At 40.5% G+C, this 72,089-nt stretch overlaps 1 protein-coding gene across 3 annotated transcripts; it reads left to right on the forward strand.

Moving 5' to 3' along the window:
- Positions 1-8,404: 8,404 nt before the first annotated feature.
- On the forward strand, positions 8,405-52,213 carry PIK3CG (phosphatidylinositol-4,5-bisphosphate 3-kinase catalytic subunit gamma). Of its 3 annotated transcripts, none has more exons than XM_023183073.1 (11): positions 8,405-8,518; positions 10,708-12,714; positions 15,692-15,757; positions 15,868-16,093; positions 17,799-17,902; positions 22,618-22,764; positions 25,513-25,603; positions 26,415-26,545; positions 27,531-27,642; positions 29,488-29,645; positions 48,483-52,213. In XM_023183073.1, exons 2-11 carry the CDS (start codon positions 10,720-10,722, stop codon positions 48,759-48,761), a joined length of 3,309 nt encoding a protein of 1,102 aa, XP_023038841.1. In that variant the 5' UTR covers positions 8,405-8,518; positions 10,708-10,719; the 3' UTR covers positions 48,762-52,213. The 3 variants fall into 3 exon arrangements, with proteins under 3 accessions (XP_023038841.1, XP_023038840.1, XP_023038842.1); XM_023183072.2 differs by having other exon boundaries at positions 8,450-8,594; XM_023183074.1 differs by lacking the exon at positions 8,405-8,518 and adding an exon at positions 8,623-8,948.
- Positions 52,214-72,089: the final 19,876 nt, after the last annotated feature.

The following is a 72,089-nucleotide window of genomic DNA, read 5'->3' on the forward strand; positions in this document are numbered from 1 at the left end:
CAGTGATCAGTACAGTTAGCATAACCTAATGAATATGTTAAGACTATTGCATTTGTCTCAGAGAACTATGTCAAAGATTAAAACTGGCGGGGTGGGGGTGGAATGTTAAGTATACTTGAATAAAGCCATGATTTTAAAAAGAAAGCAGGGGGTCTTTAGAGATGTACTGCATCCCCTCACCTACTCCCACTTCCACCCTGTTCAATTTGGTTCTTCGTAATTATTTCCCAATGTCTGCAAATAAAGGCCATGTTTCTTGCCACGGCATTCTCAGGAACACCATGCCTTGACCACAGCCTACCCTCCTTGGGCCTCCTTTCCCATTCAAGGTTACTTAAGTGAATGAATTTCACTCTTCTGAACTTTGGCTGCCTCACACTATTCCCTCTCTGGAATGCTCTTTCCCCTGACCCCTGCCTAGCTAAATTGTGCTGTTCTCCCTGCCACTTCTAATGCAGCCTTTCTGCTGGAAGGCTCAGTTGGAAAGGGCAGCATCCTGCTGTGACTCCTGCAGCCCTTTCCCTGTACAGCCCTGAGGATACTTCTTACATGCCATGCTTTGTGATGATGACAGGTGCACATCTTCTCTGCCTTGCTAGGTTTCAAGTTCCGTGCACACAGAAACTCCATGTGCCATTACATAAGACATTCAATAACAAATGCTAAATGAACGCATGAACACAACGCACTCATGGCATTCATTTATTGCATAAGTCAACGAATAATTGAACGGAATTCCACAACATCAGCTTGAATGGGAGACCCCTTTCCCTCCAAATGAGTCTGAATTACCCATGAATGGCCCCCAGCTAATATAAAGATGGAGCCACTATGGCAAGGGCAGAGTTTGTGAGAGGCAAACCCAACAATTCCAAACTGGGTTCCACTTGAAACATCAAGGTTCACATGGAAAGCAGTCTGCAAGAATGTAGCAGGAAAAGAGGGGTGGGGTGGGTGAGGAACACTCTTAATTTTTTAAGAAAGTATGGCCAGGTGCAGTGGCTTATGCCTCTAATCCCAGCATTTTGGGAGGCCAAGGCTGGAGGATTGCTTGAGGCCAGCAGTTTGAGACCAGCCTGGGCAACATAGTGAGACCCATCTCTATGACAAATTTAAGAATCAGCCATGCGTGGTGGTGCACTACCTCTGGTCCCAGCTACTTGGGAGGCTGAGGTGGGAGAATTGCTTGAGCCAGGGAGATGGAGGCTGCAGTAAGCCCTGTTTGCACCACTGCACTCCAGCCTGGGAGACACAGTGAGACCCTGTTTTCAAAAAAAAAAAAAAGGTATAGGAAGTAGCTTAAATCTTAGGCATTTTTGAGTACAAATAACTTTAAGTAAAAGTAATTTTTGACATTCACACACAGAAAAGTGATCACTGAGTGCACAAGTTTTGCATGTGCCACGCTTCATGGACTTCCACAAACTCATCATAAGCCAGGCCGGCACCCCATCAAGAAACTACTAGCAACCCAGAAGCTCCTCCCCTTCAGGTTGTACATACCATTTTAATAGAAAAGGAGGCAAGAGGGGAGGAGGAGACAATAAAAAAGACTCCAGGAATGGAGACAACCCAGGCATCCTATTTGAAAAGAAAATGAGAAACGCTACGGCAGGAGAGGGGCACACCCCAGAGAACTCGGGCACACACACTGAGACACACTCTGCAGGGCATTTCCCGATCTGCAGAAAATTCTCTCGTGATTCAACAGATACACACGATGGGTAATTCCAGAAAATGCAGGCTAAGTTTTGGAGGCAAAAGGATTCCTCCTAGGTATAGAGCAAGGCAGATAGAAATCCCTCCCTGCCCTGCCCCAGGTCCCTGCAGGGGCAAGTGCCACAGCCCTCAAGGTCCTTGTCTAGCCATCACAGAATAAAGCAGTGCAGACGCCACTGGAATAAAGTTGATTTTTGCTTGGAAAGAAGAAAGAGGTGCAGGGCCGTGGCCTCACAGTGACCCAGCTCACCCTCCTGGGGGTCAGGAAAGCACTTGGCTCCTGGCCAGCCCCACCACCCGCTTCCCAGCCCCAGCCTGCTTTGCTCCTGTGCCCTTTTTCTGAACCTGGAGAGGCGGGGCACCCTCTTGGCTTCCTTCCAGCTGGATGTGACTCCTGCCAGACTCAAAGCTGAGAACCCAGAGCTTTGGAAGGAACAATGTTCCCTAAGAAGGCCTGAGAAGCAGCTCCCATTATAATCTCACTTCCAGCCTCAGGACCAGGGATTTGAGAGCAGACTCCAACCAAGCTGGTCTATTCAGTCTTCCTCTCTCCTAGGACCCTCTGCTATGCTCTTGAGCAGGGAAAATCCTATGAAGGAAGGAAACAGATTTGGTTCGGAAACTATTCCCTTATCACAACCAGCTTTGTCTCGTCAGGATCATGGTGTGTGTGTGAGACACTTAGGTAGGTGATTAGATAGGTGCATAGGTAGGTAGATAAAATTCCTTAGCAGCATGCAGGTAGTTCTGAAGGCAGAGACTCAGGGATGGGTCTGGATGTCCATTCTATGGCAGAATTTCTAGCTCACAGGACATGGTACCGGCAGTTTTTGGTCTTATATTTCAATCAATATTAGGAATGGAACAACAAAGAAAACTACTAAATTGGACCAAATAAGAGCTACAAAGGAGATGTTTCTAAAGCACTGTGGTTCCTTATAATGTCAAACTAGGTTCCCTCCTAAGTTCCACACCCTACAGAGCATTTTCCTCCCAAGTTTCACACTGCAAGGTTTGAAGAGGAGGCAGACTGGACAGTTTTATGTCAGGTGGTTACATGGAAGGGAGGGGCTGTCTGGGTTTTGGTTAGTCTCAGAGGCTTTGGGAATATCACTCAGTACTCCCATTTCTTCCTGGAAATACAAAGGAATCCAATGGCTCCCAAAAAGAGAGACTCTATACAAACAAACCATTCCAACAACATTTATCGAGGCCCTAGTTTTGTATGTGGCAAGCACTGTGTTAAGCTCTGCGCAATAGAGCAAGTGAATACAGAGCAGTCACTCAAAGAACCCAGTCTGGTAGAGGAGGCAGCCCAGTCACCAGCTATCCTCACCCGGGAGAAGTGCTATGATGTCTGCCACTTACCACCTGTGGCACCTAGGGCAAGTCATTCAACTTCTCTGTGCCTTGCTTTTAGCACCTGTAAATGGAGACAATATGAGTGCCTCTCTCCTTGGAAGGATGTGAGGATTAAATGAATGAATGTACTAAAGTTCTTAGATCAATGTAAGACTCAAAGAAAGTGCCATAAAAGAGTTTGTGAGCCAGGCACAGTGGTTAAAGCCTGTAATTGCAACACTTTGGGAGGCCAAGGCAGGCAGATGACTTGAACCCAGGCATTCCAGACCAGCCAGGGCAACATGGCAATACCTTGTCTCTACTAAATATACAAAAAATTAGGTGAGTGTGAAGGCTCACACCTGTAGTTCCAGCTACTCGGGAGGCTGAGATGGGAGGATCACTTGAGCCTGGGAGGTTAAGGCTGCAGTGAGCTGAGATTGCACTACTGCACTCCAGCCTGGGCGACAGAGTGAGACCCTTCCCTAAAAAAGGGTTTCTGCTTGTTGGTGGTGATATTGTTATTGTGGTGGTTTCTACTAGGAGAAAGCTTCCCTAACCCTATGCTTTCCTGACCAGAAAGCCCTCTCAGAGGAGGTTACTCACTCTGAATACCAATAAAGCCGGAGCTGGTCAAATGGCTGAGGGGATGAGAGAAGGGGGAGAGAGAGGAGAGAGAACGACGGGAGGGGATAGGACACAGGGAGTGGTACACAGGGGCACAGAGGTGTGGTGGAACACAGAAGGTATGAGAGCAGAAATTGGTGGAATTCAATCACGGAAGGGACTTGGAAGAGGAGAATCTGGAAGAGAGACTTAAGGACAGTTGATAAGGGATAAATCATAAAAGGTCTGAAGTATTATGTAGGCCTGGTGTGGTGGCTCACACCTGTACTCCCAGCACTTTGAAGGCTGTGGCAGGTAGACCACTTGAGGTCAGAAGTTCAAGAGGCTGGCCAATATGGTGAAACCCAGTCTCTGCTAAAAATACAAAAATTAGTCAGGCGTGATGGTGCATGCCTATAATCCCAGCTACTCAGGAGGCTAAGGCAGGAGAATCACTTGAACCCGGCAAGTGGAGGTTGCAGGGAGTTGAGATCACACCACTGCACTCCAGCCTGGGAGACAGAGTTAGACTCTGTATCAAAAATAAAAAATAAAATAAAAATAAAGTATCATGCAAAGGATTTTGGATTTTGAAAAACCAACTTATAGAAAAATCTTTTCCAGAAATTTGTGCAGTGCTTACTACTATGTATTGGCAAAGTTTAACTAAACAAGGAAACAGAAAAATGTGCTCAATAGTCAGTTTCTGATACTAAGAATGGAGAATGAAGTGGAAGGTCCCATAGGGACCTAGATCTGGCTGTAGGTCCATGGAGTTGTGTTGCCTGTGACTGATTTCCCACAGCTTCTTTTCTCAGAACCTGAAGTGGCTCCCCTCCACCCACATGGCATAATAATAGCCTAGATTCCTAATGGCATCAAGACTGGTACAGTCTCCTACAATCCTCCCTAATGCCATTTGTCCTTATAGTCAGAACCCTGACATTTGGTTCTGGTGTCCACCACTCTCTAGCCAGCCAGGAACTCAAGGGGCAAATCCTGAGTAGCTTAAACCATTCACATAATTCTATCCCCTTTCCTATTGATTGGCTGAGGTATCGACGGGCCCTTGCCACAGTTCTGGCCAGAGACATAAGGGAATCCAGAAGACCTTTGGGAAAATCTTCCTCTCTATGAAAAAGAAACACACAAGATGGCATGGACTTTTCTTCCTCTGTGTGTCACGTTGGTGTTTGATACCCGGAATTCTGTATCTTCTAGAGTCATCTAACACAATATCCAACATAGTACAGTGAGACTAATTTTTGTTCCATTGAAAATTGAGTATTATAACAACTCCCTATGAAATATGTAGGGTAGTTGTTATCCTTTGGTAGATTAGGAAGCCCAAAAAAATGAAGGGGCATATATGAGGCCTAAAGAATGTGCAGGAATAAACCTAGGTCTCATGAATGAGTGTGTTTCTTTCTTTTTTTTTTTTTTTTCTTTTTTTTTTTTTGAGATGGAGTCTCACTCTGTTGCCCAGGTTGGAGTACAGTGGTGCGACCTTGGCTCACTGCAAGCTCCGCCTCCCAGGTTCACACCATTCTCCTGCTTCAGCCTCCCAAGTAGCTGGGAGTAAAGGTGCCCGCCACCACACCCGGCTAATTTGTTTGTATTTTTAGTAGAGACAGGGTTTCACCATGTTAGCCAGGATGGTCTCAATCTCCTGACCTCGTGATCCGCCCACCTCAGCCTCCAAAAGTGCTGGGATTACAGGCGTGAGCTACCACACCCAGCCTGTGTTTCTACAATACCAGGATGCTTCTCTTAAATCTTAATCAAATACAGACCAAAAAATATCAGGCACAGCTTCATAAAGGTTTGCCTTTGTGCTCAGACAATAAAGCAAGGTATGAAAGTGAACTAAACTGTTAGATTAGATTAAACTGCCTTTTATCACAATGTATAAACCATCTGAAACTGAGTTAAAAAAATACATGAAAAGATGATCATGTTTTTTCAAGATGCAAGATTCCCTCAAGTCTGAGTGGACATAGATACTCCAACAGTAAATAACCAATAACAGAGTTCCCAGCCAGTATGCCCAAAGCGGTGAGGGATTTGGGGATGCACCCATTGTCTCATGCTTTGAGGAGCTTCCTCAGTTCACCCCAGTGTGTCATACACATGTCACCATTATTTACATGTGCCAAGACGTGAAATACATGTGGGAAGCACACATTTGTCTTGCCATGTTTCTCCCCGTCTCTCTCACTGCTGTCTTTTGCAAACTCTCCATTTCAGTGAACTGATCTGTTCACTGTCCCACAGATGCCTTCTGGCTTGAGGACTTGCCCCTGTGAATCCTCTTCCTGGAATCCTGGACCTTCCCCTGCATATTTAAAACAAAAATTTTCAAATCCCACCCAAAGTGAGCTCCTCCAGTAAACCGTTGGCTTGCATAATGAAAGTTACATCACACAGTTAAACTGCTTGGACTGCATATGCTAAGACATCGCACATGTTATTCTTTCCTCTGCATGCTCTGTCTCTCCAAGCAGACCATAAATAATCTCTCTGAAGGCCTTTGCAAAGAGCCTTCCTCATAACAAATAATTAATTTTTAATGTCTATTGATCACCGATACTTCCTACTGTGTTATTTTCTAAACTGTTCTATCTTGTCATTGCTGTGATCACTGATGTGATATTGAAGGTCTGAGCCTTTGATTGTGTTCCCCCCCCCCCCCCCCCAGTCAAAATGATTTGTATGTCTACAGATTCACAGAAGGGAAAAATAGTATTTTATTAAAACAGGACATTAATGAGGACTGAAGGTCTTCTAAATATTCTGGGGATATAAAATATTCTTACTCATAAAGGATGCCTCTGCATGGAGGAAGTATCCACAGAGGAAGGAAATCTTTGCCATTACTTCTGCCTGGGAGCATTTACTACAGATTGTCAAATTTTAGTGGCTATATTAAGACTTGCGGAAGAACAGGGTACTTTTAATCTCAAGCCACCAATAAACCTCACGTATTTGCAAATTTAGTCATAGAACAGAAAATCCTTTGCCTAATCAAACTTAGCTGACTAGTTCCTTCAGAAGCAGGCAGGGCCAAGAGGCTGACTCTCGTGTTTCCGGAATAATGTGGGGTGTGCGTGTGCATATGTAGTGCCAGATTGGGACCTGGCCCCCTGGAAGTGACTGAGCCAGAACAGGGAAGGGATGTGTTGAATGGTCCGGGGAACAGAGCTGGCCAAGCTCATGGTCCCTTTGAGGTCAGCCCTCCCACCCTCAAACCTCCTCCCACTCCATCCACCCCCAGGAACCCTCCCACACACTCTGGGTAAAACACAGCTTGTCAAGCTCTCACATCATGGCTTGGTGGCTGCAGTGTTTTGATTTTCCCTCAGGACCAACCAAGAAGGCCAGCCTTGATGCTTCTAAAGCTGCCAGCCTCCTAAGGGAGTATTCCTACATAGGAATATACTTTGGGAAGCTGATAAGCCCCCTCTAACTATTTAGGAGGCAGCCTTTGAATTAAATTATTTGCCTGCTGATGTCAACTATTAGAGTTCTATTTAAAAGTTAAAATCCAAGGGGCATATGTAAAAGGAGATAAGTCAAATCAATCATTTATCTCGGTATCAGAGTAATTCAGAGGAACTCTTAATTATATACTTCCAAGAGACTTGTGAGGCCACCTCCATTCTATCTGCTGCCCTTGAAGCTCAGCTGGAGTCCCTGAACACCCCGGTTGGAGGATGAACTCTCGCACAGGGAACTCGGAGATGGAGGAGATGGAGCATCGGGTTCAGGATGCTTGGAGGTTCTGGAAAGAACTGAGGTCACCTGGAAGATACAAAGCTACTCTAAAAATGATTTAGGATGGCTTTTCTATGCATTCTCTACTCCCACAGGCATCAGGAGCCAACTCCCAGGATGGACTCTGCCTGATGCTGTAACAGCATTCAGCTCCCCAATGTCCCCACGATACCAAGCAACCTCCTTCTCTTTTGTCTACAGTCAATTAATCAATCATTGCTGACAATAAGGCTCCATCCTCAACACAGGATATTTTCTGAATCATTAATTTTTGTTTCAGTAGTTGATCCTTGTTTGGAATATAATGTATTACAATGTGGTGGTACTAAGTATTAAAATCAAAATACCTTTTTATTCATCTTTCAATTTTAATACTTTTAGCATTTCAACCATTATTTGAAGGGTTACTTGCTGCAGCATGTCACATTTATATACACACACATGCACATGCTGCAGTGCTTTCAGCTTGAGCCAGTGATATTTTAGGCCCCAAATGCTCTGAAAAAATAGACAAAGCTCTCACCAAGCTAAGGAAGTGAGCTCCGAGACCATGCCTTTAAAAATTTTCAGCTGGATAACTTAGTCCTCAAGATGACTACGTTTCTCTTTCCCCACTCCTGTTAGTGTGTACGAACAAGGATTCTTTTGAATTCCCAGGAGGGAAATGAGTTTAATTTGACTGGTAAAAGTCTTCTTAATAGGACACTTAATACTGTGGCTCTTAATCCTTTTCTTTTACTTAGAACTAGCTACAAAGATATTTCATATGTTTATATCTCATAATGGGTAATTTTGGTTTGGATTTATGTCATTTTGTCTCAGTATCACAATTTTTGAAAAATTAGTTCAAAGAGAAAAAAAGAAAGAAAGAAAAACCATGGTAAACATTGCTTAGTCTCATACTCTTACCCTCCCTCTCTATGCTAAAACAGGAAATGCATTTCTGACACTTTTAAAATGAGCAATCACACGTATAATCAACTTGGTTAAAACTTCCTTCCTGGTAACTGCAACACTTCCTCCGCATCTGGATATGAAGGGAGCCCCAGAAAAGCGGAAGAATTTAGAGGCACACTGGGTAGGTCTGAATTTGTTTTGTTTTTAAAAATTAAACAAATGATCCTTCAGCATCATCGCCTCCGCTGCTTTATCAGGTATTGCTTCCTTCTATTTTTTGCTCTGTTGGGTCTGACTCGGAATAGTGGCACTTCCTCCTTGGCTAGATTATTTTTATCTGGAACTGTTGTCGGTTCTCGAGATGATACTACCACCGAATGTCTGTGTTTCATTGTCTAGTCCAACCTGTATTGTGGATATTCACAAGGTTCCGGCAATAGTTTTGCAGGTGCATCAGATTTTTGTTTTTGTTTTGGGAGGAAAAGGGAGGGCACGGTGGCCAGGCTTCATATTCCTACAAGTGCATACTTCAAGATTACTGTACTTACTGTGTTTCCAACATCTTCTCATAAAAGGGGAAAGTGTCATAGCCTCAGCCATGAAGGAAACCAGTGAGTATTAGCTTGTTTTCCTCTGCATCTTATAAGATCGTTCGGTATCACTGAGGCAGAAGTTATAGCTGTGTATTTATATGCTGCCTAAATTTGGACATGTTTTATTTCAAGTTAGTGTCAACATCAATGTATCTTACAGTTCTCTTGTTAGTTATTCTATAATGTAGCAAAAGACCAAAATGAATGTTTTAAGCCACAAGAGACAGTTCTTTGGGACAGTTGGTTTCAGTTACTAAGTATAACTTCATATTTTTAAGAGAGGGAATATTGGCTTTAAAAGTTAAGCCAAGATTTGAACATAAGTTTGGATCAAATGAAATGTGTCTTTCTTATCTTTTTATCAAGCTCTCCTTTTTGGTACACATCAAATGCTCCACTATTTCTTAAAGAAATAATGCAGTTTTGAGTCTAACATTAGTTATTTAAGAGAGTAAATGATATTTTCTGAAACTTTTTTGTTTCAGTGATTGATTCTTGTTTAGAATATAATGTATTACAATGTAGTGATACTAAATATTAAAAGCAAATACCTATTAATCTTTCAGTGTTAATACATTTCAAATTTCAATTATTATTTGAAGGATTTCATATTGCAGTATGTTCCATTTATACTTAAGTGCTTTGTGAAGGGTAGGTACTTATTGAATTCTGTGGAAAGAGTAAGTTAATGAGAATAAATCTGTGAATTTGTGTTATAAAAATGAAAATATTAGAGCAAAAAAGAAGTTAAATGATTGGGGGTCTAAACAGAAGGTCACTGGAGTTCAGAAATCCTGCCTTCCATCCTGTGGCTCTTCCACTATTAAGCAGAGACAGATCAAATTAATTTAAATTAATTAATTAAACAATGTTAAAATTACCCACATGTTCCTATTGGGAGAGTACAGCCTTGGGTGACTCTTCTAAGATACTGACCTAATACAGCAATGACAGCCACAATGCTGACAAATTCAGTGATTCAAAATTTTACGTATCTGCAAATGGTTTTGACTGTAACTTTACTAATTCCGACATGTTTTAGCTTTACGAATAAAATGACTTGCTTTCCTAATTAGAAAGAAAAAAAAAATGAAACCAAGTGACAGGAAATTTATTAGGGAGTAGATCCCGGGTCCAGGCAGTTTGAAAACAGACAACGTGAGGCAAGGTTGGGTGAGGTGTCTGGGTTCCAAGAAGTGTGAGACTGAACAAAGAGGAAGTAAGTTAAAGGCCTGTTTTCAAAGTGAGGTTTTTGGCATCTCATGTTGCACCTTGTAAACTAGGACTTGATCCTTAACTGTACTATTTTAGTCATCTATATGTTTCAGTATGTTTAAGAGCAATTTCCATTCTGAGCCATTATAATGTGTCATGCACTGTGCTGGCTGAGTGTTTTACCCACCTCTTTAAAATTTTCAAAGTATACAGAAGTAGAACGACCAATAAGCCCCCATATACCCGTCACCCATATTGAACAAGTATTATTTAACTCTCCCTCTGGGACATTCATTACTAACCCGTCTGAGAGATGAGAAACAGGATCAGAGATTAAACAGCCCAAATCACCCAGAAAGTAAGTGGCTGGACCAGGACTCACGGGCCCTACTCCAAAGCCCATGCTCTGAAGGGCTGTAGTGCTTCCAGTTTAAAATACTTGGTCCCTCTGGGTCCCTGCACGCATGTACGCCGCCTATACCTCCTCTTTCCTCATCTCACCAGAAAATATAAAGGGAAAGTGCCTTTCTTGTGACAAATCCCTGTGTCCCTCCGCTCCCAGGTGGCGTAGGGCATGGAGCTGGAGAACTATGAACAGCCCGTGGTGCTGAGAGAGGACAACTGCCGTAGGCGCCGGAGGATGAAGCCGCGCAGTGCTGCGGCCAGCCTGTCCTCCATGGAGCTCATCCCCATCGAGTTCGTGCTGCCCACCAGCCAGCGCAAATGCAAGAGCCCCGAAACGGCGCTGCTGCACGTGGCGGGCCACGGCAACGTGGAGCAGATGAAGGCCCAGGTGTGGCTGCGAGCGCTGGAGACCAGCGTGGCGTCGGACTTCTACCACCGACTGGGCCCGGACCACTTCCTCCTGCTCTACCAGAAGAAGGGGCAGTGGTACGAGATCTACGACAAGTACCAGGTGGTGCAGACTCTGGACTGCCTGCGCTACTGGAAGGCCACTCACCGGAGCCCAGGCCAGATCCACCTGGTGCAGCGGCGCCCGCCGTCTGAGGAGTCGCTAGCCTTCCAGCGGCAGCTCACCGCGCTGATTGGCTATGATGTCACCGACGTCAGCAACGTGCACGACGACGAGCTGGAGTTCACGCGCCGCGGCCTGGTGACGCCGCGCATGGCAGAGGTGGCCAGTCGCGACCCCAGGCTCTACGCCATGCACCCCTGGGTGACGTCCAAGCCCCTCCCAGAGTACCTGTGGAAGAAGATTGCCAACAACTGCATCTTCATCGTCATTCACCGCAGCACCACCAGCCAGACCATTAAGGTCTCGCCCGATGACACCCCTGGCACCATCCTGCAGAGCTTCTTCACTAAGATGGCCAAGAAGAAATCTCTGATGGATATTCCTGAAAGCCAAAGCGAACAGGATTTTGTGCTGCGCGTCTGTGGCCGGGATGAGTACCTGGTGGGCGAAACGCCCATCAAAAACTTCCAGTGGGTGAGGCACTGCCTCAAGAACGGAGAAGAAATTCACCTGGTACTGGACACGCCTCCAGACCCGGCCCTAGACGAGGTAAGGAAGGAAGAGTGGCCGCTGGTGGATGACTGCACGGGAGTCACCGGCTACCATGAGCAGCTGACCATCCAGGGCAAGGACCACGAGAGTGTGTTCACCGTGTCCCTGTGGGACTGTGACCGCAAGTTCAGGGTCAAGATCAGAGGCATTGATATTCCTGTCCTGCCCCGGAACACCGACCTCACAGTTTTTGTAGAGGCAAACATCCAGCATGGGCAGCAAGTCCTTTGCCAAAGGAGAACCAGCCCCAAACCCTTCACAGAGGAGGTGCTCTGGAATGTGTGGCTTGAGTTCAGTATCAAAATCAAAGACTTGCCCAAAGGAGCTCTACTGAACCTCCAGATCTACTGTGGTAAAGCTCCAGCAGTGTCCAGCAAGGCCTCTGCAGAGTCTCCCAGTTCTGAGTCCAAGGGCAAAGTTCAGCTTCTCTATTATGTGAACCTGCTGCTGATAGACCACCGGTTCCTTCTGCGCCGTGGAGAATACGTTCTCCACATGTGGCAGATATCCGGGAAGGGAGAAGACCAAGGAAGCTTCAATGCTGACAAACTCACGTCTGCAACTAACCCAGACAAGGAGAACTCAATGTCCATCTCCATTCTTCTGGACAATTACTGCCACCCGATAGCCCTGCCTAAGCATCAGCCCACCCCTGACCCAGAAGGGGACCGGGTTCGAGCAGAAATGCCCAATCAGCTTCGCAAGCAATTGGAGGCGATCATAGCCACTGATCCACTTAACCCTCTCACAGCAGAGGACAAAGAATTGCTCTGGCACTTTAGATATGAAAGCCTTAAGCACCCAAAAGCATATCCTAAGCTATTTAGTTCAGTGAAATGGGGACAGCAAGAAATTGTGGCCAAAACATACCAACTGTTGGCCAGAAGGGAAGTCTGGGATCAAAGTGCTTTGGATGTTGGGTTAACAATGCAGCTCCTGGACTGCAACTTCTCAGATGAAAATGTAAGAGCCATTGCAGTTCAGAAACTGGAGAGCTTGGAGGACGATGATGTTCTGCATTACCTTCTACAGTTGGTGCAGGTAGGGGATGTTGGTGTTATCGATGGAAGCCTTCTCCAAAGGAATTTATTTGCATATGCACAGGCACCCCATTCAGTTGTCATCAAATGCCCTTTGTTCAGAGCTTCATCATCGGCCAAAGTAGATCTGATGAAGCCACCTCAAAAAGTAGTAAACTGTTCCATGTACATTTTTACTGTCTTGGAGGGTTTGCCGACAAGCGTTTTGCAGACATTAGTACTTCACGTTTTTAGGAGAATTGGCCCTATGGGAATACTTTGTTCTCATTTATTATTTTAATGATAGATTCCACTTAATGCTTCCTTGTGCCAAGGCTCCAAGTGACTGACATGCTTTCAGTGTATTATCTCATTTAACTCTTTCAATAACTATGTGTAGGTCAAATTAACATTTGCACTTTGTACATGAGGAAACTGAGGTACAAAGAGGCTAAGTAATGTGCCCAAGATCACATACTTTGAAAGAGGCAGACCAGAATTCAAACCCAGGAGGTCTGCCTCCAAATCGTGCTCTTTTCACTACCCGAAACCCTTCACAAATCCACCACCATATCCTTCGTCAGTCTGGTGTCAGGATTCTGGGACTAGAGATAAAAGGTCTTACTCTCTGTCTATGTCTATTACAGTTCACAGAATAATATCTCATATCTGGGTAGAATCTTGAAAGCTCCTCTCTGCAAATAGGTACAGGACTGTATGTATTCCTACTCCGTTTCTCATGATGTTCCTTGGGGTCCTGAGAGGACAAGTGATTTTTCTAAGGTTTAGCTAAGAAGTTAAAGAAAGAAGGGGGAAGAGTTCCCCTGCTCACTTTAGCAGTTCTCAACTTATATTGTACTGCTTGACAAGGGAAAGGAAGTAAAGGAATTTGAATAGAAATGCTATTTTAGAGCACAGACCTATTCATTCATTAATTCAACATGTACTGAGAAGACTGGCATTAAATGAGTAGACACACAAACAGATGTTTAATACCAAATTGTGACAAATACTTTTGGGAAAATTATACCATATTATGAGAAAACAGTCCAGGGGTCCAAGGGACACTTAATTTTGATTAAGGGACCCAGGGACAGTTCTGAGCAAGTGACGTTTGACCTGAGATCTTTAGGAGTAGCCAGGCTAAATATTACACACTAAACTGTCTAATCACTATCTGTATTTATAGGAAGTTCTGGAGTTTTCTGATAAGCATTTTGGATAGCCTCAACTTTAACTGTCAATCTTCATCTTCCTGTTAGTCAGATACTTAAAACATTACATTTGGCTTTGTTTTCATCTGTTAAATATATTCAGTAGTTTTTTCACTAGTTCAGATATTTGTATAACACTAAAGAATTTTAGAATAATTAAATTGTCTTCAGTTTTCTAGCTCTCCATAAGAAAAACAACATGAAACAAACTTGAATGAGCTCTGTTGCAAATCCTAAGGCTAACACGAATTATTTTTCATTGTCATGTTCACAAGTAAACTTTAAAGAGCTGGAAAATGAATAATCTTTTTAGAAATGTGTTAAATGGAAGAGGTCAATACATAATATTAACATTGAATTTGTGGTCTTAAATCTGAAGAAGAGTAGTCATTTGTAAAACTACTTGAGACATTTTCAGCTATAGCTAAATGACTCATTCCTGATCAAAATGGTCTCCTAGTTGAGATCTGCGCTGACTTTACAGAAGTGAAACCTGAAGAAGGTCAGAAAGACTCACATCTGGGTTAGAAACTTAAAACATTGCGAAAATGAGTACTGGTAGCTAAAAGACCACATTCTCAGAATTAAGGCCTTTGATGCAGCTACAGTGGCACCCATTTGACCATAACTTTGAAAAGCATTTTTGTAAAAACTTGTATAATTGAAACATGATGAAGTCACTACTGATCATGTCCAAACTGGAAAACCAGAGGAAGAATTGTAAATCCTTCCAAGAAGCCTCCAGTTCCTAAAATATAAACTAGAATGGGAATTTCTTCCATTCCTTAGGAGAAAAGGATACACCGTTTCTATTCATAAAGTGCATGCTCTGAGATATTTAATATTAGGTCTCTCTTCATGTTTACATATGATATCTATTCTCTAACTTTGTATATGCTTTTATAATAATCTGAACAATGTTAGTGTTGCTGCTTTTAAAGTTATGAACTATTTCAAACTTACGGAAAAGCACAGAGAACAATGAAACAAATACCCATGCACTCACAAGATTTAATTGTGTTTTTCACATTTTACCAGTTCTTCCTCTTCAGTAATAGAGCTATACTAAGTCAATATTCTCTAACATTAGCTAAGTGATATGAAAATTACTAAACACCAAAAAAGAAGATCAAATTATACCTAAGAAAACGTAAAATCAGGGACTTTTGGACAGAAAGCTCTGTACACACCACAGTGTGGCAGGGGGTAGTGATTGCTCTATGTGGATTGATCTAGATCCACTGTTTACTTGTAGTTAAGAACTTGTGAGACAGTTCAGTGACTTGCCAGTAAGATGCCAAAAAGAGAGGCTATAGGGCTTTTAGGATCTTTTCATCTAACAAATATTTTTCTCCTTATGTGTATTATACTATATGTCCACTGTCCATTTTCTTTCTCACATCCTCTCTTATCTTCCACTTTATAGATTTGTTACAGTGTCTCCATCTTTCCCCATACCCCTCCAACAAAACCAGTAAGACCTAATTAGAGCAAATTCCCTCACGTCTTCATCTTTGAATTTATCAACAGCACATGACTGTGAGTCAAGAGTTTCAGCCTCTAATCCCAGTTATGTCATCAGTTGCTCTATGATCTTAAGTCAAGTGGTTCAGTCTGGTCCTAAGTGTCCTCTAAAAGACAGAATTAAACTTAAGAGACTGTTAAGATTTTCATCTTTCTAGCCATGAAGTCCCACTAAAGCAGAGCACCAGTTCTCCATTTCCTTTTCCCTGATTCAACAACATAGAGTACAGTCCTACAAATGCCAATGTGTTCTTCCTTTAGGCAGTGAAATTTGAACCATACCATGATAGCGCCCTTGCCAGATTTCTGCTGAAGCGTGGATTAAGAGTAAGTACTTCCATTTTGATAATAGCATGAAATTTTAAGTTGCCAAGAATTGACTGGTAGACCTAAAGCATTAGTCATAATAATTTCAACTTTCTTGTACCTGCCCTCAGAACAAAAGAATTGGTCACTTTTTGTTTTGGTTCTTGAGAAGTGAGATAGCCCAGTCCAGACACTATCAGCAGAGGTTCGCTGTGATTCTGGAAGCCTATTTGAGGGGCTGTGGCACAGCCATGCTGCACGACTTTACCCAACAAGTCCAAGTCATCGAGATGTTACAAAAAGTCACCCTTGATATTAAATCGCTCTCTGCTGAAAAGTATGACGTCAGTTCCCAAGGTATGGTGGCTATATTTTCTTGGTTCTCTTTCCAAATGCCTTTGTCTCCAAATGCCATTGTTCCTATAATTCTTTTTCTTCCTGGAATCCAAGTTGCATCCTCCTGAAGGCACCAAGAACACATTTTTGAGTCTTCTGTCTGCATAGAGTAAACAAATTTAAAGTTCTCCTTTTACAAGTTCATAATTTTTAACTATATATTTACATATTCTTAACTCTGAAAAATTAACTAGCATTATGCAGATGTAAGATGTATTTTTAAGAACAGTTGCATACACAAAGATTAGATATTTCCAAATCTTTACCTTTTTCTTCACATCTCTGAATATGCACATATAGTTTTCAAGTTTTCAGTCTTATAAAATGATGAATTTTGAGAGGCTATTTTAATTTTTTGGCATTTCTTCATCTATATATCTCAGAGTAATATGTAGAGATACATTCATTCTTCCCTATCTGTGGCCCAACATCTGTAAATTCAACCAAGCACGGATAGAAAACATTTGGAAAAAAATTGCATCTGCATTGAACACGTACAGACTTTTTTTCTTGTCATTATTCCCTAAACAGTACAGTATAACAACTATTTACTTAGCATTTACATTGTATCAAATATTCTAGGTATCCAGAGATGATTTACAGTTTATGGGAGGAAGTGCATAGGTTATATGCAAATACTACACCATTTTATATCAGGGGCTTGAGCATTCATGGATTATGATATCTGCAGGAAGTCCTGGAACCAATCCTTACAGAGACCAAGAGATGACTCTGTATCTGTGTGTGTGTGTAAAGGTAATAAACACACACACACACACACACACACGCACACACCACCTTCTCTCTCAAGCCGTTTCCAATATCTTATCCCTACCCTAAGAAAACCTGCTCCTGCCCTAGGAAAATTAATCACTCCTTCTCTGTAATTCTGTAGATTTTGATTGATACTACATCAAATTAAAGTATTTAACATATCTTCCTGGTCTGGTAAACTGTATGAACCTTGAATCTAGAGAATATCTCGTTTTCATTTTGACATACCTAGACCTAGCACTGTGGCTTATTACATAGAGACTTCATGTACTCAACCAGTATTTTAAACTCCTGAAAATTTAAAATGTCTTTCTCCCTCTTAAGAAAGGAAAACATTTGTACTGACCCTCATTCTGTCAGTTATCCAGTAATTTTTAATTCACATATTTTGCCTTTAGAATTTTGAGGCTGTCGCATCCATCTTCTCTACTTCTCTACAGAACCTAACTTCCTCTTCTGAAAAGAAATTACAGAACCCTAACCAAATTCCATTTATTATTTTCCTCAAATGTCTGTTCCTCAAATCAGATGGTAGTTTAAAGTTTAACATGCTGGAAAGAAAACTACAGTATTAATTCCTTAGCATTACCCTCAGAGTATCCTTCTCTACTTGGATTGTGTTGGTGTTTATGTGTTATCCCACATATATTCACATATTTCTGTCCCCTGTTGTAGTATGTGCACATGGTTATGTTGCTCACAGTAAGCCCAATGTATCTTACCACCTCATATGGTTAGTTCCTCAAAGGCAGGGCCCACCCACTTTTCTCCTGCTCTACACCAGAACAAATGTATAGAATGCTATGAATAAGTGTGTTCTCAGGAAATGTAATAGATAATATTGATGATTTCTTGAACTCACATAACTCTTGTGTACTTTTGACAATTACAGTTATTTCACAACTTAAACAAAAACTTGAAAACCTGCAGAATTCTCAACTCCCCAAAAGCTTTAGAGTTCCATATGATCCTGGACTGAAAGCAGGAGCGCTGGCAGTAGGTATCACTTGGATGTCTCCATGTGGTCTTTATGTCTTGAAGATGTCTAACATGCTTGCTGGGGCCCAGTACTTAAAACCTAATGTTTATGCATAGACAGGGAAGCTGGAGAATCTCTGGATGGGTTTCTCATAAGCTCTTGTCTAATCACTGGTTATGAAAGCCTCAACACCAGATAATTTCCCTTCCATATTTTTTAAATCAGCTTGAGATACTCTTTGTATACAATAAAAATTGTCCATTTCAAATATATAATTCAGGGAACAGGCGCAGTGGCTCACACCTGTAATCCCAGCACTTTGGGAGGCTGAGGCAGGTAGATCACAAGGTCAGGAGTTCAAGACCCAGCCTGGCCAACGTGGTGAAACCCCATCTCTACTAAAAAATACAAAACAAAGTTAGCTGGGCATGGTGGTGCATTCTTGTAATCCCAGCTACTCGGGAGGCTGAGGCAGGAGAACTGCTTGAACTGGGGCCCAGGAGGCAGAGGTTGCAGTGAGCCAAGATCGCACCACTACACTCTAGCCTGGGTGACAGAGCAAGACTCCATCTCAAAAAAAAAAAAACAAAACAAAACGTAGAATTCAGTGAGTTTTGAGAAATGTATACAATTATGTAACCACCACCACAATCAAGATCTAGAACATTTCCATAGACATGTTATAGAAAAAGTTCTGTCATGTCCCATTGCAGTTAATCCTTTTTCTCCTCCCATTCTCCCTGCAAATGTGACAGATCTACTTTCTATCATAAAATGCCTTTTCTAGACTTTTATTAAGAGGAATCATACAGTACATAGTTTTATATTTGAATTATTTTACTTTCCATAACGCTTTTAAGATTCATTCATGTTATTGTATGTATCAGTAATTTTTTTCTTTTTATGAGTGAGTAGTAGTCCCTTGTATGGATATACCACAGTTTGTTTTCCATTCATTTTTTGAATAAATGTTTAACAGTGGGGTAGTTGGGTCAGATGGTGTGTGTGTGTGATTTTACAAGATACCCATTTTACCAAAGTGGTTGTACCATTTAAATTCCAGCAATGTATACAATGAGTTCTACTTGTTCCACATCCTGGCAAGCACTTGTTATTATCAGTCTTTTTAATCTTAGTCATTCAAATGAGTATGAAGTGATATCTCACTATTGTTTTTATTTGCATTTCCATAATGAGGTTGAGTGTCTTTCTATGTGCTCATTTTCCATTAGAGTACCTTCTGAAAATTTTCCATTCAAATATTTCACCAGTTTTTTAGGTGGGTTGCCTTTTTTTTTTTTTTTTTTTTTGAGACAGAGTCTCACTCTGTTGCCCAGGTTGGAGTGCAGTGGCGTGATCTCAGCTCACTGCAAGCTCCACCTCCCAGGTTCATGCCATTCTCCTGCCTCAGCCTCCCAAGTTGCTGGGACTACAGGCGCCCAACACCATGTCCAGCTAATTTTTTTTTTTTTTTTTTTTTTGTATTTTTAGTAAAGACGGGGTTTCACTGTGTTAGCCAGGATGGTCTCAATCTCCTGACCTCGTGATCCACCCACCTCGGCCTCCCAAAGTGCTGGGATTACAGGAGTGAGCCACTGCGCCTGGCCCTTCTTTTTATTTATGAGAGTTACTTATATAAACTGGATACAAATTCTGTATCAGATATACATTTTACAGATATTTTCTGTTAGTCTGTGGTTTGCCTTTTTATTTTCTTAGAAGTGTCTTTCAAAGAACAGAAGCTTTAAATTTTGATTAAGTCAAATTTGCAACTTTTTCTTAAATGGTTTGTGCTTTTAGTGTCTTATCTAAGAAATCTGTGTAGGCCTAGCACAGTGTCTCACACCTGTAATTCCAGCACTTTGGGAGGCCAAGGCGGGAGGATCTCTTGAGGCAAGGAGTACGAGACCAGACTGGGCAACATGGCAAGACTCCATCTCTATAAAAAATTTAAAAAATAGCCGGGCATGGTGGCATGTGCCATAGTCCCCGCCCTTGGAAGGCTGTGGTGGGGGGAATCACTTGAGCAAACATAGCAGTAAGCTGTGTTTGTGCCACTGCATTCCAACCTGGGCTACAGAGTGAGACCCTGTTTCAATAAAAATGAAAAAGAAATCTATCTAATCCAGTGCCTCAGCTTGGGGTAATCCCTTTGTCTGCCAAGGCCACATTTGGCAATGTCTGAAGACATTCTTGATGGTTAGTTATAACTGGGAGAATGCTACTGGCATCTAGTGGGTAGAGGCCAGGGGTGCTGCTGAATACCCTGCAAGGTACAGGATAGTCCCCCAGAACAAACACTATCCACCCCAGAATGGCAACAGTGCCAAGGCTAAGAAATTCTGGTTTAACTCAATGTGGCAGATATTTTTTCTTAGAAGGGTTATGGTTTTAAATCTTACATTGAAGTCTGCAATCCAATTTGAGTTAATTTTTGTGTACAGTGTGAGGTGAAGGTCAGAGTTCACTTTTTAACATGAATATCCAGATTTTTCAGCACCATGTGTTGAAAAGACTGTTTTGTTTTGTTTTGTTTTTCCTGGAGAATTACCTTGGCACCTTTGTCAAGTATCGACTGACCATATATGTGTGAGTCTACACCTAGATTCTCTGTTCTTCTTCCATTGATCTAAATGTCTGTCCTTACATCAATACCACACACTCTTGATGCTCTTTAAATAACAAAGCACTTCATATACATGTGCTTATACAGGCAGCAGTATACTTCCATTAACCCGCACATCCTTTGCATTATTTTTATTATGATTTTAACTTCTACATATGTTATAAATGGCATAATACGTTACTATTTTTGCCCTAAACAGTTAAAAAATAGACTTCACAGACTTAATAGGTGAAATAATTTTTAACTATTTACCTACATATTTACCATTTTTGTTACTCTTTATTGCCTCATATAGGTCCAGATTTCCTTGAGCTTCTAACATCTTTTTTACTGCAAGTTTGCTGACAATAAATTCTTTCAGCTTTTGTTTATCTGAAACACTTTTTATTCTGCTTTCATTTTTGAAAAATATTTTCCCTGAATATGAAATTCTAGATTAATTGGTTTTTTTCTTACACTAGCATTTTTTTCTGGCTTGCATATTTTCTGATGATGAGTCTTATCTTTGATTCTGTCTGCATAATATGTCTTTTTTTTCCCCCAGGCTGTTTTTAAGATTCTCTTTTATTTCTGGTTTTCAGCAATTTGATTATGATGTACCCTGGTATGGGTTTCCTTTGTGTTTAGCCTACTGGAGTTTATGGAGCTCCTTGAGTTTATGAGTTTATAGTGTTATCAAATTTGGAAATTTTTCAACCAGTTTTTTCTGTTGCCTCTTTTTTCTCCTCTCCGAGACTTCAGTTACAGTAATTTAGACTGCTGGACTCTGGGCTCAGTCTGGATTTCCTCTCTCTGTGCTGTAGCCTAGAAACAGCCCCCAGGCAGTAATTTGGGGCAATTACAGGGCTCACTTCATTTGTCTTCCTTTCCTCAGGGGTCAGGGACCTCCACTGCCTGTTCAATGTCTGGAAAGAGTTTTATATATTTTTCATAGTTTTCTAGTTGTTTATGGCAGGATGGCAACTCCCGTAGCAGTGAAGCCACGTGAAAAGATGAGGAAGTTCTTCCCCTGAATGTTTAATTTTGTATACAATTACCAGCAAACTGGCCTTATAGCAGAAGCACACAGTATCCACTGTCCATTATTTAGAGATTAGAAGGAATTATGACATATTAATACAGCTTCAAATTGTGTTTGCTTTTTTTTTTTTTTTTTGGAGATGGAGTCTCACTCTGTTGCCCAGGCTGGAGTATAGTGGCATGATCTCCGCTCACTGCAAGCCCTACCTCCCAGGTTCAATGCCATTCTCCCACCTCAGCCTCCCAAATAGCTGGGACTACAGGTGCCTGCCACCACACCCGGCTAATTTTGTTTTTGTATTTTTAGTAGAGACGGGGTTTCACCGTGTTAGCCAGGATGGTCTCGATCTCCTGACCTCGTGATCCACCCACCTCATCCTCCCAGAGTGCTGGGATTACAGGCGTGAGTCATGGCGCCCAGCCTGTGTTTGCTTCTTTAAACGACTACATAACAATTTTGATCTGTGGTGAACTCACCTTTGCCTGAAACACCTACTTTTTTTATGTTTAAGTGAATGAGTGCCAAGCCACATTTCCCCTACCTTGAATTTATTTAGATGTATGAAGTTTAGGGGGAGGGCATGTTGTACCTAAATGCCAGATTTTCCATTTATTTCTGTTAAATTTCATCTTCTTAGATGTAGCCTATTGCATCTGATTCTGCAATAATAGTTTTTTTGACATTGTGGAAGCATTAGAATTCTTTTTTTCAAATTAAATCTTAGACGGAGGACAAATGTAATAGCCAGGTTGCTGTCCATTAAAGAGGTTGTGGGAGTGCCAGAGCTCTGTGTGCATGGGGAGGGTGAGATCTGCCATACCTCTTAGGCACCTCCAAAGACTCTTGCAGTTCTTTGGAGCACAGTTTGAGAGGCACTGGTTTCAGAGTTGTGAATTCACTCTCACATGGAGTTTCCAGATTTGGTGAAAACAACTTCTGTATTTTTACCCAAATATTGAAAATCATTTTCTAACTAGGGCTTTGTCCTTGTTGTTTATAGTGATGTTTTGCAAGAGAATTTGTGTCTCCACCATGTGTGTTCATTATTCATTGTGTGTGGTGAACATGTGACTGCTTCCTTACAGATTGAAAAATGTAAAGTAATGGCCTCCAAGAAAAAACCACTGTGGCTTGAGTTTAAATGTGCCGATCCTACAGCCCTATCAAATGAAACAATTGGAATTATATTTAAACATGGTGATGATCTGCGCCAAGACATGCTTATTTTACAGGTATGCTAATTTTAAGATTGTTTTCAATTATCTGGAAACACAATTCTGTATTACATCAAAAACATGCCTTCTCCAGCTGGCTCTGTTCCCACACTCTTCTTTCATATGATGAATTGTGATCAAATATTACATAATAGAGAGTTTTCACTTGGGGAATATGGCTGCAGACTATTAGATATGCAATCTAATGAGCATTATGGTTCTGTCCAAGATGCATATCTGGCACTCCCAAGTAGCCAGATATACCTCCCTCACCTAATGTGTTTTTTATACACCCCATTCTAAGCTTGATAACATAGAAAATAGCCATGTTTATCCCCAGCACTCACTTCATTCCTGCCCATAGATATGTCTGCACATCTCTAGGCACTTAGATACATCTCCTCTGATACACATAAACAAATCAAGCAATGATTTGATGGGAAGGAGAGAGAAGATGAGCAAGTAGGTCACCACAGAAATCCTGCAGGTAAGTGACAAGAGTGAAGTACTATTAGGACAGAAGGTGAATGGTCAATGTATCAGTGCTAATTATTTTCATATTTTCTAACATTTCTAGATAAACTTTAGCTTCACAAGTCTGTAATGTTCTCCAGATTCTAGTTGGTCAGTATTGTAGGGGTAATAATTTCTAATACTTAATATGGTTTATTTAAAGTAGACAAATCACATTGATTTATTTCAAGGTAGCCTATTTAAAACTGGTCATGTTTCCAATTCTAAGTTTCTGTTTTTACTTATTTCTTTTTTTGTTTGTTTGTTTGTTTGTTTTTTGAGATGGCGTCTTGCTTTATCACCCAGGCTGGAGTGCAGTGGCGCCATCTCGGCTCATTGCAAGCTCCGCCTCCCGGGTTCACGCCATTCTCCTGCCTCAGCCTCCCGAGTAGCGGGGACTGCAGGCGCCCGCCATTATGCACGGCTAATTTTTGTATTTTTAGTAGAGACGGGGTTTCACCGTGTTAGCCAGGGTGGTCTCTATATCCTGACCTCGTGATCCACCCGCCTCGGCCTCCCAAAGTGCAGGGATTACAGGTGTGAGCCACCGTGCCCGGCCTACTTATTTCTGATATAGAAACAGGAATACCTTTGCTTTGCTTTCATTTCAAGAATGGTCTATGTATTGTCCAGGAGGTATTTTAGAAAAGAAAAAGAGAAATCCTTCAAACTTTTTGCAAGTTTATTAAATTTCAAATAAATCTGTAGAATATTTCGAATTGTTTGAAGATGGACACTTTAAAAACACAAAAATTACTCTGTTGGTCTTCTCATTTTAAGGGAGAGTTTGCCTTTGTCCTTTAGGTACTTCATGGTTTTGTTTTTTTAATTTTTTAAGGTAAGGTCTTGCTTTATTGCCCAGGTTGGAGTACAGTGGCACGATCACGGCCCACTATAGCCTCAAACTCCTAGGCTCAAGCAATCCTCCTGCCTTAGCCTCTGAAGTAGCTAGGACTATAGGTGTGCACCACCATACCTGGCAAATTTTATTTTTTGTAGAGATGGGATCTTGCCATGTTGCCCATGCTGGCCTCAAACTCCTGGGCTCAATGAATCTTCCCGCCTCAGCCTCCCACACAACTTTCACGTTCTTCTCCTTTTCTTTCTCTTCCTCATAAGAAAACCAACAGTATGGACCTAGAAAATAGCTCTCTGGTCAAAAAAAAAACCTCTCGGCCCTTCACTCAACAAAAACACAGCCTTTCCTTCTCTGGGCCAGGCATCAGCCCCCAATCTCCATTAGACCCTTCATCCTTCTATAGGAATGGTCAAGATTGTGAAAGACACCATGACAATGGCCAAAATTGCTGGGATTCTAGGCATGGGCCAGATAATCGCCAAAATTGCTGGGATTCTAAGTGTGAGCCATCATGCCCAGCCTACTTTGTTTATTTGTTGGGACACATAATTTGGCAGCTAAGGGCAAGTTATTTGAGTTCTTTAAGGCTTTGTTCCTTCACCTGTAGAATGAGAATAATAATCTTATCCACATTATAGGGCAATGCAAGGATCACATAAAGCAGCATTCAGTATATGTTCGCTATCATTATCATCATTGTAGTTACTGCTCTTTGGTTGTTGCCTTAGAGTGATAAATATGTGTAAGGATGTTAGAGTTTTGGGGTAAAATAGACACAAGTAGAGCAGAACATTTTGAACAGAGAGGTGATGAACCACAGCTAAAACCTACTCCAAAAGAAATTTATTGGCTGAGCACGGTGGCTCACGCCTGTAATCCCAGCACTTTGGGAGGCCAAGGTGGGCGGATCACTTGAGGTTAGGAGTTTGAGACCAGCCTGGCCAACATGGTGAAACCCCATCTCTACTACAAATACAAAAAAAAAATTAGCCGGGCATCATGGTGTGTGCCTGTAATCCCAGCTACTCAGGAGGCTGAGGCAGGAGAATCACTTGAACCTGGGAGGTGGAGGTTGCAGTGAGCCAAGATCACACCACTGCACTCCAGCCTGGACAACAGAGCAAGATTCTGTCTCCAAAACCAAACCAAAACAAGAAATTTGTGTATCCTCTTCCCCAAGGTACATTTCGGAAACCAAAATTAACAAGCTCACAAAGAAGAGAAACTTTAGTGTACCAGATTGACCAATAAACATACAGTTGTCACTTACATGTTTTACATTTACTTTTATATTTTGTGTTATAAGATATGATTGCTATTTTCAAGGGAGAAGAAAAATATATTAAGTTTATATATATATATATATATAAACATTTTTATCTTTTGATGCCCAGATTCTACGAATCATGGAGTCCATTTGGGAGACTGAATCTTTGGATCTGTGCCTCCTGCCATATGGTTGCATTTCAACTGGTGACAAAATAGGTATGTAGTTACCTCAGGAGATGAATAGACCACTCAGCTCATTTGAAAAGATTATAATTCCTTCAGTATAGACATTTAATAACTGAAAAATCATAATCTTAATAAAAAGGAAGAAAATATTTCCATGCTGGTGAATGTGACTATCAATTTAATGTGGATATATTGAAAATACATGAATGCGTGATTCAAATCCTTGTGACTATACATGGAAATGATTTTAGTAAGAACTTGTTCCCTCCTCTTTCCTTCTCCACCTCTAAACTTTAACTCATTTCATTACATATTAAACTTTTCTCTCACAAATAACATTTAAAAATAGATGGAAAGATCTGTCACTTATTTTAGTATTCCAGAATTCACATTATCAAAGCTATTACACACTCTACTATCAGGTATTTTTATAGACATTCACCATTAGTTTCAATGAAACATATGTTTATTCAAGTTTCTGATCTGAGAACTCTACAAAATCATTTACATTGAACCCTGTAATTTAAAAAAGGAAAAGGCACAGATTGCCATCTGAGGAAGAATATGCTCAGCATATAAATGCTTTTATTTATTACTATTCAAAACCAGCCCTTTCCTCCTGTCATTCTGGGATATTGAAAGCATATCCCACACAACTTCCATGTCCTCCTTCTTTCCTTTCTATTCCTCATAAGAAAACCAATAGCATAGACCTGGAAAATAGCTCTCTGGTCAAAAAAAAAAAAAAAGCTGCCCTTCACTCAACAAAGACATAGCTTTTCGTCTTCTGGGCCAGGCACTGGCCCCCAGTCTCCATCAGACTCTGTGCATCCTTCTATAGGAATGATCGAGATTGTGAAAGATGCCACAACAATTGCCAAAATTCAGCAAAGCACCGTGGGCAACACGGGAGCATTTAAAGATGAAGTCCTGAATCACTGGCTCAAAGAAAAATCCCCTACTGAAGAAAAGGTGAGCTCATGCTTTTTCCCAGTCTAACAGCTCCTTACAAGTTGTCATTTATATAGCAATAGTGGCTTCACGTTTTCAAAGAATCTGTCAGTGTCTTGCCTCCTGACATATTAGTGAAGTTTTTTACTTGTGAAATAATGAAGTACTCTCCCATGGTGACAGCACATCTGTGTGAAACAGAGGCACTCAGTTCAGGACTCCATGAGCATTTGCTTCTCTTTTGATTATCAGGCATGCTTTGCTTAAAATTTGGTTCTGTGAAATAATCTGTTAGCACTTTTTATGGCTATCTATTTTTGTTGTTCAGCCAAAATATTTAGTTACCATGTATAAATTATTATGTACCTGGGAAATACAACATACACAACAAAGTAATTTATAATTTACTGCTGAACTCTAATCTAAATGGTAAATCATGGATGCTGAAAATGTCAGTTCCACCATTCCTTGGAAGTGCATATGCTCCATCCTTCACAAGCTGTGTGGTTAGGCTGTTTGGCTGTCGTTTAAAGTTCTGCTGCACAGGATTAGCACTTCTCATTTGCATGGTTAGCAGCCTTTTGGGGAGGAAATATAATGAGTAGCACTTATTAATCTGTTATACATGTAGATCTGTGAACCCAAGCATACTCTTAGTGGTCACAAGCAAAACATGTTCACAAATGAAGGAGAAATTACCATGGGTTCTGTATAGTTGTTGGCAAGTGATGCATGGAGAGGAAGTGAACCCTTTGATTAAATTACTGTTGCCCTTTGACTGTTGTTTCTTCCTCATGCCATTGTGCTTCACTGAATCTTCACCTAAAATATAAGCAGGGCAATGAGAAAGATGGCAATTCATAGATACAATGCTAATGAAATCTGGCACAACTAACTTGCTCTCTGAAAATGGTTTCCAGAATAGTCTCTTTTTAGAAGTCATTTGTAGATTCATGTTGCTTTTTATAGTTAGAAGACAACTAATATTCAAATGCATTTTAATTAGTTTCAGGCAGCAGTGGAGAGATTTGTTTATTCCTGTGCAGGCTACTGTGTGGCAACCTTTGTTCTTGGAATAGGCGACAGACACAATGACAATATTATGATCACAGAGACAGGTGAGTTTATTTAGTGCAGAATAAACTTTTATTGTGGTAAAATATATATAACATTTACTATTTTAACTGTAATTTAACTCTTCAGTGTTTAGTTCAGTGGCATTACATATGTTCACCTTGTCGTACAACCATCATCACCATTCATCCCCAGAATTTTTCCATCTTCCCCAGCTGAAACTCTGTGCCCATTAAACACTCCCCATGTCCCCCTCCTTTCAGAACAGAGTAGTCTTTAAATGGAGTTTAAGACTGGGGCACATATTTAGAAGTCATTGTGTAGAGACACTGGTGCTTCAGGTACTCTAGAGCGGTGGCCCCCAACCTCTTTGGCAGCAGGGACCGGTTTGTTGGAAGACAACTTTTCCACAGACAGGGATGGGGGAGCAAGGATGGTTTCAGGATCATTGCACACTTTTTTTTCAACTCGCTTGCCACTATAAAGCCTGCCACCAGATGCAGCTCAGTCGTCACTTGCCACTCACTGAGAGGGTTTTGATATGAGTCTGCAAGGAATTGATTTATTTTGGTCTTTGTGCAGTGAAACCTCTCTGCTAATGTTAATCTGTATTTACAGCCACTCCCCGGTGCTAGCATCACCACCTCAGCTCCACCTCAGATCATCAGGCATTAGATTCTCATAAGGGGCACACAGTCTAGATCTCTCTCATGCACAGCTCACAATAGGGTTTGCATTCCTGTGAGAATCTAATGCTACCACTCATCTGACAGGAGGTGGAGCTCAGGCACTAATTCAGGTGTTGGGGAGCAGCTGTAAATACACATGAAATTGCTCACTTGCCCATCGCTCACCTCCTGCTCTGTGGCCCAGTTCCTAACAGACATGGACCAGTCCATGGCCCAGGGGCTGGGGACCCCTGCTCTAAAGAGACCACCTCACTTGAGGACTGAGGTGTGAGTGAAGGAGGAAGAGGCAGGAAATGAGTCTTAAGAAGACAAAGTTAGAGCAACAGCTGGGAAACTAGGAGAGGGTCATATCCCAGAAGCTGGTGAAGGTGGAAGTGATCACCAGTGACAGATGTTGCAGAGAAGCAACAGAAAGAACTCATAGATAACCTTAAATCTCCCTAACCCACTAGACTTTAGTGGTTCACTGTCCACTCTGACAACAGTCAGTAGTGGCCACCAAAGCATGAGATTTTTCTCTATGAATTTGGACCATTGTAAGAGTAGAGTCTGGGAAAAGCATCACATGGGGATAGATTGCTTACTTCCTTTGAGAATTAAAAGAGATAATGTATTTATGGCAATAGAAATGATAAAGGGCTAAACAAATAAGATGATGTTGATTGTGGTGGTGATAGTAGTAGAGGTAGAAATTGACCCAAAGGAGACTCAACATGATTTGCTTCTATCATGCTGCCCAAGTTTCCAAGATCGGACACGCTTAAATACATTCAGGATGGTATGGCCATAGATGGCTATTCAAAAGGAAAAGGCGAATATCCCTGCCCCCAAGCAGAGTGAAACATCAGTCTATCCCGAGTTATGTAAAGAGCATAAGAGAGTCTTAGGGATAATGATGACATACTGGCCAGAGAGTTTGATTTATGTTTCTGAGAATAATTTTGAGATGAGAATTTTATAGTGGCATCTGGCTGTCATCTGAAGAACACCAGAAGGATATCAAAAACATACTTGGTTCAAAGAATGTTTTGTGGCTACGACTTTCACACACCTGCTAAGACGAAAAATATCACAAGCTGACAAACATTGTAAAAAATACTTTCATCACAAGATAGCTCATTTTTAGGCAACTCAAAGAAATATTTTAAGGAACAAAGTGCTGTGTCACTGTAATGATGTCAGATACTTTCTTCTCTTAAGGAAACCTATTTCATATTGACTTCGGGCACATTCTTGGGAATTACAAAAGTTTCCTGGGCATTAATAAAGAGAGAGTGCCATTTGTGCTAACCCCTGACTTCCTCTTCGTCATGGGAACTTCTGGAAAGAAGACAAGCCCACACTTCCAGAAATTTCAGGTAAGTCACCTCCTTCTTCATCGCCTGCTGAGAATAGCACCCAAGCAGATGGTACCTGCAGCACGCCACAGCCCTTACCTCTCACTCAGCTTGGAGGCCAGTCCAGCCTCCACCCCTACCCTCTTCTGGCATGGCCAACCCTACCTCCTCCCTGTCACTTCCATTCATTCCTTCCCCAAGTGCAAAATGACACTTCTCAGTAATCCTCCCACCTAAAACCAAACAGAAGTAGAAATATTTCATAAGCAGTGAGATGGGAAAATGTGGAACATCAAGATGACGCTGGCACTAAAGAGGACTTTCAGGAAGGGTGTCTGCTGAGCAGGTTAGCCACTAGATATTTGTCTATTAAAGACCTTAGCTAGAAGACTCAAATTTTACACGTATTTTTCAGAACTCACAAAAGGTTGTGAGCTTCTCTTGGTTTTTGCTACAGGTGAATTCTTGATGCGCCACCTGCGCTTATCTCATTTTTTTAAGGCAGAGTATCCAGTATTTCATTTGAAATCTGTCGGTTTGACTACAGGTTCTGCTAAGACTTCTAGCTTTTCCTGCTCACCTGTAAACAAGCTCCTGCATAAGTCTGCCCATCTCCCTGGGAGTGTGTAGATCAAGGGAGTCCAATCTTTTGGCTTCCCTGGGCCACATTGGAAGAATTGTCTTGGGCCACACGTAAAATACACTAGATAGCTGATGAACTAAAAAAAAAATTACAGAAAAAGCCTCACAATGTTTTAAGAAAGTTTACAGATTTGTGTTGGGGCACATTAAAAGCCATCCTGGGCTGCATTTGGGTTGGACAAGCTTGGTGTACATTCTACCTGCTTTCCATTCCTTCCTGGTGTGTATCCAGTTTTGACTATCAAATACTTCAAATACCCAAGAGAATTAAACACTGGCAAAATTAATACCTGTTAATGAACATAATTCATAAGAGTTGTAACTACTACTGTAATATATCTACGTTATAGCAATACAAACACAAAATAAAGACAAAGAATAATTACTTTATATGTACATTTGCCTTGGGTGCCCTTTAAATAGCCACCTCCCTTAGTGCATCTGAAACATGATGTGCTTTGCATTTCACATCTCAGACTAGTTCTCTTTTCCTTGAGTCTCTTCTTGAGTCCAGGGTTACCCTTGGGAGACGACATGACCCTTAAAGTTCAATAGAACAGGAACTAGGATACATTGTTTTGAAACCTGTCTGTTCTTGTTTGTTCTCCTGACTGATTTTCAATATGGTGATTACAAGACTTACCCTCCCACAGTTCCAGTGGTGTTGTCAGAGAAACTGAGATCTCTGTGGCCAGATGGTCTTGTGATTTTTAGTGTGTGTTTTTCTGCATAAACTCAATTGAGTTTCAGACTATTTCCAGGGACTTGACACATTTCAGTCCTGTTTTTCTTTAAAGTTAAAAATCACATGTTTTGACAACTTCCTGGAACAGAGAAATGGTTCCAAAAAAAACCCTGGAAGAATTTCACCATTCAAAGCGGGGAAAACACTCATTTCTTCTCTCCTCTCAGCGGGGTTCATCCAACTAGCTTCGGACAAACAGAGCAGCAATAAACTGCAACTTAAAGAATCAGACGTGCACAAGGAATCTGGCCTCATTGACAGGCTCTCCATTTTTTTTTTTTTTTTTTTTTTTTTTTTTAGACAGCATCCTGCCTGTCACCCAGGCTATAGTGCACTGGTGCAATCTCAGTTCACTGCAGCCTCTACCTCCCAGGTTCAAGCAATTCTCCTGCCTCAGCCTCCCGAGTAGCTGAAACTACAGGTGTGCACCACTATGCCTGGCTAATTTTTGTATTTTTACTAGAGACAGGGTTTCACCATATTGGCCAGGATGGTCTCAATCTCTTGACCTTGTGATCTGCCCACCTTGGCCTCCCAAAGTGCTGGGATTATAGGCATGAGCTACCGTGCCCAGCGGGCTCTCCTTCTTTTTGTATATATGTTCTCTTCCTTTTAGCCAGTAATTTTTCCTAGAATGACTGCACATTTGTCCTGTTGCTGATAACATTCCCATAGACCCCCTGGTGCCCATGTCACCCTGTCATATCCCAGCAGTACTTCTCTTTCTTCGGTTGTTACTGTTTTTAAGTTTCAAAATATTCTTTCACAAAAAGATTTGCAGTATAGGGAGGCCACGGAGAGGTTGCTTCCCCCATCAGCCTCTTCTACCCAAAGCAACAAACCTTTGCAGTGAGGCTTTGTGCAGCCTGTCCTCTCAGTCTGGAGTATTTCTCCATCCTTAGTGACCAAAGCTTGTTTCTCAAGTCACATACCTTTTTTACTAAAGCAACGTTTAGGCAGTGTGCTCCACTAAAAACACACTTTTGTACGTTTGTTGTACTTGTGTGGTATCCGTGTTTGGGAGTACTGTTAAACATACATGTTAAGCATACACGTTAAACGCCTGTGAATCTGTACACGTTGAGCCTTAAGCACACATACGGCTTAACATGGTGGTTAAAAGGATGGGCTTTGTAGTGGAGAAACTTGAGTTTGAATGCTGGACCTGCTACTTAATAACCACATCTATGATGATTATTCATCCTGTCATAACATCAACCTCTTCGTCTGTAAAGTGGGAATAGTAAGACCTACTTGCTGTGGTTTTTTTGGGATTACTTAAATGAAATATTCAGAATGCTTAGCCCAGTACCTAGATCACAGCAGAGAATCAATAAACGCCAGCCACCATTGTTGTAGTCATCACGGTGTGTCTTCAAACTTTGAAAACTTTTGAGAAACCATTTTTGAAATGAGATCTCAGGTAATATATAAAACAAGGTAGCATGCTCTGCTTAAAGAGTAAATGGAGTTCCCACTCAACCTGCTCTGCTTCCCCCTTCCCCACCCCGTCTCTGCTCACCCTCTCCCTGTGTTCCCTCACACTTCACAACAGGAAAAAAACCCGAATACCACAGCTTTAGATTACATATATGCAGAATTTCCAAAGTTTACAGCATGACAACGATGGGCAGCAGATTTTTTCATCATTTGACTCTGACCTTGTGGTAATTTTTTTTTTTCTTTTACATACTGCTAAGCCTTCCAGAAAGATTTTCTGTTTCTTGGTTTTATGTTTTCTTTTAGAATTGAAGTTCTTCAGGATCAGGGACCACATCTCTAAACCCTCCAAATAGTGTCTCAGAATCTTGTATAATAAAGGCTGCCACTTTTAGGGAAGCTGGGAAATGTTGTATACATTTGCATTTTGAATTAAAGACGTCCTCATTTCCAGTGAATTGCTTATTTTGAATTGATAAGGTTAACTAATACATGCTGCATATTTGAATAACGTGTTAGGAACAGTGGAGAAAAATTGACCCACTTTTTTGTTGAGGGTGAGGTGAGCCTGGTCCACAAAGAAAAAGAAAAACATACCTAACTAGTGGCTTGAGCATGGAAGTAAGAGGAGCTGAAAGAAGCTCTACTGCATCCCTCCTCTCTGCTTCCCAAGGGAGCTACTTTAGCCTAGGACCATAGCCACAGTTACTTCTAGAATAGGGGAGAGTTCAGGAACAAGCTATAATTAGATAGAGAAACACAAAACCAAGGCCCAGCATTTGAACCCAGGAGTATCTGTTGGCCTTTGGAGCAGCATCCTACACACAGGTGCTAAACAAAACATTTCAATGATGATGATGTCGATAAATTCTCCACAGAAAAATCTCCCTTATGGGAGGAATGAAAAAGAAAACAGTGCTTTTACTCATTGGTAATTTATTCTAGACCACGTTATTTTAAATTTCACTGAACAGTTATAGAATATATATAATACGCAAATATATTTATATCATTGGCAAATGAAATTTGGCTTCTAAGTTTTTTAAATGTCAGAATGTGTTGTTTTGTGGTGGTGGTGGTGTTGTTGCTGTTTTGAGACGGAGTCTCGCTTTGTTGCCCAGGCTGGAATGCAGTGGCACAATCTGGGCTCACTGCAAGCTCCGCCTCCTGGGTTCACGCCATTCTCCTGCCTCAGCCTCCTGAGTAGCTGGGACTACAGGCGCCTGCCACCATGTGCGGCTAATGTTTTGTATTTTTAGTAGAGACGGGGTTTCACTGTGTTAGCCAGGATGGTCTCAATCTCCTGACCTCATGATCCGCCCGCCTCAGCCTCCCAAAGTGCTGGGATTACAGGCGTGAGCCACATCGCCCGGCCCCGAATGTGTTGTTCTTTAAAATTTTTAAACTAGTAAATGTTGTTTATTAAAATCAAGAGCCAGCAAAATATTGAAAATACCAAAAGATATAAAAATCCATTATCCTGCTTTCCAAAGATAATACTGTCAACATGTTAAAGTTTCTCTTTCATTCAATTAACTGTTTAGTCTTTTTAGAAAATTATAAATTAATCAGAATTTGCTTAAAAACTAAAGAAATAGCTATGTTCGTCTCTCCAAACTGAGTAAGGCTGATTAACATCCATGAGATGGTACTTTGTCATTTTGAATAAAATCTAAATATCCAGGCTTGGCCTACTAGGCCCTGTGTGAGGAAGCCCCTGCCCCTCCAGCCTTACACCACACTGTTCCGCTCATCTGCTCCCTTATCACTGTGGCCTTCCTCCACATCTTCCCCCATCCCAGCTACCCACTGCCTTCTTCCCAGAATGCTCTATGCTACCCTGTGGTATCAGCATAAATGTCATTCTGCAGAGCAGTGTTCTAAATCAGGTTCCCTCCTGTTACCCTTTGCCACAGTCCCCTGCCAGGTCCTTCATTGCATATATCACAAAATACAGTTAGTTGTACTGATTTGCTTTTGGTCTTTCCCTCTCCCAGCTGTGAGCTCTGTGCAGCAGGGCCACATGTGTCCTGTGTCCCTCATAAGGGGCTGAGCCACAGTAAGCACTCGGTAGGTGTTTGCTGAGTGGAGTAGTGGAGGGACAGCACCTCATAGGGGAGGAGCTAGATAAAACTGGATGACCTCTGGGGTGTCTTCCTTCCATATCATACATTGTATTCTGTGAGTTTCACAGTAACTCAGGCCCAGATTGACAGACCACCATCACGTGGAAGGTAATAAGCCTTCAGGAGGCAGGTTAAACAAGCGTACTTTAGATGAGGGACTAAATCCAACTGTGAAATCTAATGTTTCATTAAATAATACAAATATGTGAGCGTAATATGGTACATATTCACATTTTTGTAGAGATTTCCTTATTGACATAAATCTTACATATTCCTTTCCAGTCAGAGCTGTACCTTTTGCCAAGAGAACAGAACATGGAATATATGCACATAGTGTACATTCAATACAGGACAGTGGTTAAAGGGCAGGAACAACTTGTTCTTTTATAAACAAGCATTTTGGAATGTTGTGCACACAGTAGCCACCAAGCAAATCTGAAGTCATCAGGGGAGCCAAATAACACATCCACAGACAAATCTATGCAAAGCAGGTCGTTTGAGGAGTGTCTTTAAAAGGCACTTGCCCCTAGATGTCACTCTTAAGAAGCATTTTATAGGAGAAAAGTCTGGAGCCCATTCATTGTGTTATTTTAATCTAGGATGACTGTGGAAATTTTCTTGCCAGTTTCATCAGGCCTGCCCTGTTTCCAGTTCCGCAGTCTTATCCCCATGCCAGGGTATATCCAAGCCTCCAACCTAGAGGCTTAGCCACATGCCCAGTCTCTATGCAGGGTCCTGACTCAGGAGGTGTTTAAGAACCTTTATTCAACCACAGTCCATCTCTTCTGTGGTCGAGCTCTACTCTTGGTTCCCACATTGTTTTAATTGCTTCTGTTTCAGTTTCTCCACCAGAGGTGCCTCTGTGTGTTACCCAGCTGCTAGAACTAGGGCCCTAATCCCTTCTGTCATTTTTCTTGCTGGAGACTCGAGTATTCTCCCAAGCCCAGCCACAGGGACCACAGAGACCTTGTGATCTGACATTCTTCCGAGGACTGCAGCCACCTCAGCATCATTTCTGGTCACTATTCTCTACCTCCCCTTCCTTTGTGTGGTAGCCCTCATCCTTGTCTACACCTGTAACCTGCTAGGCTGGATTTTCTCCGCCTCCTGCTCTAGCCTGTTGTAGTTACCAGGCCTTATTCACCATATCCAAAGTAAGACACTAATTCAACGCACACTGACTAAATACATACTACATTTTAGGCACTGTGCGAGGCATAAAGAAGGGTCAGGTACCGCCTTTGGCAAGGCAAGATATTTTCCCAGTTTGGTCCCTTTCAAATACGATCGTTCCCTAATGCATCCTGATTTTAAAGTAGTGAATTATGTCCAATATTGAACTTAGCTTCTGTACATTAAGCATTCACCCATCATATATATGCAGATTATCTGTAGTGTGTCAGACACTGCACTGGGCACAGGTGAGACAACAGAGCATGGCCCCAGAACATGGCAAGAGAGCTACTTACACAACTTTGTGCCAAGGAATACTTTGTGCTAACAGTGTCCACAGTGGTTTGCAGAGGGAGCAATTAATCCTGCCCTAGAGGATAGAAAAGGGCTATTCAGAGAAGCATGTGTTTTTCTCAGGCCTTAAGGAATGAATTCAGTTTCATTTTTCCAGGCAGATACAGGGAAGGGAGGGAACATCCAGACAGAAAGAACAGCACAAGCAAGTGCATGAAGTTAGAAAAGTACACACAATCAGTATTTAGGAACAAGAAGTATATTTACCTGGTGTGGATAGAAAGTAGGTATTTCTGGAATTGTGTAGTAGAATTTGAGTCAAAAAAGGAAATTTGGGTCCAACTTGAAGCAGTACATAGGCTGGATTAAAGGGATGGAGGAGAGAACAAAGCAAAGAAGCAATTTGGAGCTCATTCGATTAATCACAAATAACCATAATTAAGGTCTATTATAGGTCAAGCGGGAGATGACCAGTTTATCTGTCACCCATAACATACTGAGCTGATAAAGGATTCCATATTGGGATCTGCACCCCAACCCACTGACTAGGCCAGGCTCAGCCTCCTCTGTCTCATTATGAAGACTTTCAGTACTCACTATCTCTCCATGTTATGTATTGGAACATATTCTCAAAGAAGGGTCTGATATCAGCCATTTGTAGGAGTTTGAATATGTTGGTGTGGTATCTTCCCCATATGCAGACTTGTGGGGGTTGTCAAACTTAGGACTTTATTAAGCTTGTCAAATTTAAATTACTATTCTGGAAAAGATACAAGTCCAAAACTGGAAAGATAATAACCTTTTAACTGACATCATTCTCTCAAATTTAGTTTCTTTTAGAACATTTTGTCTAACATAGAATATTGTCAAGGACATTGTTTAGCATATTACAAAACATGCTCTCTCTATAAAGATCTTCTGGTGAAATTTCTGTCGGTCTTAGTTTCTAGAAACGCTGTGCTTCTCCTAAATAGAGATGTTTTCTTTTAAATTTTCTGAACATTGACTAGAGTAACAGATTAGTGTCCTTTTAGCTAGAGATGTATTTGAAGACTTCCTGTAGCAAGTACTGTCATGCATTGCTTAACAATGGGGATACATACAGAGAAATGCATCATTAGGCAATTTCATCATTGTGCAAACATCATAGAGTTAACTTACACAAATCTACTACACACCTAGGCTGTATAATATAGCCCATTGCTCCCAGGCTTCAAACCTTTACAGCATGTTACTTACTGAATACTGTAGGCAGTTGTGACACAATGTTATGTACTTGTGTATCTAAACACATCTGAACAGAAAAGGTACAGTAAAAATATGGAATTATAATCTTACGAAACAACTATGATATATGCAGTCCATGGTTGACCAAAACATTGTTACGCAGTACATGACTGTATATAGGACTTGTGATGTACAGTTTTAAATTAGCCTCCTTCCCCAACCCATTGTGGATTGTTTCCTTTCTTTTTTTCACTGACTTCTAACTAATGTTATTTTGACTTTTGTATCTCCAAATAGTCCACCTTAAATCCTTTTTGGAACAAGGCTGAAAGATAAATCACACACACACGCGCACACATACACACACACACACACTCCCCTATGTGCACGCTGTTCAGAATATTGACTAAAGTAGAATAGCTTATTGTAGCATTTAGGTTTCTAATGTGCTTCTAGCTAAATATTCAAGAAGACGGCAGTACAGCCCTTCCCCTGGTAAACAGAGCTAGTCTGAGAATCATTTTTCAAGTAATTATAGATCAGAATCCTAATTCAAACTCATCAAATGCATGGCCAAGTACCAGACACACTCTTCTTTCGGATTTACCAGAAAGTGTGCTCTCATGCACTATTAGGTCTAATAATCAGTGACCTTCTCTGTTTTGCCAAAATAATTCCTAGAGACTGGCTAGCCAATGCCTTGATTTTTATTTAAAAAATAAAATAAAATCCTCTGCCTTTGACTGAAATGATTTTTATCCATTGTCTCCTTCCTCTAGCATACAGAGGCAACATTACCATTTAGGAAAAGTCAGTGGAGGTTCCACTTCATTTCTAGATGAAAATGGAGGATTTTGATCTTAAGAAAAGTATTTCATGTGACCTCAGACAGTCTGTAGCAGCCACAGCTCATCAGTGGTTAAATTAGTAGGCTGTATATAAAAGTAGTTTGTTTTCAGTTTAGTGAAATGATAGTTGGGGCAGTTAGCAAATCAAGTAAAAGTTTGGGCCCTGAAATGATAATGAATCCCCTTGTTCCCAAGACTTCTGAGGGCGGTAGCTTTGTAACAACAATTCTTTCTGTTAGTCCTAGATGCTATAATTAAGGCATTTGAATCAACAATGAAATTGAGAGCAGATGTACTACGTAGGCTCAATCTATTTATTAGCTACTAATGGAGAATGTTCTAGCTAATGGCATTAATAATAATGTAATGTTCCCCACATTTGTACTCATTAACAAGTGCATTAAACCAAGTCCCCGAAGTCAGATTTTTCCCTTACTCTTCTCTCAATAATACAAATCCTTCAACAGTCAGTTGAAAAGGAGAGAATGAAGATGTTTGAGGTCAAGGAGAGGCAGCCCTGGCAGAAGGGAAAATTACAGCCAGTAACTTCTGTGTTCTGTGTTTTCCCCTGAGCTCCCCAGGCCACATCCTCATAGTCCCTGAAATCACAGGCCTCTAGGCCAAGGTAGTATCAGAACACTCCCACAGACCCTGTGGCTGAGTCCAAAGGGCAGAAATGAAACTTCTGGGGCTTAGTGGGCAGGGCAGGTGCTCAGCTGTGCCCCCCAAGGTGAGAGAACCACCTGCAGGAAGCCAGTGTTGCTGTAGGCTTCCATCCTGCCCACCTCAGTGGGCTAGCACCATGACAGCCTCCCTTTGACACTGGTTGGAGTGAGGCTTATCCCTGATTCCAACCTACCTCACCCACTAGGCCTTTACTAAGAGACCTTGTGGGCAGGTGGTCTAGAGGGACAGTGAGCCGCTTAGCATTGAACAGAGTGTGTATTCAATAATGCAGCTCCTCGTGGTATTGATTAGTAATCATAGCCAACTACTTATGTAGCACTTAAATCTCACCACAACAATATGAAATGGGTATCATTCTTATTATTCTTAATCTATATTTAAAAGAGGGTAAGTGACTTCTCCAGTGATATAGTTAACCAGTAATAAAGCCAAAATTAGAATTCATTCAGCCTGATGTGAATCTGTGTTGTTAACCACAACACACTGCCTTTCGGCAGAGGGTGATTAAAGCTGCACCAAGTCTCTAAGTGCGTACAGCCAGTCAGAATCTGGACACTGTGTTTGACAAGCATGGGACATGCAGTTAAACTGGGGAAGAAATTTCTTTCTCATAGAAGAGATCCTTGTGTGTGAAAATTAGAACTATCTGAATAAATTAGAATCAACAGAAATTCTTTATGTGAGTGAAAGCCTTCGAAAAAAGCAGGGCAGTTCTTTCCTTCAACTCCTCTCCTTGGGTGCAGCAGGGATAGGTGAATTCCTGCGTCACTGCTTAACAAGTATTTACTGAGCACCAGTGGATTGGTTTTATAATAACTTGGCCTTCGGTTAATTTCCCTCCTCGAAAATTTTCTATTAAAAAGAGTTTGACCACACAGTGGGCTCACACAGCAGGGGATTTGTGTGGATCCCCCAATGTATAGAAGGATAGAAAATAATTAAAAATCAGAATGTACTCTAATTCAAAACCAAAAGGCGTCCCCATCTATGTCCTTGTGAAAATTGTGCAAGTTGGCAAATTAATGAGGCTGTTGCCTGGGGTGAAGTCTGCACTTAGCCTGTGTAATTACGAAGAAATGAGAGAGACCTCAGTGGGTCCTACAGATGAGCAAAAGAAAATAATTTCCGGACATAAGTGGAGTCATTAAGAATGCAAGAGCACTAATACACTGGGGACACTTCCAGGGGACAAGTGATGGCTGGGCAGCAGCAGCAACAGCCCACACAAGTGTCCCACTTCTTGGTGAACAGGGAGGAAATGCAGAGGGGATGGTAGGCAAGGGAGAGGACTGACGTTTATTGAGCCCTCACTATGTGCCAGCCTCCATGCTGGGCACTTTATGTATATTGTCTCACTTAGAAAATGCCAGAATAGTCCATGGGTTTTTTTATTGCATAGGATGATGTGTACTCTGCCCAGCCTTGACATACAGAATGACATAAGCCTGACCTCAATTATCATTGCAGTCACTCTACCACATACAAATGTCACAGACAATATCAGCTAAAGGCAAAATAAAACTATTAGTATTTTGTCCTATAAATTTATATTCTTTTTTCTATATAAATATTTTGTGTTAATTTACTAAAATGGGATGCATTGTTTTATACCTACTTCTTAAACACTTTTACATGTTTATTAAATATCCTTCTACAGTATCTTTCTAGTAGTTCCAGGACATGCAATTTTAAGTACTTTTCATGAATCTTTTTTTTTCATCCCCTATTGTAGGACATTATTAAACCATGTTCTAATGAACATCCTTGTAGATAAATCACTGCAAAATTATTCGGTATTTTTAAAGGTAGATTCCTAGCATGGAAGTTGCTGGGTAAAAGGATTTGGATACTTTTTAAGCCAAGTTTATTGAGGCATGTTTTACATAGAGTAAAAATCACCCTTTCTTTTATTTTTGGCTTGGGGTACATGTGAAGGTTTGTTACATAGGTAAACACACATCACAGGGGTTTTGTTGTACACATCATTTCGTCACCCAGGCGTTAAGCCCAGTACCCAATAGTTACCTTTTTTGCTCCTCTCTCCCTCCTCTCATTCTCTCCCCTCAAGTAGATCCCAGTGTCTATTGTTTCCTTCCTTAGGTTCATAACTTCTTATCATTTAGCTCCCACTTATAAGGGAGAATATGCAGTATTTGGTTTTCTGTCTCTGTGTTAGTTTGCTAAAGATAATAGCCCCCAGCTCCATCCATGTTCCACAAAACACATGACCTCATTCTTTTTTATGACTGCATAGTATTCCGTGGTGTATATGTACCACATTTTCTTTAATCAGTCTATCAGTGGTGGGCATTTAGGTTGATTCTGTGTCTTTGCTATTGTGAATAGTGCTGCAGTGAATATTTCTGTACATGTGTTTTTATGGTATAATGATTTCTATTTCTCTGGGTATATACCCAGTAATGAGATTGCTGGATCAAAATGGCAGTCGTGCTTTTAGCTCTTTGAGGAGTCGCCACATTGCTTTCCACAATGGCTGAACTAATTTACGCTCCCACCAACAGTGTATAAGTGTTCCTTTTTCTCCACAACCTCACCAGCATCTGTTATTTTTTGACTTTTTAATATAGCCATTCTAAGTGGTGGGAGATGGTATCTCATTGTGCTTTTGATTTGCATTTCTCTAATGATCAGTGATGTTAAGCTTTTTTCGTATGCTTATTGGCTGCATGTATGCCTTCTTTTGAGAAGTATCTGTTTGAGTCATTTGCCTACTTCTTAATGGGATTGTTTTTCTCTTGTAAATTTGTTTAAGTTCTTTATAGATGCTGGATATTAGACATTTATCAGATGCATAGTTTGCAAATATTTTCTCCCATTCAGTAGGTTGTCTGTTCATTGTCTTGATAATTTCTTTTGCTGTGCAGAAGCTCTTAAGTTTAATTAGATCCCACTTGTCAATTTTTCCTTTTGTTGCAGTTGCTTTTGGTGTCTTTGTTGTGAAATCTTTGCCCATTCCTACATCCAGGATGGCATTGCCTAGGTTGTCTTCCAGGGTTTTTATAGTTTTGAGTTTTACATGTAAGTCTTTAATCCATCTTGAGTTGATGTTTGATGTGGTATAAGGAAGGGGTCCAACTTCAATCTTCTGCATATGGCTAGCCAGTTTATCCCAGCACTATTTATTAAATAGGGAGTCTTTTCCTTGTTGCTGTTGTCAGTTTTGTCAAAGATTAGATGGTCATAGATGTGTGGCCTTATTTCTGGGCTCTCTGTTCTGCTCCTTTGGTCTCTGTGCCTGTTTTTGTACCATTATCATGCTGTTTTTGTTACTGTAGCCTTGTAATAATATAGTTTAAACTCAGGTAACATGATGCCTCCAGATTTGTTCTTTTTGCTTAGGATTACCTTGGCTATTTGGGCTCTTTTTTGGTTCTATATGAATTTTAAAATAGTTTTTTCTAGTTCTGTGAAGAATGTCATTTGTAGTTTGATAGGAATAGCATCAAATTCCTTTGGGCAGTATAGCCATTTTAATGATAGTGACTCTTTCTATCCATGAGCATGGTATGTTTTTCCATTTGTTTGTGTCTTCTCTGATTTCTTTGAGCAGTGTTTTATAATTCTCATTGTAGAGATCTTTTACCTCCCTGGTTGGCTGTATTCCTAAGTATTTTATTCTTTTTGTGGCAATTGTGAATGGGATTGCCATTCCGATTTGGCTCTCAATTTGGCTATTGTTAGTGTATAGGAATGCTAGTGATTTTTGTACACTGATTTTGGATCCTACAACTTTGCTGAAGTTGTTTATTAGCTGGAGGAGCTTTTAGGCAGAGACTATGGGATTTTCTAGATATAAAATCATGTCATCTGCAAACGAAGATAGTTTGACTTCCTCTCTTCCTATTTAGATGTTCTTTATTTCTTCCTCTTGCCTGATTTCTCTGGCCAGGACTTCCAATACAATGTTGAATAGAAGTGGTGAGAGAGGGGTTCCTTGTCTTGTGCCAGTTTTCAAGGGGAATGCTTCCAGCTTTTGCCCATTCAGTATAATGTTGGCTGTGGGTTTGTCATAAATGGCTCTTATTATTTTGAGGTATGTTCCTTCAATACCTAGTTTATTGAGAGTTTTTAACATGAAAAGGTGTTGAATTTTATCAAAAGCCTTTTCTGCATCTATGGAAATAATCATGTGGTTTTTGTCTTTAGTTCTTTGTATGTGAGAATCACATTTGTTGATTTGCATATGTTGAACCAACCTTACATTCCAGGGATGAAGCCGACTTGATCATGGTGGATTAGCTTTTTGATGTGCTGCTGGATTCGGTTTGCAAGTATTTAGTTGAAGATTTTTGTATTGATGTTCACCAAGGATATTGGCCTGAAATTTTCTTTTTTTATGTCTCTGCCAGGTTTTGGTATCAAGATGATTCTGGTCTCATAGAATGAGTTGGGGAGGAGTCCCTCCTCAATTTTTTGGAATAGCTTATATAGGAAGGGTACCAGCTCTTCTTTATACATCTGGTAGAATTCAGCTGTAAATTGATCAGGTCCTGGGCTTTTTTTGGTTGATAGGCTGTTTATTACTGTTTCAGTTTTGGAGCTCATTATTGGTCTGTTCAGGGAATCAGTTTCTTCCTGACTCAGTCTTGGGAGGGTGTATGTGTCCAGGAATGTATCCATCTCTTCTAGGTTTTCTAGTTTGTGTGCATATTTGTAGTAGTTTCTGATGGTTGTTTTTATTTCTGTAGGGTCAGTAATAACATACCCTTCTTCACTTCTAATTGTGTTTATTTGGATTATATATATATATATATATATATATATATATAGACTACTTTATATATATATTAAGGATAGTTAAGTCTTCTTGTTGAATTGAACCTATTACCATTATGTAATGCCATTCTTTGTCTTTTTTGATCTTTGTTAGTTTGAAATCTGTTTTGTCTGAAATTACGACAAACCCCTGCTTTTTTTCTGTTTTCCATTTGCTTGGTGTATTTTCCTCCATCCCTTTATTTTGAGCCTATGAGTATCATTACATATGAGATGGGTCTCTTGAAGACAGCGTTACCATTGGGTCTTGCTTTTTTATCCAGCTTGCCACTCTGTCTTTTAAGTGTGGCATTTAGCCCATTACATCCAAGGTCAGTATTGATATGTATGGATTTGATCCTGCACAATGACACTGGTTATTACACTGACAGCTCTTAGCTGGTTATTATGTTGGCTTGTGTGGTTGCTTTATAATGACACTGGTCTGTGTGTTTAAGCATGTTTTTGTATTAGCTGATAGCAGTTTTTCCTTTCTATATTTAGTGCTCCTTTCAAGGTCTCTTGTAAGGCAGGTCTGGTGGGAATGAATTCCCTCAACATTTGCTTATCTGAAAAGGATCTTATATTTCCTTCACTTAGGAAGCTTAGTTTGGCTGGATATGAAATTCTTGGCTGAAGATTTTTTCTTTAAGAATGTTGAATATAGGTCCTAAATCTCTTCTGGCTTGCAGGGTTTCAGTGGAGAGGTCCACTGTTAGCCTGATGGAATTCCCTTGTAGATTACCTGCCCTTTCTCTCTAGCTGCCTTTAACATTCTTTCCTTCATTTCAACCTTGGAAAATCTGATGATTATGTATCTTGGGGATGATCTTCTTGTGTAGAATCTTGCAGTTCTCTGTATTTCCCAAATTTGACTGTCAGCCTCTTTAGCAAGCTTGGGGAAGTTTTCATGGACAATATCCTGAAATGTGTTTCCAAGTTGTTTGCTTTATCCTCCTCCATTTCAGGGATGCCAGGGATTTGTAGATTTGGACTTTTTACATAATCCCATACTTCTCAGAGGTTTGGTTTTTTGTTTTTGTGGTTTTTTTTTTTTTTTTTTTTCATTTCTTTTTATTCTCTTTTCGTTATTTTCATCTGACTGTCTTATTTCAGAGAACCAGTCTTCAGGTTCTGAGATTCTTTTCTCAGCTTGGCTTGTTCTGCTATTAATATCTGTGATTGCATTGTGAAATTCTTATATTGTTGTTCAGCTCTGTCGGACCCATTAGATTCATTTTTATACCAGCTATTTCATTCTTCAGTTCCTGCATCACTTTATTGTGATTCTTACTTTCCTTGGATTGGGTTTTTCCATCCTCCTGAATCTCGATGATCTTTGTTCCTGTCCATATTCTGAATTCTGTGTCTGTCATTCCAGCCAGTTCAGCCTGGTTAAGAACTCTTGTTGGAGAACTGGTGTGGTTGCTTGCAGGACATATGACAATTTGGCCATTTGAGTCACGAGAGTTCTTTTGTTGGTCCTTTCTCATCTTTGCATGTGGGTGCTCCTTTAACCACAGTTGTAGATTGAGTACAGTCAATAGAATTCTTTTCTGGATGTTTTCACCAGGCCGAGGCTTTGTGAAGGGTCTTTATTTGAAGCTAACTTCTTGTCCCTGATTTCGGAGGGAGGTATGTTAGTGAGGTATTTTTGGTGTTGAAGCTTTGGGGTGTGATCCAGCAGGTCTTAGCCTTACTGGTCAGTTGGTAGACTCTTGCTTGGTTATTTGGCTCCCCCAGGTTACCTCACAGTTGCAGCCATGTTCCCTCTCAATGCTCTGAAAGTGTGGGTTTCTCTCCCCCTTGAGTGCTGGCTGCAGATCATGACTTGGCACTACTCGGATGCCCACTACAGCTCTCAGGTAATCTCAGTGTTTATGTTCCTTCCCCAACTTGGAGGCAGCAGAGGAAGGGACTGTGGTAGTGGTTGTGGCCAAGGGTCATCTGCTTGTCACCTGGGGACTCCACCCCAGAGAGATGCAGGTCAGCAGTAGCTCAGTGCAATCAGCCCAGGAAGGAGAGTCTGTGCTATTGGCCCAAGCCAGGGGTTTCCTGTCTTTTGTCAAGCAGTGTGGGGGATGTGTGGGACGCACAGGAGACAGACTGGCCTCCTCTCCTTGGGTCAACTGTAGCTTGCTGGAGGTGTAAAATCAGCCTTTCTAGGTGTACAGTTCTATGAATTTTGACAAATGCATCAGTCATGTAACAACCATCACAATTAAGTTATATAACATTTATAAGCACTTAAAACTTTTGACGCATGTTAATCAAATTATCTACTGGTAACATTATATGTATTCCTAGCTACCATCAGCTTATAAAACGTGTACATTGGGTATTGTCCTTAAAAGACTAAAAAAAAAAAAAGTCCAGTTTGTAGGTAAATTTTCCATCTCATTTTAAGTTACATTTTTTTGAGTATTAATGAGGTTGCATATTTTTTCATAGGTTTATCCGTTTTTATGTCTTACAGTGTGAAGTTTTTTGGTTTTGGCCTGTATTTCTAGCCAACTATCTCTTTCTTATTGATTTTTAAGAACTATTAGGGGGCTGGGGTTGAAAGAGTGATCTGTCATGTTGCAAATACATTTTCTTTTGTCATTAAGCCTCTTTTAATATTATGTATAGCTTTTTTTCTCTCAAAAGTTTTAAGTTCCTGTAGTCTCACCATCTTTTCCTCATAAAGTCCACCATGGAAGTCATCTTCCTAAAGTCCCTTCCCACTCCATGAATATTTAAATATTTTCCCTTTTTACATTTAATTCATCTGGAATTTATTTTTGGTATATCACATGGAGTAGAATTTTATTTTCTCCCCCAAATGATGAACCACTTGTCCTGGTCCCATTTATCAAATAATAGATCTTTTCCCCACCAATTTGAAAAGTCACCTGTATTATATATCATATTTATGTATTTAAGTATGTCTCTGAACTTTCCCTTCTGTTCCACAAAATTTCTTGTCTTTTTGGGAGAAGAATAGATACTGGTTCACACTGTTTTTAATAATGTAGTTTTATAAAATGGCTTAATATCTGGTTTGGCAAGTACTACTTTTCATTATTATACTTTTTCAAAATGTTCTCTCAGGCCCTAATTATTTCAGATGAACTTTAAACCATCTCTGAGTTTAAACACCCAATAAGAATTTGTATTGAAATTTTATGTTTATAGATTAAGAATAATTTATATCATTATAAGCAGTCTTATCACTGAAGGATGTTCAAAAACTGACTCATTGCTCTTCAGAGATTAAAGTTTTATAATTTTTTAAGAGTATAAAAATTATAAATTATAAAAATTATAAAAACATAGGTTCTACATGTTTATGTGTTAGTCCTAGGAATCATGTTATTGTTACCATTGATTATAGCATCTATTTTTGCATTTTACTTTCCAACTTGTGGATCCTATTTATAGCATTCTATTTATTAATTTTTATAAAAAGCTAGTTTATTAAAAACTAGTTACAGTAATATTTGATTTTTTTCCTTCAGTGTTACAAGACAATTAGGTCATTTGTAAATAATAAGTTTACCTTCACTTTTCTGATTTTATTTTATTTATTTATTTAGAGACAGAGTCTTGCTCTGTTGCCCAGTTTGGAGTGCAGTGGTGTGATCTCAGCTCACTGCAACCTCTACCTCCTGGGTTCAAGCAATTATCTTGCCTCAGCCTCCCAAGTAACTGGGATTACAGACACTTGCCACCACGCCCTGCTAATTTTTTTGTATTTTTAGTAGAGACAGGGTTTCACCATGTTGGCCAGGTTGGCCTTGAACTCTTGACCTCAAGTGATCCACCCGCCTTGGCCTCCCAAAGTGCTGGGATTACAGGCGTGAGCCACTGCACCCAGCCCACTTTTCTGATTTTAGCCTTCTTTTTCTGGTATTTCATTATTTAGAATTATTTTTATAATTTCAAATAATTCTTCACATTGTTATATTTTAATGACATATGAAATCATATATTTTTAAATCAAAAATAGATGTTAATATAGTACCTTATGGTGAATTAATCCCTCAGCTTTAGAATAAACCTTATTTGGCTATGGTGTATTAATCTTTTAACATTATACTCAATATTATTTGAAATATTTATATATATAATCACTAACTTTAGTTTTCTTTAGTGTACTATCTTTGTCAAGTTATGGTATTAAGATTGGATTATTCTCCTGTTGTAAAATTGAGACTTGCGTTTTTCTGTGCTTTGGAACAATTTAAATGGCATAATCGTACCTGTTGCTTAATAAGCAGACTTAACTCACCTGTATCACCTGCTCCAAAGCTTTCTGGGGAGCCATCAGCCATGGCATTTTTTAAAGCCCTCTCTCTCACTCAGTGTTCAGAATTTGTATTAAAATTTCAAAGTTCATGTAACAATTTTGATTATCCGACAGTGAAAAGCTAATTCATCTGTTTTCTTAGACTTGAACAGAGTATAAAATAAAGATGAAAACTACATCTCAAACACATTTCCATTAGTTCTATGGATTTCATTAGTTCTTGGCAAACATTATTTACACTTACATAAAGTTTATTGATTCCAGTATGATGTTCAAAACTGACTCATTGCTCTTCAGAAATTACAGAAATTTCTACCCTCAATCTCTTGGGAAAGAAACCGAATTAAAAAGGTAGAGTAAGAAATAAGATGAAACTTGTCTGTATCAATTAGTTTTCCTTGAGCACTCCCTGGATATACGCAACTACACGAAAGTATTTAAGAGATTATAAAAACAGTTTCTCATCAGAGGCAGGGACCTACCTTGTTTGTGATGGTTTCTCTACATGGACAGGTAATGCTATGTACATTTCACTATATCCCTGTAATCTTCAGCCTACTTGTTAGTTACCATAACAACAGTAACAGCATTTTCTTCTCCTTTATCCAGGACACCTGTGTTAAGGCTTATCTAGCCCTTCGTCATCACACAAACCTACTGATCATCCTGTTCTCCATGATGCTGATGACCGGAATGCCCCAGTTAACAAGCAAAGAAGACATTGAATATATCCGGGATGCCCTCACAGTGGGGAAAAATGAGGAGGATGCTAAAAAGTATTTTCTTGATCAGATCGAAGTGTGCAGAGACAAAGGATGGACTGTGCAGTTTAATTGGTTTCTACATCTTGTTCTTGGCATCAAACAAGGAGAAAAACATTCAGCCTAATACTTTAGGCTAGAATCAAAAACAAGTTAGTGTTCTATGGTTTAAATTAGCATAGCAATCATCGAACTTGGATTTCAAATGCAATACACATTGTGAAAGCTGGCATTTCAGAAGTATAGCTCTTTTCCTACCTGAACTCTTCCCTGGAGAAAAGATGTTGGCATTGCTGGTTGTTTGGTTAAGCAATGTCCAGTGCTAGGATTATTTGCAGGTTTGTTTTTTCTCATTTGTCTGTGGCTTTGGAGTATATTCTCAGTTTGAACAGACTAATGACTTCCTTATTGTCCCTGATATTTTGACTGTCTTACTATTGAGTGCTTCTGGAAATTCTTTGGAATAATTGATGACATCCATTTTCATCTGGGTTTAGTCTCAATTTTGGTTATCTTTGTGTTCCTCAAGCTCTTTAAAGAAAAAGATGTAATCATTGTAACCTTTGTCTCATTCCTTAAATGATGCTTCCAAACATCTCCTTAGTGTCTGCAGGTGTTAGTGGTGTGCTAAAAGCTAGGAAAGTGAGTTAGTCTTTTCAGTGTCTTTTGCAATTAAATTGTTTTATCACGTACAACTAAGACACACAAACACAACAGGGGAAATCCGAACCACTGTGCCTTGACCTTCCTCTGCTGGTCTTGTTCCAGGGTTATGAATATGAAAAAATAGAGATGAGACTTTTTGTGTCAACTCTGTCCACAAGAGTGAGTTATCTAGTATGATTAGTATAGCTTTCTCCTGCATGGCAGCAGGATGTAACTACAGGGTCCCTTTTATGCCTGACATTTCTTCCCTTCCTTTTTCCCTGCCTCCCTTTTTCATCAGTTGCGATGCTCCCACAACTCTTTACAGATTTGTGAAATCTTCAAGAACACCTTTACTCTAGAACTCAAAAATTAGTTGAAAAAGAATTATTTCTCAAAAATTATTAGAATCTTAGGTACTTATTTGTAAAGATGTTTAGTGTTTTTTTTTAAGTGTCTTATTAAAGGAGGCATTCTAGAAAATATGAATTAGTTTCCAAATGCCTTAATTTTAAACTTTGACCTGAACAGTTTCTTCTTTTTTTAATGGAAGAAGATATTTGATATCTTAAAACTATTCCAAGTTAGGAAGAACACTACTTGCCTTATCCATTTCCCATTTAAAGGACTTTTAAACTTTGACACATCCTTCAGATTTCCTAAAAATAATTGAGATATCTTACTTTAAAAATATTTTCATCTCTTAAATATCTTATTTATTGGAGGTATTGTTTAACCTTAGAGAGACCATTAAATTATTTATAAAATATTGTGTAATTACCTGTAGTTAATACATTACATAGAAAAAAACTCTATGTTAACAGTGTCTGTGTTTAAGCATAATCAGATATAAATATATACTTAATTTTTTAATTTTAAAAATAGATACCTGTTTGACTTTGAGGTAGTTTGGACTTTTTTTTTTTTTTTTTTTTTTTTTTAATGTGTGCAAAAGCCCAGTGGTTCCTAAGCCTGGCTGCAAAGAAAAATCCACAGGGACACTTTTTAAAAACACCCTTATCAGCCTGGGCAACACAGTGAGACCGCATCTCTTTAAACAAACAAAAAAAAAAATAGCTGGGTATAGTGGTGAGTGCCGGTAGTCCCAGGTACTCGGGAGTCTGAGGCAGGAGGATTGCCTGAGCCCAAGAGGTGGAAACTGCAGAAAGTCATGATCATGTCCCTACACTCCAGACTGGATGACAAAGCGAGACCCTGTCTCAAAAAACATAAAAAATAAAAACACCCTTGCCTGAGCTCCATTCCCAGGTTGTAATTTAATTACTGTGGGATGAGGCCCAGACATCAATATTTTTCTAGATTCTTTAGGTGGTTCTAATTCACAGCCAAAGCTGGAAGCCCTGCGTGGCCTTTGAAGGTCTAGATGATTTATTCCTTGCCCTTTGAGCTTTTTCCCATCTCACAGGTATCTAGAAAAAAAACTCCTCTTCTTTGGCAACCTGTCTGTCCTTTAAAATCACACTCTACCCGCCTGTACGGAGGACCCTGCCCGATACTGAAATGTTTATTCCTGTCTGTAAATGGAGGATAAACATCTTGCGGCACTTCTGGACCAGCTATCCCCTACTCTTTTGAGGAAAGGCAGGAAGAGTACTTTCTAATTCAGAAGAGGATGTTTTCACTATTCTGATAAACAATAGCCAAGCTCAGACCTTGTACAGATTCTTCTTTTTATTTGAATTGCTGAAATAATTTCTTGATGATGAAAAAAAGATTAGAGAGGAATATATTTATATTTAGCTTATTGGCACATGTGCATACATATTTCCTCTTCAAATGAACCAGTTCTTTCATTATGCCTATATAAATATATACACACACACACACACACACACATATATATATATATATATATATATATATATATATATATCTCACAGTTGGGCTTGATTCTTCCATATTCCAAAGAGGATAATTTCAGCTCTATAATCTTACATATAAATAAAAATCATCTTTGTGGGCTTCCTTCCTTTACTGTTCCCAGTGAATTACATGACCAACAACTTCTATACCTTTGAAAATGTTCTAGAACTAGAATCATCCTGCTGCTGGGAACTACCCACAACTCTATCTTCGATGCCAAATGAAAACACAGATCAAAAGTCAGATGAATCAGGCCAAAGCAACTTTTATGTATATCTAGGACTGGCGACATAATTTGCAGAACCCAGTGAAAAATGAAAACGCAGGCCTGTCACTCAAAAATTATTAAGAAATTCAAGATGGTAGCAGCAGTTGTCACACCAAGCACAGTGCCTTTCTGAGCATGAGGCTCTGTGTGACTGCATGGGTCCATGAGACCAGCACTGTGTGCGTCTGAATGATGGCTTTGGTGTTCAGTTTAGCACACATGGTCTACTACGTCTGCATGAGTGGTAAATATAGTGCCTGGGTCAAAATGTTGCTTCTGTTCAAATTGAAATACCTCATCTCTATGGCTGTACATTAGGACCTAGAACAGTGGCCCATTGCCCTTAGACTGGAACCATGTTCACTAAAATAAACCTAAGTAAATGTTGTAGACCTACCCCCAAAGGACTGCCTTTGACTGCTTCAGTGATACTTTGATGAAAGTATGGGGAAGTGGAGACATTATAGATAAAATATATCAATTCCCAGAGAAAACTCTTGACTTAAAAACTTAACTGTAGTAAATATATCTTTTTCAGGTGATTAATTTTTTTAAAAAGATTACATATAGGAATTCTGCAGTATAAGTTGGAGGCTGTTAGTGCTCTATTAATGGAAATTAATTATTTTTTAAGTAAGTCCAAAAAATTATCTAGAAAGTAAGTTTCCAGAACAAACCTGACCTAGCATTTGGTATGCTAGGCTCTGCTTTTCATGATTTTGAAATAAATTGATAATTAGACTTAACAATATAAAGAAAATAAACTTGTATTTTTAAGTGTTCTGTTGGTTTATTTTCTGTTTCATCCAACCCAATAATTCTGGTAAATAAATTTGGTTCTAGTTTGGGTGCTTGTCTGCATATTCTCAAAGATTCATTTCAGGACAGGTATCTGGGGAACATAAAACACACACCTTGGCCAGGCATGGCAGCTCATACCTGTAATCCCAGCACTTTGGGAGGCCACGATGGGTGGATTGCTTGAGTCCAGGAGTTCTAGACCAGCCTAGGAAACAACATGGTGAAACACTATCTCTACAAAAAATACAAAATTTAGCCAGGTGTAGTGGCACATGCCTGTAGTCCCAGCTACCCAGGTACTCAGGAGGCACCAAACTGCTTGAGCCCAGAGGGTCAAGGTTGGAGTGAGGCATGATTACACCACTGCACTCCAGCCTGGGCAACAGAGCAAGACCCTGTCTCAAAAGAAAAAAAAAATCACTGAGGGGCCACTACCTACCAGACACTGTGCTACATACTGAGGATTCAAATATGGAGCAAGATTGACCTAGTCCCAGTCCTTACCATGTTTATAATATGTTAGCAATAGCTGATACTTCATAATGGGTGCATGTTTGTTGTGGGTTGAACTTTGTCTCCCAGAAAGATATGTTGAAGTCTCAACCCTGGTGCCTGAAATGTAACCTTACTTGGAAATAGTTTGCAAATAAGGTCATAACAGTAAGGCAAAGTTATGAGAGTGGTCCCAATCCAAGTAACATCCAAGGTGAGTGCCATGTGATGGAGGCAGAGATCGTCTACAAGCCAGGGAACAACCTGGGGCTACTAGCAGCTGGAAGATGCAAGGAAGGATCCGCCCCTAGAAGCCTCCAAGGGCGCATGCCCTGCCGGTGCTTTGATTTTGGATTTCTAGCCTCTGGAAGTGAAAGAATTTGTTTCTATTATTTTAAGCCACCAGTTTGTGGCACTTTGTTATGGATCCCTAGGGAACTAAAATAGTGTCGATAACCAAAAATTTTGTGGAAGCTTTTATTTTTTAGTAGGGGGACCACAGAGTTTATGTAAGTAAATCTCTTTTCTGCTGTTAACAAAAAGATTGCATGCAAAATATGTGAAGTGCTGATATTCTTAATATGTAAAAAGGTCTAATAATTCAATAAGTAAAAGTTAAATATCTTATCAGAAAATAATTCACAGGAAAAGAAATATGTGTGGCCAATAAACTTATGACAGCACACCCCCAAGTCATGATTGATTAAACAAATGCAAATTAAAATAACTTAAGTCTCTTTTCCCTATCAGCTTAGTAAAGATTGGTAAAGTCCAGAGTGGGTACTAATTTTAGAGAAAGGGCACTCTATCAAACTGTTGAAAGCAGTGTAACTTGGCAAATTCATGCATGGCATTTTGACAAAACTTATCAAAATCAAGGTATCTATTCTCTGACCCAGCAAGTCCACATTCAAGAATTTATCCTTCAGAAATTATTGCACAAGTGTGGGAAGACTTATGGTCAAAAATAGTTGTCAACATTCTTTATAATAACCAAATTTCGAAATAGCCTAAAAGTCCTTCAGTAGGAGACTGAAATTACATTGAAATTACATCCATACGGTGGACTCACAATGAAGACTTTGAAAAGATAAATTAGATCAAAATGTATTGAGATCTATGTAGACAGATCTATGACATACTGAGGAGTGAAAAAGGTGGTTACAGGACTGTATTATGCTATGATTATATTTGAGTTAAAATGTAGGCTTATATATGCATGAAAAGGCTGGGAGGAGGTATTTACACCACACTGTTAATAGTAATTTTTTTTTTTTGAGATGGAATCTCACTCTGTCGCCAAAGCTGGAGTACAGTGGCACTGTGTAGGCTCACTGCAATCTCCATCTCCTGGGTTCAAGCAATTATCCTGCCTCAGCCTCCCGAGTAGCTGGGATTACAGGTGCCCACGACTACACTCGGTTAGTTTCTATATTTTTAGTAGAGATGGGGTTTCACCACATTGGCCAGGCTGGTCTTGAACTATTGACCTCCAGTGATCCACCCACCTCGGCCTCCCAAAGTGCTGGGATTACAGGCATGAGCCACTGTGTCTGACCAATAGTGATTTTTTTTTTTACCTTGCATTTTCTTTTTAGGAAGTTTTAGGAAACTTGACTTTCTATTGTTTGAATTTCTTTATAAGGGGGAAAAGGTTACATCTTTTCGTTTTGAAAACAATAAAGTCTGTATAATAATTCTATCCTTTAGCTTACATCGTGACTCATTTAAAGCTCAGAAAAATTTGTTTCTCAAAGGAAAAAATTATGTGAAGTCAATAATTATTAAGTAGTGGCATCAAGGCTATTGTCAGAACTTCTTGGTGTAAAAATGTCCATGTAAAAGTTTCCTGCTTTACCAGCCACACCTGGTTGTGATCTGTTGTACTGCAAAGGCCGACCTTGATTTCTCCCATAAAATAGCAATGCTTTTGGAGAAGAAGGGCCTCTAAGGATGTCGTCTATTAATCAGCGAGGGATGCCTTGGCTGGTGCAGCTCTTCTCAGTTCTGCAGACCTCATGTAGCCAGTTGGCCATGCTGAGCTCTCTAGCTCACATCTGAGGTCCCCCTTGGAGGTGCAAACAGCTTCATTTTCACTTCTCATGAATGTCAGATTCTTTTCTAAGCATTTGCTCATTAGTGTGAGTGAGTAAAGCTCATTGCCTGCTCTTTGGGTAAGAATTTTCTCTCTGGGGCTGGACTCTGAGTCTGCATCCATAATGCACTTGGCATCTGTCTTGGAGGCTGTAATGGGGCACAGGGATATACCAAGGAACACAAGTCCATTGCAGCACCTCAGTGGCAATTCTCTGCCTCTCACAGCAGATGGACAGCCATCTGAGAAGTTTTATACTCAGAGAATCAAACTCAGAATCTTTTGATTACACATAAGAGTTAAAACGGGTCCTTACTACCTGGCAGAGATCCAGCCATCATTACCACCACTGTGTGCAAGGTTTGTAGCTACACAGCACCTCCCATCACCAGATGTATATGGTGGCCAAAGCTATGCTGGTCCCAGAACCCTCTACTCTGTACCTCTCCTTTGCATCACTAAGCACCCTGTTCTACAAAAACAACAACAACAAAAAGAGAAAAAAAAAAAAAAAACTGCCCTGTTACTACTGAGGGCTTCCTCCGGTTAAATCCCATGGCCACACATCACTGCCAAATCCCTGACCTCTCCCAGGATCTGCTCTCCCCAATCTATGGTTCAGAGAAGACAATTCTTCATTTTTGAAGCAACTCCTTGCTCAGGCACTATCTGCTGAAAGTGGCAGGGCACATTCTGCAGGCTTTCAGCACGTAGATGGATTTGATTAATTTGTGCAGATTTAAAGGCGTATGGGACTCGTGAGATCCTGGAGAAAATGCATAGTGAGCCTATGTGGCTGTGGACACAAGGTGACCTTAAGCCAGCAATTCGGGGATAATCTAATTTAGAGCCTGAGCAAGACACTGCAGAAGCAGTTAATAGGTAAGATAGAAGTAAAGAGTGGTTGAAGTGGCTTTTGCATTAGATCATTCCAAATTCAAATACCAGTTGTCACTTGAACAAGTTGTCTAAGTTTCAGCCCTCTCCTCTGTAAACTGGGGAGGACAGTACATACCTGCTTTACAGAATTACTGTGCTGATTAATTGAAATGATGAAAGTAAAGCATTAAGTAGAATTCTGGCCAAGAGTTAATGCTCAATAAGTTATCATTATCGTTTCTATATTCTTTTTAAAGAAGGCTTAAAAAATCTCAAGAAATTAAAGCCAAAAGTTCAATGGCATCACCCTTGGAGTGTGACTTTTAGGAGTACTTTGAATGATGAAAATCTTAACAATTTTCTAAGTACAGTATCTTCTCAGTAGGACTTCAAAGGAGAAATAATTTCAATTCTCTGTCAACATCAGATACCAAGGAATCTTCTAAATAGCATCCTTCCCTGATGAGTTATTCTAATCAATGCAAATTAGTTCCTGGGTTCTGGGCTTAAAGAAAATGAGAGAAGCTAGAATCAATTGACAATGCTACCAACTCCCATTTGCCTTTTGAATCAGCTTTATGGAAGATTGCATGAATAAATTTCACCAATTTTAAATGTAGAATTTGATGAGTTTTAATAAATACATAAACCCATGCACCCACCACTATGTTCGAGATAAAGAACAATTCCATCACTCCAGAAAGTTCTCTCATACTTCTTTGCAGTCAATTCTAACCCCTAAGAACCACCGAATTGCTTTGCATTTTCTAGGATTTTATATAAATGGAATCCTACAATATGTGGTCTTTTGTGCCCAGCTTCTTTCACATAGCATAATTCATCTATGTTGCCTAAATAAAACATAATTTAGGAAGGCTCAGTTTCTGGACAGATTTGCTGCAGTTCATTCTAGAGCCAAATGCCAAGTTTCATTTTTAATTGTCTGCTGTGTATGATTATCCATGCCAGTTGCTCCTGCTCCATTTTAGAGTATTAAGAGACCCCATTATCATTATACTTACTTTGTTGCTATTTATACAAGATATTAATAGTAGATGATAAGAAGTTTTCATTTCAGAGGCTTTATTTTCTTGGGTTTGGTTTGGTATGGTTTGGTTTGAGACAGGGTCTTGCTCCAACCCAGGCTGGAATGCAGTGGTGTGATCATGGCTCACCGCAGCCTCGACCTCCTGGGCTCAAGCAGTCCTCCCACCTTAGCCTCCCAAGTAGTTGGGACCAGAAGCATGCACCACCACACTCGGCTAATTTTTTTTCTTTTGTTGAGATGAGGTCTCACTATGTTGTCCAGGTTGGTCTCAAACCCCTGGGCTCAACTGATTCTTTCACCGTGGCCTCCCAAAGTGCTGGGATTACAGGCATGAGCCACCATGCCTGGCTCTGCTCTGGTTTTAAAATAGTGTAGGAATAGAACACATTCTTCACTACTGCTAAAAAAAAATCCCCTCACGGGGCCAGCAGACAAAAGAGCACAGGAACACTTATAGTCAGCAGAGAACCTTAAAGAGACCTTGTGGAGCAGTTTCTCAAACTTCATCATGCACATATATCACCTGGGGTTGCAGACTCTGATTCCACAGGTCTAGGTTGGGCCCTGAGATTCTGCATTTCCAACAAGCTCCCAGGTGAAGCCAATGCTGGCAGTCCCTAGGCCACACTTTGCATAGCAAAGCTCTGTAAGGATAAAGAAGCAGATTCCGTGAGTGAAGAAAATCAAATCAACAAGAGGGTTGAAAATACGTACCAATGGCCGGGCGCGGTGGCTCAAGCCTGTAATCCCAGCACTTTGGGAGGCCGAGACGGGCGGATCACGAGGTCAGGAGATCGAGACCATCCTGGCTAACACGGTGAAACCCCGTCTCTACTAAAAAAAATACAAAAAACTAGCCAGGCGAGGTGGCGGGCGCCTGTAGTCCCAGCTACTTGGGAGGCTGAGGCAGGAGAATGGCGTAAACCCGGGAGGCGGAGCTTGCCGTGAGCTGAGATCCAGCCACTGCACTCCAGCCTGGGCGACAAAGCGAGACTCCGTCTCAAAAAAAAAAAAAAAAAAAAAAAAAAAGAAAATACGTACCAATCTGTGCTTGAGCAATACCACTCAAAGACATGAATTGTCATCATACATGATGAACTACACACACACACGCATCATCAATCTCTTTTTTCAAATGGTGCCTCAATTTTCTCAGCCATAAAAGAGGCATGATAATACCTAGCTCTGTGGGAGGTAGACCTCTAACATGGTCCTCGTGATCTTAGCCTCCTGGTACTTATGCCCTTGTGTGATCCCCTTCCCTTGAGTATGAACTGGATCTGTCAACTTGCTTCTAACAAACAAAACATGGCAAAGGATGTACAATTTCACTTCCAAGATTAGGTTATAAAAAGCCTGTGACTTTCATCTTGCAGGCATTCTCTAGCTACCTTTTGAATCTGCTCAGCTTGATGGAGGCCCTTGCCATGTAGTGAGATGCTCTGTGGAAAGGTCTATGTGGCAAGGAACCCAGGGAGGTCTCCAGCCAACAGCTTGTGAGGAATTCTGCCAGCACCCACATCAGTGAGTCAGGGTGGGTATCCTTTCAAGTCAAACCTTAGGAGAGACCCAGAGCTATATCACCCTGCTAAGCCATCCCTGGATTCCTGATCTATGGAAATTATGAGATAATAAATACTGTGGTTTTAGGCCACCAAGTTTGGGGATAATTTGTTATGTGGCAATAGATAACTAATACATTTCAGAGTTGTTATGAAGATTAAAGAAGACAAACAAATTAATGTATGTGAAAGAACTTAGCATAGTGCCTAGCACAGGGTAATTACTTGATGATGTCAGTCAAATCTAAAAACAGCTGAGTCACAAACATCACCAGTACTTGTAAACAGCACCTGCAATCAGTAAACTAAGAATAATCCATGTATATAAAGTTTTGCTAGTTTGCCCTTGTCAGGAAACTTTCGGACTCAAAAGTCTGACTAGTACAAATAAGTACAAAGAAAAAAACTAAATGTCCACACATGTGTTACATATATGTAGACAAATCCACTTTAAAATGTAAGATTGGGCCAGGCGTGGTGGCTCATGCCTGTAATCCCAGCACTTTGGGAGGCCAAGGTGGGCGGATCACCTGAGGTCAGGAGTTTGAGACCAGCCTGGCCAACATGGTGAAACCCCGTCTCTACTAAAAAAAAATAAAAGAAAAGAAAGAAAGAAAAAATTAGCTGGGTGTACTGGTGGGTGCCTGTAATCCCAGCTACTCGGGAGGCTGAGGCAGGAGAATTGACTGAACCTGGAGGCAGAGGTTGCAGTGAGCCAAGATCAAGCCATCACACTGCACACTGCAGCCTGGGGGACAAGAGCAAGACTTCATCTCAAAAAAATAAATAAATAAAATAAAAATCAAATAAAATGTAAGATTGTTTTATTTTCTTCCCCTAGATCTTAGAGTAGGATCAAGTACCCCAGCAGGTACTCAGGCAATGATGATGATGATGATGATGATGATGATGATGATGATGATGATGATGATGATGATGGTGGTGGTGGTAGAAGGGGAGCTCCCACTCAGCTGTGTTTTGTAAAATGATGATCCCACTTTTTCTTCTCATTTCCTCTCTCCTAACTTCTAGTTTATTCAAAGAAGCAAGTTCAATCGCAAGCATCAAGCCAAATGGAAACTATCAAAAAACATTTAAGGGAAGTAAGTCCCAGACTTAAAGCTGCTACTCTGTTAACAGCGATAACAGCCATTCATCCTCAGTTAGAAAGAAAGAAAAGGATCCGCATTCAGACAGCTCTTGCAGAAGCCCTCAAAAGGCCTGAATAATTGTTAGCCATGCTTTTGCTTCTGCCTTCATTTAGATTTTAGCAAACACTGCCACAGATCACTCAGAGGTGGCTAAAACTGGCTAGGGTGGCTAACAAGGTGGTGCTGAGGGCTGGAGTGAAGTCACAGATGACAGCATTGAAACCAGTAGTTGAAACTGGCTCAGTACCAACAAAACCTCTATGAAAATGACTGTGAAAGCCTCTAAAACCAAATCCACATTCAGCAGACACTTATTGAGTGTCTATTATGCATGTGGCCCTCACCCATACTAGATCATCCTGTGGAAACAAAAGTAAGTCAGGCACTGTCTGGTGGAGGGAACGGGCTCATGCACACTTGACTATAATAGAAGAAAATTTGTGATAAATCATGATCTACTGATGCCCACTCTGTTCTAGGCTTGAGCATGGGGGCAGGAATATAAACAAGACCTCTTGAGGAGGAACACAAGACAGATTGTGATGTGTTATATTCAAGGTACAAATAAAGAGCCAAAAAAATTACAAAGGTGGTAAGAGCTCTTCCAACTAAGGGACCAGGAAAGGCTGTCTAGAGAAAGTGATATTTGAGGTAGGTCTTGAGGTATGAGTAGGATCTCAACATGGGGGTCAGAGCATTCCAAATGGGGTGAGAGTGGGAGCAGCAAGACAAAGGCAGCAAGGGGCGAACATGCAAGGTGAGTCAAGAAATACCAATAGAGCACTATGGCAGGAATGCCAGCTTAATGTTGAAAAGTGGAAGCAAAGGTTACAAGGGCCTTGCAACTGAGCAGAGGAGGCTGGATTTATTCTGCATATAATAGAAAGGCATTAATAACTGTTAGGAACAATAGTGATATGGCCATTCATTAGTAAGAATACTTTAGGTTGCTAGTAACTGAAACCTAATTCAAATTGGCTTAAGCAACAAAGAATATATTGATTCATTTAACTGGGAAGTTCAGAGATGCATCTGGCTTCAGGCTCAACTGATGCCAAGGAATAAATGAGGTCATCTCTTGGCTCTACTCTCCTCTTCTTGATTTCTTTCTCAAGGGAGTTCTTGCCAAAGATGTGGCAAAGATGGCAAATCAAATCAGCTTGAGGCTTATATCCTAATAGCTTAGGCTCCCTTGGGAGAAGAGATTGCTTCTTCCCCAATAGTTTCATCAAGATCCTGGGCTGAGTCTCATGTGATAACTTTGGTCACCCAGTACAAATATGAACACCATGGCCAGGGGGTTACATTGCCCGCCCTTGGAGACAGAGAGTAGGGTCAGCACCATCCAAGCCTCATTCACTCATTTACGGCAGGAGGGGGATGGTACTTAAAGGAAAATCTAAGGGCTATTTTCAAAAGAAGAAGTGGTTGCAAATCTGGCAAAAGAAACTGTTCATTAAAAAATAGAAAAAAAATAATTCCAGAGGCAATCTGTTGAAGAAAATTTAGAGAGAGGCCAGGTGTGGTGACTCATGCCTGTGATCCCAGCACTTTGGGAGGCCAAAGTGGGTGGATCACCTGAGGTCAGGAGTTCGAGACCAGCCTGGCCAACATGGTAAAACCCTGTCGCTACTAAAAATACAGAAATTAGCAAGGCATAGTGGCATGTGCCAATAATCCCAGGTACTGGGGAGGCTGGGGTAGGAGAATCACTTGAACCCAGGAGGCGGAGGTTGCAGTGAGCAAAGATCATGCCACTGCACTCCAGCCTGGGTGATAGAGCAAGACTCTGTCTCAAAAAAAGAAAAAGAAAAGAAAATAGAGACAGAAGGTTATCCCAGAGGCAAGGAAAACTCTACAATAGAGTAGACAAGAGACAAAATGGTGTGAATCAGGACAGGATCATGGGCGTGGCATGGACCAAATAGTTGTTCAGGACCTCACACAGAGTGTCTAGGGATCAAGAGAGAAGTAGATTTGGGAATCGTCTTTGTAATAAAAATGATCTCGGGGGGCATATGGTACAAAGTCAAAACTTGGATTTCTTTTATATAGCATGTTTCTACCCATGTTAACTAAGTTCAGGTGACCTTAATGGGTTATCATGCTTTACTGGATATCAGAACAAACACAGCCTAAGACAACTTGGGTTGAAGTCAGGCAAACACTATATACACAGGTCTACTGAAAGAAAAAACAACAACAATTATTATTTCATATTACCTGGGGATTCACATTTCTCTTCAATTTGCTTTAAAAAGAAATGACTTAAATTTCAACATGAGGATTATAAAATCCATAGCCATATGTGACATAAGAACTATATTCTATATATTACTACCACAACCCAAAATGGAAGAATGCAGGATTCTCTCTTCATTAAGAAAATACTAGAAGCAGATGGGATGGAAAGAGAATCTGAGACATAGGGAGTCCTGGCTCCACCCTGGGGCAAAACATGCAAGCCTCCTGGGCTTCCTGATTCTTATCTGGACAAAGAAGAAGTAGAACTGGACTTTGCAAAAGGTCCCTTTCTTGTCTACCCTTTTATGATCCTAAACCCAAAGGTTCCCCAAACCTGGGAGTCTCCCTCACAGGGAAAACTTTGACTCTCCCCAAATCTGTTTCCCTTGCTGACCTGCTCTGTGTCAGTTCTACAAAAAACCCCATGGGTCACTGTCATCAGAAAAATACAATACCACATGGTTGGGAAACAACATTCCTGGAAAGGCCACCAACCACCTCCAGTATGAAGAGCATAGCCACAGTCATGCCACCCACCCCTCAGATAGCCAGTGCAGGAGGACATTGCCCTTGCAGTCCCATAACATAGAACATGGAGCACAGCACACAGCTTAGTTCAGAAATGGCAGGTCCAACAACCAGCAAGCCCTGCCCATTTAGAAAGAAATGCAGTAAAGGACGGTTCCAGCAAAGCTCAATGTTTTTCTAAGGGGTGTTTTGGTTGGAAATAATGGAAAATCACTCTCATCAAAAACAAAGTTGGGGCACTGGCTTCCACGATGGCCAAATAGGAAGAGCTCTGGTCTGCAGCTCCCAGCACGGTCAATGAAGAGGATGGATGATTTCTGCATTTCCAATTGAGGTGCCTGTTTCATCTTACTGGGACTGGTTAGACAGTGGGTGCAGCCCACAGAGGGTAAGCTGAAGCAGGGCCAGGTGTCACCTCACCTGGGAAGTGCAAGGGGTCGGGACATTTCCCTCTCCTAGCCAAGGGAAGCCATGACAAACTGTAACTGGAGAAAGGGTATACTCCTGACAAAATACTGCACTTTTCCCACAGTCTTAGCAACTGGCAGACCAGGAGATACCCTCCCATGCCTGGCTCAGTGGGTCCCACACCCATGAAGCCTAATCACTGATAGTGCAACAGTCTGAGATCGACCTGCGACACTGCAGATTGGCAGAGGGAGGGGCGTCCACCATTGCTGAAGCTTGAGTAGCTCACAGTGTAAACAAAGAGGCCAGGAAGCACAAAATGGGCAGAGCCCACCATAGCTCAGTTAGGTCTACTGCCTCTATAGAGTCCACCTCTGAAGTCAGGGCATAGTAGAACAAAAGGCAGCAGACAGCTTCTGCAGACTTAAATGTCTGACAGCTCTGAAGAGTGCAGAGGTTCTCTCAGTATAGTGTTCAAGCTCCAAGAACAGACACACTGCCTCCTCAAGTGGGTCCCTGACCCCATGTAGCCTGATTGGGAAACACCTCCCAGTAGGGGCTGATAGACACCTCAAACAGATGGGTACCCCTCTGGGACAAAGCTTCCGGAGGAAGGATCAGGCCACAATATTTGCTGTTCTGCAGCCTCTTCTAGTGATGTCCAGGCAAACAGGGTCTAGGGTGGACCTCCAGCAAATTCCAACGTACCTGCAGCTAAGGGTATGACTGTTAGAAAGAAAACTAAAAAACAGAAAAGAATAGCATCAACATCAACAAAAAGGACATCCCCACGAAAACCCCATCTATAGGTCACCAACATCAAAGACAAAACCGCAAAGATGGGGAGAAACCAGAGCAGGAAAGCTGAAAATTCCAAAAAATAGAGCACCTCTTCTCCTCCAAAGGATCACAGCTTCTCACCAGCAAGGGAACAAAACTGGACAGAGAAGGAGTTTGATGAGTTGACAGAAGTAGGCTTCAGAAGGTCAGTAATAACAAACTTCTCTGAGATAAAGGAGCATGTTCTAACGCATCGCAAGGAAGCTATAAACCTTGAGAAAAGGTTAGACAAATGGCTAACTAGAATAAATAGTGTAGAGAAGACCTTAAATGACCTGATGGAGCTGAAAACCATGGCACAAGAACTTCATGTTGCATGCATAAGCTTCAACAGCTGATTGGATCAAGTGGAACAAAAGATATCAGTGATTGAAGATCAAATTAATGAAATAAAGTGAGAAGACAAGATTAGAGAAAAAAGAGTGAAAAGAAACGAACAAAGCCTCCAAGAAATATGAGACTATGTGAAAATAACAAATCTACGTTTGACTGGTATATCAGAAAGTGACAGGGAGAATGGAACCAAGTTAGAAAACACTCTTCAGGATATCATCCAGGAGAACTTCCCTAACCTAGCAAGGCAGGCCAACATTCAACTTCAGGAAATACAGAGAACACCACAAAGATACTCCTTGAGAAAAGCAACCACAAGACACATAATTGTTAGATTCACCAAGGTTGAAATGAAGGAAAAAATGTTAAGGGCAGCCAGAGAGCAAGGTTGGGTTACCTACAAAGGGAAGCCCATCAGACTGATAGTGAATCTCTCAGCAGAAACCCTACAAGCCAGAAGAGAGAGGAGGTCAACATTTAACATTCTTAAAGAAAAGAACTTTCATCCCAGAATCTCATATCCAGCCAAACTAAGCTTCATAAGTGAAGGAGAAATAAAATCCTTTACAGACAAACAAAAGCTGAGAGATTTTGTCACCACCAGGCATGCCTTACAAGAGCTCCTGAAGAAAGCACTAAACATGGAAAGGAACAACCGGTATCAGCCACTGCAAAAACATGCCAAATGGTAAAGACCATTGACACTATGAAGAAACTGCGTCAATTCATGGGCAAAATAACAAGCTAACATTGAAATGACAGGATCAAATTTGCAAATAACAATATTAGCCTTAAATGTAAATGGGCTAAATCCCCCAATTAAAAGACACAGACTGGCAAATTGAATAAAGAGTCAAGACCCATCGGTGTGCTGTATTCAGGAGACCCATCTCACATGCAAAGGCACACATAGGCTCAAAATAAAGGGATGGAGGAAGATCTACCAAGAAAATGGAAAGCAAAAAACAAAAAACAAAAAAAAAGCAGGGGTTGCAATCGTAGTCTCTGATAAAATAGACTTTAAACCAACAAAGATCAACAGAGACAAAGAAGGCCATTACATAATGGTAAAGGGATCAATTCACCAAGAAGAGCTAACTATCCTAAATATATATGCACCCAATACAGGAGCAACCAGATTCATAAAGCAAGTCCTCAGAGACCTACAAAGAGATTTAGACTCCCACACAATAATAATGGGAGACTTTAACAGCCCACTGTCAATATTAGACATATCAACGAGAGAGAAGGTTAACAAGGATATCCAGGACTTGAACTCAGCTCTGGACCAAGTGGACCTAATAGACATCTACAGAACTCTACACCCCAAATCTACAGAATATACATTGTTCTCAGCACCACATCACACTTATTCTAAAATTGACCACATAATTGGTAGTAAAACACTCCTCAGCTAATGTAAAAGAACAGAAATCACAACAAACTGTCTCTCAGACCACAGTGCAATCAAATTAGAACTCAGGATTAAGAAACTCACTCAAAATGGCACAACTACATGGAAACTGAACAACCTGTTTCTGAATGACTACTGAGTAAATAATGAAATGAAGGCAGAAATAAAGATGTTCTTTGAAACCAATGAGAACAAAGACACAACATACCAGAATCTCTGGGACATATTTAAAGCAGTATGTAGAGGGAAATTTATAGCACTAAATGCCTACAAGAGAAAGCAGGAAAGATCTAAAATCAACACCCTAACATCACAATTAAAAGAACTAGAGAAGCAAGAGCAAACAAATTCAAAAGCTAGCAGAAGGCAAGAAATAACTAAGATCAGAGCAGAACTGAAGGAGACAGAGACAAAAAATACCCTTCAAAAAATCAATGAATCCAAGAGCTGATTTTTTGAAAAGATCAACAAAATAGATAGACCACTAGCAAGACTAATAAAGAAGAAAAAGAGAAGAATCAAATAGATGCAATAAAAAATGATAAAGAGGATATCACCACCAATCCCACAGAAATACAAACTACCATCAGAGAATACTATGAACACCTCTACACAAATAAACTAGAAAATCTAGAAGAAATGGATAAATTCCTGGACACATACACCCTTCCAAGACTAAACCAGGAAGAAGTTGAATCTCTGAATAGACCAATAACAGGTTGTGAAATTGAGGCAATAATTAATAGCCTACCAACCAAAAAAAGTCCAAGACCAGACGGATTCACAGCCTGAATTCTAGCAGAGGTACAAAGAGGAGCCGGTACCATTCCTTCTGAAACTATTTCAATCAATAGAAAAAGAGGGAATCCTCCCTAACTCATTTTATGAGGCTAGCATCATCCTGATACCAAAGCATGGTAAAGACACAACAAAAAAAGAGAATTTTAAGCCAATATCCCTGATGAACATTGATGCTAAAATCCTCAACAAAATACTGGCAACCTGAATCCAGGAGCACATCAAAAAGCTTATCCACCACGATCAAGTCAGCTTCACCCCTTGGATGCAAGGCTGGTTCAACATATGCAAATCAATAAATGTAATCCATCACACAAACAGAACCAATGACAAAAACCACATGATTATTTCAATAGATGCAGAAAAGGCCTTCAACAAAATTCAACAGCGCTTCATGCTAAAACTTCTCAATAAACTAGGTATTGATGGAATGTATCTCAAAATAAGAAGAACTATTTATGACAAACCCACAGCCAATATCATACTGAATGGGTAAAAATTGGAAGCATTCCCTTTGAAAATTGGCACAAGACAAGGATGCCATCTCTCACCACTCCAATTCAACATAGTGTTGGAAGTTCTGGCTAGGGCAATCAGGCAAGAGAAGTAAATAAAGGGTATTCAGTTAGGAAAAGAGGAAGACAAATTGTCTCTGTTTGCAGATGACATGATTGTATATTTAGAAAACCCCATTGTCTCAGCCCAAAATCTCCTTAAGTTGATAAGCAACTTCAGCAGAGTCTCAGGATACAAAATCAATCAATGTGCAAAAATCACAAGCATTCGTATACACCAATAATAGGCAAACAGAGAGCCAAATCATGAATGAACTCCCATTCACAATTGCTACAATGAGAAAGAAATACCTAGGAATCTAACTTACAAGGGATGTGAGGGCCCTCTTCAAGGAGAACCACAAACCACTGCTCAGTGAAATAAAAGAGGACACAAACAAATGGAAGAACATTTCATACTCGTGGATAAGAAGAATCAATATGAAAATGGCCATACTGCCCAAGGTAATTTACAGATTCAATGCTATCCCCATCAAGCTACCAATGACTTTCTTCACAGAACTGGAAAAAACTACTTTAAAGTTAATATGGAACCAAAAAAAGAGCCTGCATAGCCAAGACAATCCTAAGCAAAAAGAACAAAGCTGGAGGCATCATGCTACCTGATTTCAAACTATACTATAAGGTTACAGTAACCAAAACAGCATGGTACTGTACTAAAACAGATATACAGACCAATGGAACAGAACAGAGGCCTTGGAAATAACACCACACATCTACAACCATCTGATCTTTGACAAACGCGACAAAAACAAGCAATTGGGAAAGGATTCCCTATATAATAAATGGTGCTGGGAAAACTGGCTAGCCATACGTAGAAAGCTAAAACTGGATCCCTTCCTTACACTGTATACAAAAATTAACTTAAGATAGATTAAATACTTAAATGTAAGACCTAACACCATAAAAACCCTAGAAGAAAACCTAGGGAATACCATTCAGGCCATAGGCACAGGCAAAGTCTTCATGACTAAAACACCAAAAGCAATGTCAACAAAAGCCAAAATAGACAAATGGGAGCTAAGTAAACTAAAGAGCTTCTGCACAGCAAAAGAAACTATCATCAGAGTGAACAGGCAACCTATAGAATAGGAGAAAATCTTTGCAATCTACCCCTCTGACAAAGGGCTAATATCCAGAATCTACAAAGAACTTAAACAAATTTACAAGAAAAAAACAAACAACCCCATCAAAAAGTGGGCAAAGGATATGAACAGACACTTCTCAAAAGAAGACATTCATGTAGCCAACAGACATATGAAAAAATGCTCATCATCACTCGCCATCAGAGAAATGCAAATCAAAACCACAATGAGATACCATCTCATGCCAGTTAGAATGGCAATCATTAAAAAGTCAGGAAACAACAGATGCTGGAAAGGATCTGGAGAAATAGGAATGCTTTTACACTGTTGGGGGGGCGGTGTAAATTAGTTCAACCATTGTGGAAGACAGTGTGGCGATTCCTCAAAGATCTAGAACTAGAATTACCATTTGATCCAGTGATCCCATTACTGGGTATATATCCAAAGGATTATAAATCATGCTACTATAAAGACGCATGGACACGTATGTTTCTTGTGGCACTGTTCACAATAACAAAGATTTGGAACCAACCCAAATGTCCATCAATGATAGACTGGATAAAGAAAATGTGGCCCATATATACGATGGAATACTATGCAGCCATAAAAAAGGATGAGTTCACGTCCTTTGCAGGGACATGGATGAAGCTGGAAACATCATTCTAAGCAAACTATCACAAGGACAGAAAACCAAACACCGCATGTTCTCACTCATAGGTGGGAGTTGAACAATGAGAATACATGGACACAGGACAGGGAACATCACACACCGGGAACTGTCAGGGGGTGGGGGCCTGGGGGGAGGGATAGCATTAGGAGAAATATCTAATGTAAATGACAAGTTGATGGGTATAGCAAACCAACATGGTACATGTATATCTATGTAACAAATCTGCATGTTGTGCATATGTACCCTAGAGCTTAAAGTATAATAATAATAATAATAATAATAATAATAATAATAACAGTTGCAAAAAATACCTAGAGAAATCATCAAAAAAAAAAAAAAGAATAAAGTTGGATTTATTTTGAGGACATCAATCTGTCTCACAAATCTTGCAACAGAGAGTACACCCAGGCTTCCCAGGCAAAGATACAGGAACTAGAAAGCCAACACAAGTTCTTCCAATCTCTCTTTTCTCTCTCTCCTTCCCTCTGCCGTATCTTTCTCTGTGTGGACTCTAATCTCGTTCTCTCCCTGCATATCAGCTTTCCTTCTTTGAATGACTAGGTAGTAAAGCATGGATCCCTCTCAACTCTCCTCTGATTTGATTATCTAGTTTAAACTTCCAGAATCTTTTTGTTCGACTTCAAATGGCATTGGCTGAGCTTTGGTCAGGAGTCCACATCAGGGTCCAGCAGTTATGATCAGGGATATGGGATCACATGGTGGAGACACGGCTGCTGGGATCTACCCCTATGACACTGAAAACATGGCAGACCAAGTATAGTTGACCCTTGAATAACATGGGTTTGAATTGCATGGAGCCACTTACATGCAGCTTTTTTTTCCAACAAAACAGTATTCACAAATGCAAAACCCCATATACAGAAGGCTGACTCTTCATGTACTCTATCAGGGGAACCCACCCCCAGTAATTTGACATGAGTCCCTTTCTATTTTCCGTAAGTGTTGGCTGGTCTGAGAAATAAAGGGATAGAGTACAAAAGAGAGAAATTTTAAAGCTGGGTGTCCAGGGGAGACATCACATGTCGGCAGGTTCTGTGATGCCACCCAAGCTGCAAAACCAGCAAGTTTTTATTGGTGATTTTTCAGAAAGGGAATCTGCGTATGAATAGAGTGTGGGTCACAGAGATCACATGCTTCACAAGGTAATAAAATATCACAAGGCAAATGGAGGCAGGGCGAGATCACAGGACCAGGGCAAAATTTAAATTGCTAATGAAGTTTCGGGCACGTACCATCATTGATAACATCTTATCAGGAGACAGGGTTTGAGAGCAGACAACCAGTCTGACCAAAATTTATTAGGCAGGAATTTCCTTATCCTAATAAGTCTGGGAGCGCTACAGGAGGGTGGGGCTTATTTCATCCCTTATCTACAACCATAAAAGACGGATATCCCCAGAGCGGCCATTTTAGAGGCCTACATCTAGGCACGCATTCTCTTTCTCAGGGCTGTTCCTTGCTGAGAAAAAGAATTCAGCGTTATTTCTCCTATTTGCTTTTAAAAGAGAAATATGGCTCTGTTCCGCCCGGCTCTCAGGCAGCCATACCTAATGGTTATCTCTCTTGTTTCCTGAACATTGCTGTTATCCTGTTCTTTTTTCAAGGTGCCCAGATTTCATATTGTTTAAACAATTTGTGCAGTTAACGCAATCATCACAGGGTCCTGAGATGACATTCATCCTCAGCTTATGAAGATGACGGGATTAAGAGATTAAAGTAAAGACAGGAATAGGAAATCACAAGGGTATTGATTGGGGAAATGATCAATGTCACAATTTATTCAGAGATTGCAGTGAAGACAGGCGTAAGGAATTATAAAAGTATTAATTTGGGGAACTAATAAATGTCCATGAAATCTTCACAATTTATGTTCTTCTGCCACAGCTTCAGCCGGTCCCTCCATTCAGGGTCCCTGACTTCCTGCAACAGTACCCAGGTTCTGCAAGGCTGATTGTAGAACTTGAATATGTGCAAATTTTGGTTTATGCAGGGGGTCCTGGAACCAAACTCCTGCAGATACCAAGGGAAGACTATATCTCAAATTCTTTGGCCAGTAATGCAGATATGTAGATACAGAAATATTTCAGCCTAATTTTCTGTAATTTTCTTATTCAAATATATATTTGCATATTAAAAAATATACATCAGATGTCTCATGCCAGTAATCCCAATACTTTGGGAGGCAGAGGCAGGTGGATTGCTTGAGCCCAGGAGTTTGAGATCAAACTGGGCAACATAGTAAGACCCTGTCTCTACAAAATTTTCTAATAACTAGCTGATTATGGTAGTGCACAACTGTGGTCCCAGCTACTTAGGAGGCTGAGGTAGGAGGATCACTTATGCCCAGGAGGTTGAGGGTGTAGTGAGCTGTGATCACCAGTGTACTCCAGTTTGTGTGACAGAGCAAGGGCCTTGTCTTAAAAAAAAAAAAAAAAAAAAAAAAAAAAAAAAAGGACATCAAGATATTCTCTGGGGCCAGGGGCAGTGGTTCATGCCTATTCCTAACACTTTGGGAGGTCAAGGCAGGAGGACAGCTTGAGGCCAGGAGTTGAGACCAGCCAGACCCCATCTTTACAAAAAAAAAAAAAAAAAAATAGCATGGTAGCACACTCCTGTATTCCTAGCCACTCAGGTGACTGGGCTTGGAGGATCACTTGAACTCAGGTGTTTGAGGCTGCAGTGAGCTATGATATCACCACTGCACTCTAGCCTGCATGGCAGAGTGAGATCTTGTCTCTGAATAAATAAACAAAAAGCCCAAAGCAATATACAGATTCAATGCTATTCCTATCAAGCTACCAAGATCATTTTTCACAGAACTGGAAAAAGCTACTCTAAAATTCATATGGAACCAAAAAAGAGCCTGAGTAGCCAAAGCAATCCTAAGCAAAAAGAACAAAGCCAGAAGCATCACATCATCCAATTTCAAAATACACTATAAGGCTATGGTAACCAAAACAGCATAGTACTGTTACAAAAACAGACACAAAGACCAATGGATCAGAATAGAGAAACCAAAAACAAAGCTGCACATCTACACCCATCTGCTCTTCAACAAAGTCGACAAAACTAAGCAATAGGGAAAAGACTCCCCGTTCAATAAATGGTGCTGGAATAGCTGGCTAGCTATATGCGAAAGAATGAAGCTGGACTCCACCTTTCACCATATGCAAAAATTAAGTCAAGAAGGATTAAAGATTTAAATGTAAGACCTCAAACTATAAGAATCCTAGGCCAGGCACAGTGACTCACACCTGTAATTCAGAACTTTGGGAGTCCTATGTGAAGGATCACTTGAGGCCAGGAGTTAGACACCAGCCCGGCCAACATGGCAAAATCCTGTCTCTACTAAAAATACAAAAAAAAATTAGCTGGGTGCACTGGCATACAACTGCAGTCCCTGCTACTCAGGAGGCTGAGGCATAAGAATTGCTTAATCCTGGGAGGCAGAGGTTGCAATGAGCCGAAATCACACCACTGCACTCCAGTCTGGTCGACAGAGGGAAACTCTGTCTCAAAAAAAAAAAAAAAAAAAAAATCCTAGAGGAAGCACCATTCTAGACATTGGGCTTGGGAAAGAATTTATGACTAAGCCCTCAAAAGCAATTGCAACAGAAACAAAAATTAACAAGTAGGACCTACTAAAGAGCTTCTGCACAGCAAAAGAAACTATCGAGGCAGGCAGATCACCTGAGGTCAGGAGTTCAAGACCAG

This window comes from Piliocolobus tephrosceles, chromosome 8, assembly GCF_002776525.5.
Source record: "Piliocolobus tephrosceles isolate RC106 chromosome 8, ASM277652v3, whole genome shotgun sequence".
In the NCBI taxonomy this organism is placed as follows: Eukaryota; Metazoa; Chordata; class Mammalia; order Primates; family Cercopithecidae; genus Piliocolobus; species Piliocolobus tephrosceles.

What these genes read in the sequence shown, in the direction of transcription:
- PIK3CG (XM_023183073.1), top strand. Translation starts at nt 10,720, where the DNA reads ATGGAGCTGGAGAACTATGAACAGCCCGTGGTGCTGAGAGAGGACAAC. An exon ending in TGCTGAAGCGTGGATTAAGA is followed by an intron (nt 15,758 to 15,867) that starts GTAAGTACTTCC and finishes ACCTGCCCTCAG; the next exon opens with AACAAAAGAATTGGTCACTT. An exon ending in TATTATGATCACAGAGACAG is followed by an intron (nt 27,643 to 29,487) that starts GTGAGTTTATTT and finishes TCTTCTCTTAAG; the next exon opens with GAAACCTATTTCATATTGAC.